At 40.5% G+C, this 70,947-nt stretch overlaps 4 protein-coding genes across 14 annotated transcripts in view; 1 reads left to right on the top strand and 3 right to left on the bottom strand.

Moving 5' to 3' along the window:
• Window positions 1-25,503: 25,503 nt before the first annotated feature.
• dctn4 (dynactin 4) lies at window positions 25,504-34,772 on the bottom strand. 2 transcript variants are annotated; one of them, XM_023402165.2, is made up of 14 exons: window positions 34,604-34,772; window positions 33,823-33,893; window positions 33,495-33,673; window positions 33,217-33,260; window positions 32,562-32,669; window positions 31,799-31,819; window positions 31,172-31,245; window positions 30,394-30,506; window positions 30,188-30,297; window positions 30,015-30,088; window positions 29,341-29,395; window positions 28,449-28,556; window positions 27,061-27,158; window positions 25,504-26,974 (listed from the first exon to the last, which is right to left on the bottom strand). In XM_023402165.2, the coding sequence occupies exons 1-14, from the start codon at window positions 34,736-34,738 to the stop codon at window positions 26,755-26,757; spliced, it is 1,410 nt and encodes a 469-aa protein (XP_023257933.1). In that variant the 5' UTR covers window positions 34,739-34,772; the 3' UTR covers window positions 25,504-26,754. The 2 variants fall into 2 exon arrangements, with proteins under 2 accessions (XP_023257933.1, XP_023257934.1); XM_023402166.2 differs by lacking the exon at window positions 31,799-31,819.
• A 1,908-nt stretch (window positions 34,773-36,680) lies between these two features.
• On the top strand, window positions 36,681-41,450 carry gpx3 (glutathione peroxidase 3). Its single transcript, XM_023402117.2, has 5 exons — window positions 36,681-36,841; window positions 39,424-39,574; window positions 39,668-39,785; window positions 40,379-40,478; window positions 40,927-41,450. Exons 1-5 carry the CDS (start codon window positions 36,770-36,772, stop codon window positions 41,146-41,148), a joined length of 663 nt encoding a protein of 220 aa, XP_023257885.1. The 5' UTR covers window positions 36,681-36,769; the 3' UTR covers window positions 41,149-41,450.
• Window positions 41,451-41,623: 173 nt separating this feature from the next.
• On the bottom strand, window positions 41,624-57,971 carry tnip1 (TNFAIP3 interacting protein 1). Of its 8 annotated transcripts, none has more exons than XM_023402111.2 (18): window positions 57,894-57,971; window positions 53,021-53,203; window positions 52,272-52,415; window positions 52,030-52,115; window positions 51,798-51,857; window positions 50,858-51,067; window positions 49,745-49,839; window positions 49,211-49,376; window positions 48,850-48,942; window positions 48,668-48,733; window positions 47,037-47,168; window positions 46,787-46,915; window positions 46,575-46,709; window positions 46,264-46,389; window positions 46,034-46,114; window positions 45,309-45,539; window positions 44,964-45,048; window positions 41,624-43,332 (listed from the first exon to the last, which is right to left on the bottom strand). In XM_023402111.2, the coding sequence occupies exons 2-18, from the start codon at window positions 53,166-53,168 to the stop codon at window positions 43,253-43,255; spliced, it is 2,067 nt and encodes a 688-aa protein (XP_023257879.1). In that variant the 5' UTR covers window positions 53,169-53,203; window positions 57,894-57,971; the 3' UTR covers window positions 41,624-43,252. The 8 variants fall into 8 exon arrangements, with proteins under 8 accessions (XP_023257879.1, XP_023257878.1, XP_023257881.1 ...); XM_023402110.2 differs by lacking the exon at window positions 57,894-57,971 and adding an exon at window positions 54,231-54,377; XM_023402113.2 differs by lacking the exon at window positions 57,894-57,971 and adding an exon at window positions 54,231-54,377 and having other exon boundaries at window positions 41,624-43,329.
• A 1,228-nt stretch (window positions 57,972-59,199) lies between these two features.
• anxa6 (annexin A6) overlaps window positions 59,200-70,947 on the bottom strand; it is an 11,888-nt gene continuing 140 nt past the window's right edge. Inside the window, exons 2-26 of one of the 3 annotated variants that reach the window (XM_023402148.2) lie at window positions 70,608-70,791; window positions 69,545-69,600; window positions 67,161-67,245; window positions 66,871-66,965; window positions 66,667-66,780; window positions 66,478-66,568; window positions 66,308-66,387; window positions 66,110-66,166; window positions 65,681-65,774; window positions 65,077-65,172; window positions 64,900-64,958; window positions 64,597-64,719; window positions 64,453-64,511; window positions 64,085-64,163; window positions 63,333-63,414; window positions 63,152-63,246; window positions 62,840-62,953; window positions 62,234-62,324; window positions 62,073-62,152; window positions 61,803-61,856; window positions 61,600-61,693; window positions 61,406-61,501; window positions 61,234-61,292; window positions 60,849-60,986; window positions 59,200-59,583 (exon numbers count right to left, since the gene is read on the bottom strand). In XM_023402148.2, the coding sequence (XP_023257916.1) occupies window positions 59,524-59,583; window positions 60,849-60,986; window positions 61,234-61,292; window positions 61,406-61,501; window positions 61,600-61,693; window positions 61,803-61,856; window positions 62,073-62,152; window positions 62,234-62,324; window positions 62,840-62,953; window positions 63,152-63,246; window positions 63,333-63,414; window positions 64,085-64,163; window positions 64,453-64,511; window positions 64,597-64,719; window positions 64,900-64,958; window positions 65,077-65,172; window positions 65,681-65,774; window positions 66,110-66,166; window positions 66,308-66,387; window positions 66,478-66,568; window positions 66,667-66,780; window positions 66,871-66,965; window positions 67,161-67,245; window positions 69,545-69,547 (1,998 nt within the window). In that variant the 5' untranslated portion in view covers window positions 69,548-69,600; window positions 70,608-70,791 and the 3' untranslated portion in view covers window positions 59,200-59,523. Of the gene's footprint in view, window positions 59,584-60,848; window positions 60,987-61,233; window positions 61,293-61,405; window positions 61,502-61,599; window positions 61,694-61,802; window positions 61,857-62,072; window positions 62,153-62,233; window positions 62,325-62,839; window positions 62,954-63,151; window positions 63,247-63,332; window positions 63,415-64,084; window positions 64,164-64,452; window positions 64,512-64,596; window positions 64,720-64,899; window positions 64,959-65,076; window positions 65,173-65,680; window positions 65,775-66,109; window positions 66,167-66,307; window positions 66,388-66,477; window positions 66,569-66,666; window positions 66,781-66,870; window positions 66,966-67,160; window positions 67,246-69,544; window positions 69,601-70,607; window positions 70,796-70,947 lie in introns of those variants that run through there. The other 2 variants (XM_023402149.2, XM_023402150.2) reach the window with 2 other exon arrangements.

Below are 70,947 nucleotides of genomic sequence, written 5' to 3'. Positions count from 1 at the left end.
AAACTCAAACACAGAAAATGATTTCCTCTCAAAAATTGAGAGAAGAACCATCAGACATGAAGATCCTACAGAGCTTTTTACCATGTGTGCAGGTTCAGGAAAGTAACTCATGGACATTCATATTTGATGTACAATTGAATTACTGGCTTCTCTGCAGGGATGTTAATCCTAAGATTCACTAATATAACTCCATATCTCCAAAACACTGATTTACTCCAAAGATCCCACAAGTGCCATAAATTGTCAAAATGTAACATCTGGTTCACTGTATAGCGTCTGAGGCTTAGGAATTATTATATCTTTAGATTTACACATGTTTGGTTACATTTCACTTTTAAATGTTTTGACCTGAAACCCGAGGGCTCTTGGTGAGATGAGGACCAGCAGTGAGCAGTGGATTGGCTGGGACTGCGTGGCTGAGTCATATGGTGGAAAATATGCTTATTGAATGACTGCCAGCCTTTAGGAGTAACATCCTGGTCACCCTTCAGCCATACGCTAACTTTATTCAATGGTGCAATTATTCTGCCAGTGGTTCACCACTCTTTCAGACAGCAGGTCAAACAAAGTTTCCCCCAAAAGGCAAACCTCTACTTCCAAAATCAATTTGGATCATGAGCATGTTGAAAAGGATCTAAAAAAAAAAATCACTTGTGCATCTTTTGAAATTCTGAAGGTGTTGTTGGTGTTGAAATTGGTGTGACATGTATGTCTGAACTTTTCTTTTCACCACCTTTCCTCACCTGATGGATGGTCCTGCCAAGCTGCTGAGACAATCCATCACACTGAGGCAACACCTCAGCCCTGCCTCTCCTCCTCCTTTGACATCTCTTTGCTCCTGCTCCCACTCTCCCTCTCTGTATTCTTTTATCATTCTCCTCTCTTCTCCTCACACATCTGTCAGACCAGATCGATTTCCCTTTTCCTTATCTCTTTGTTTCCTTTCTTTATAGTCTCACTTTAGGCTACTTATTCCTATTTTCCACTTCAGTCTCCCTTTCTTCATCACCATTCCTGTGTGCTCTCTCCTTTGACCCAGCCTCTCCTGACATGTTTATATGTGTAAGACTCCATGCAGCTGGGAGAGCAGCCATTAGCCGCTGTGTCTATCTTTCTTTCTTCTCCCTCTCTGCCTCTCCAGCGGCCTGCTTGGCTCTGCTGTTTTGGCGTGACTCTCTGAAGGGCAGCTGTGTGTGTGGGAGACCAGGGAACTGAGGGGAAATGTTAGTGCACATTCCTTTAGAAGAGGGGCTTTTTTTCCTAAAGTGATCTGGTTTGCATTCCCTCTCAAGTCGGATCCATCTACAGAAGTTATTAAAGAACGTTTGCTACGACTGAGGCCTGAATTGATTAGAATCATACACAGGCCCCTCTCTGCTTTCTTGCTCACCATACCATCCCTCAGCACATCCCTCTGGATGTAATGGGATACAGCCATGGGGCTGTTCAAAGGCACAGCTTCAGTATAAACAGAGAGAAAGGCAGAGAGAGAGAAAGAGAAAGAAATTATTCACCATGCTGGATGTTTCGATGGGTAGATGTTCCTCAGAGATTATGAGGCGCAACTCGGGCAAGCTCACATCTCATGGTGTGCCTGACAGTACGACTCTATACCAATTGTGTTGACTGTTGATCTGAGAATGTATGTGGGACTAATTTGGTTAAGGCAAACTCATGTTTCAGCGCTGCTACTGTTTATTTTCAGTCCACCAGACATCTGTATTTCTCATAAACTACCTCAGAGGGTGTTGTGGTCTGAAGCAGTGATGAATAAAGCCTGGTAGAATCAGGGTGTGTCCACTTGTGGTTTGATGATGTATACTACTGTAAGGCCACATTTGAAAGAGATAGTCCAGCAGCCTAATTCCTTAACAGCATCGGTCTATATATTGCCAGTATCAGTCCACATATGGTCTGATACTGGCAATGATATAGCATTTCCTAATAGACAACTAATTTCACGATTTAAGCGCAGGCAGGCTTGGATGGCAGCCTGGCGCCTGCTAATACATTAAAACTCATATAAGGTTTCTGAATGCAGCATATATATGCTAAATATACTTCATGGCACAAGTCCCACCACAACATTGTTTTGTGGTCTAAATTGCTTCTACAGACTGGGCAGGGCATCTGAGTTGCTATTGGACCCTTGAGTACCCTTTTTTTGTTGTTTGTGTGCATCTACGTGTGTGTGTGTGTGTATATGTGTACATTTATGAGGTGTATTTGTGTACCAGACTTGGACCCACACCACCATAAGCATATGGTGGGAGCCCCGGTGCATTAATACACAGACTGAGAGTGAGCCCAAACCTAATCAGCTGGCTGAGTCTGTCTGTCTGGGTAGTGTCGAAACACACACAGAGAGCCAATGCTGCTATTTACACATTACAAACAACGAAAAAAAAGAAAAAAGAAAAGCACCGTTGCCTCCGTTAATATGTTCTTGGCAACAATGCTGCTCAGACATGAGGGAATCAGAAATAATTGCAAATGAATCTCGGGGGCTTGCCCTGGACACGATGACTGTTTCCTTCACTGCCAGCTCGTCTGGGTTTGATTTGTAATGTTTTAATGTAATACAGTTCTGGAGTTATCCAGTTTCAAATCACACTCATCAGTGTTCACATGGCTGCAGCAGCCAAAACAAACAAACACCGGATGTTGCGAAAAATAAGTTTGGTCGGTTTGATTTAGTCTGAGTTTATTAGTGGAAGAACAAACAGAACTTTTGATTCCTTGATTTCCAAGTATGGACAATGCATCACCAAATAGACCATGTCCAAGGTATGTCCTTTTCAAAAGCTGAATGAAGATCTGCTGAGAGAAACTGAATTAATACCTGAAACCTCCACAGGTCTGTATCATAGATCCAGTGTGTAATCTGTACAGGACATTCCTTAATTCAGGGGAATGTCATGCAACACTTTTACAACTTATTTTCTCTATTGTCATGTTAAGTGTTAAAGAATGAAGGGAAATGGGTGGGAGCTCAAGCTTTAAAAAAAAAAAAAAAAAAAGCCCACACACACACACACACACACACACACACACACACACACACACACACACACACACACACACACACTGTAAGCCGTCACTGCTACAGCCGGACTCTTTTTTGCATGCTGCATCCATCCAGCTCAATAAGGTTTAAGCACCAAAATAATTAAAACTGAGCATTTAATAGCAGCATTTTGTCCGTCAGATCAGCATATGCGCACACTTATGGATGAAATGATGTGACATTCCTGTCTGATTCTGTTTGTTTCAGCCCATTTCCATCTAAAATGCCTTTCAGCTTTGTAGCTGGGCCTCTCTGCAGATGGGATGGGAACAAGGCCCGAATTATTCTCCTAACAAGAGGCTCACTCTTTGTTTGGATCAACGCTCTGCAGAATGTAATCAAAATTTACCGGGAGACAAAAACAAAATGCCAAACACTGATCTGGTTCACTGCCACGCAGGCTAAGGACTTAATCTGTGTCACACAATGCGAGGTCCTGACAAAATATTTATTCATCTTACCTCCTGCAAATTACATTAGTGCCTGGACCCAAAATATCTGCTGCGGTCATTGTGAATGTGTAATGTAGTGAAATGTCAGGAAATCAGAGGCCCCAGTGTGTTTGTGTGTGTGTGTGTGTGTGTGTGTGTGTGTGTGTGTGTGTGTGTGTGTGTGTGTGTGTGTAACTATGTGAAAGAAAAAGAAAGAGAAAAAGAGAAAGAGAAAGTGAGGGAAACTCACTACTTTTACATGCTCTTATTTCCATCTCCAACGCTTCATAACTTCACACTTAGTCTAGTTAGAGAATGAAATAAGTGGAAATTTACACATCAATAGTTCAAACAAGTTGCACCACACACGCAAGATTTTAATTAATGTCAAACCAGTTATACTGTAGTGTAGTGACTTATCAGAAATCTCTCAGGGTGTGTTTGTGCAGTTACAGTAACGTGTACCACCCCCACCCCCCACACCCCAGTGCATCGCATCTGCTAGCAATTAAATTCATACCTTCATACCTCCTGCCATCTGGGCTCTGCATGGTCTTCTCACTTTTTTTTTTTTGACACTGAATTAAGAGAATAAGTTGAATCATTTTCCAGTCTGCAAGCTTATATTTATTCTCAGGACACTAGAGGCTTTGTTGGTAAAGTTTTTTCTTAGCCTCGTTCTACATTTCTCCACGAAAATAAGCCACTGGAGAAGGTTTCAATCTGTCACCTGGGAATAACTTACTGTAACAAGATTTGCTGACTTAATATACAAATAAGGCAGCTGCGAAAACATTCAGGTCAAATGATGTTGTTAATAGTGAGCCGTAGTCGAGAATGATTTCATTCATAATGCAAAATCAGTTCACAGGGCTTATTCAGAGAGAAATGTGATCAAAGGGCAACAACTGAAGCTCAGTGTCATCTCACTTGCCAGGTAGTTCCTGAGGGATAGCCAACCCTGGTGAGTCAGGCTGTAATAGGTGTTCCTGCTGTTCACATTTAAGCAGAGTCTCGACAGTATGTTCTGCTCATCACTGTCACTCCACGGGTTTAATGGTCTTTCACTGGCCAGCAGAGGATACTCTGAGCCGAGTGAAGACACTGGCAAGGACAAGACTTTTCCGTTAAGGAGAAAGTGCTGGAGGAGTCCACTGAGGCCGACGGATGGGTCACGGTAAAGCAGCTTCACCAGTAGTATGAGATGGTTATTTATCCTCTTTGGCCAGGCTCAAAAGACCACAAGAGACAGGCAGTTTCTGAAGAGGACCCCTCTGAGCTGTCCACCAGCCGCCGGACAGATGGGACTAACAGCAACACGGACAGCTCCCCCCTGCATCCGGGAAAAGACACATTCAGGACCTGATAACGAGCAGCAACGTCTCACATCACACCCTCACTAGCCTCTCACTTCCTTTATGAACAATGATGAATTGTAAAAGTTTGGATGAGTTTTCCCAACAGGAAGCGATGAACTGCACTAGCACTGACAGGAGAAGAAGCTACTCAGTGTAATGAGATTGAACTTAATGTTATTCATACATGAAAGGTTGTACATGTAGACAAGTATTTATGATGAAGAGTCTCTTAAGTGTCATGGCTCTGACCCACAAACAGTGGGAGCTTGGTAAGTCTTTTTTATGGCTCCCAGTGATTGGTCCGTTTCACCACAATGACTTATCCAATAATGGTTTGTACCAGTAAAGTTTCAGAAATCCCCAAGTCAAATCCCAGACAGTGTTAGGAAAGAATTTCCTCTGTAAAAGTTACAGGCAACTTGATCACACTTATACGTAAGGGAAAGTTTTGACACATTCATGAGAGGTCACATCCAAAGTGAATCTGTGTGAACATCAGTTTTAAAGAGAGTGAGATCTGCAGGTTTTATGGGACTCCAACAAAATAAAGGAATAGTGTGGCATATTATGGAAGAGGGGTGGGAAGCAAAATTGTCAAAGCATTAGCCATCACTTTGAGGTTTGCAGTGTGTGTCTGTGTGTGTGTGTGTGTGTGTGTGTGTGTGTTTGTGTGTTTGTGTGTGTGTGTGTTTGGATGGAGTAAAGATGTGTGGTCACATATCTAATAGTTCAGGATAAGAATCATGTTCTTCATGGTGGTTTCCAGTCTGAACTCTGAGAACTGGTCTGTCTGGACAGATTTTAGTCATTAATCAGTGATGGGAGCCAATCAAGACCAAGTTACCACTGTTGTAATACATTTACTGAAGTTAACTCTATAATGGATAGAGAAAACCAGCATTAAAAACTACTGCATGGTGAGCGACAGTAAACCCGTTACACTGGACGTGATTTAAAGCTGGACAGACTTTAACGTCCCCAGCAGAGTAGGGATATATTGAAATGACAATGATTATCACTCTTTGTAACCACTGGCTCAGAGTCTATTATTACATCCCAGAATCTCTATCTGGCTAATCAGATTTATTAGGTGGCTAATCAGCTTTATATGCCTTAGTGTTTTGGGAGGCGATATTACAGATGATTCATGCTGAAAGGAATTAGCTTCTGTGGCGCTCGGTGTCCTCTCTGAACTTGTGTCAGTGCCAGTCACAGCTCAGTGATCATGTAAGCACTGATGGCATGGTGATTGTGCTTAAAGACGCACTTCATGATTGATGATACTCTCTGCAGAAGTATATTCTCAAAAGGGGTTTACTTGTTACAATAGACTTTTTTGACCAAGCAATTTCATTGTCAAAAGAATATCCTGTATATTTTATACAGTGCATGTCAGTCTCTGTATTATTCAAGAGCACTCAATATAATTCTTTTTTAATGGTTGCTATTGATCACTATGAAGCCAAAGCCAAAAGAAAGCAAAGCATTGCCCACTTTAAAGTATGTGCTGGATTGGAGTTGAGGCAGCAATATCTTCAGTCTGCACAGTATCACCATAACTGACAGAACCTATGGAAGCTACGAAGATAGCTTTTGTATTAAGCTGTAGATTCATTTTCCTTTAGCAAATAGCCCTTTTGTTTAAATGCTAACAAGCTCTTTTTCCCCACTAGTGGGAAGGATGTAAGAACAGCAAAGTCTCCATATTTCATCCTTCCAGCTGTTCTGTTTTCTGGTGTGTAATGAGAATTGCAGCCTCACAGGGCCACTTGCATGGTGACAGATTTTTGGTCTTGTTTTGTTTTTCTTTTCAAATACAGTAAGAGTAAAGAAGCCAGTGAAGCTCTTCCTTGGTTCTACTCCATCAACTGTGACCATTCATGACACATACTGTAACTCTTAAAATTGCTCACTTGGGAAACTAAATACCAGACAGGACTGAAAACATTCTTTAATACCACAGGTGGGCGATTCAGTCTGTGAAAACACAATGTGGAGGAACATTAACTCTTTGAAGTTGGTACACCTCCTTTCAGTATGACCTTGTGAGTAATGTTAGATTCTGGCCAGGTGATTCAGATGACTGGATCTTCATGCTAGACTCTGTGTGTGTTGCTGCTTATGTGTGTGAATGTCGACAGTGTACTTGCTTGTCCATGCACGCACACACCTTTACTAGAGCTGTTAAATAAGCCTCAGGTGTATTCAGCCTGCTGCACCTTACTGACAACAGACATGGCCTCAGCCGGATGTTTGGGGAAGACACTGCTGCTCTGACATCATTGTCTCTTCCCATAAATACCAAATCCTCCATCACGTCCGCTCCTGCACCTGACCCCCGACAGGCACTTAGCAAGGCAGGGCAATGTGGAATCAATACTGAAATTATTCACACAGCATGCAGAGGAAGTGTCCTTTCCAATTCAAAGTGAACTCATTTGTTATTGTAAAGTGGAGGTTACACCTTGGGCCATCCAAGCTGTTTATCTATAACTGCCTGTGAATGCTGCTTGGGCTTAAACCCATCTGTGGAGCATATGGGTTTGGGAAGAAAAGGCTCTTCGCCCTTTACAATGACCAATTAAGAAAACATGTTTTTTCACCTGACACAATTTGTAATGGAAAACCCATCTACGCCTCGAGAAAACCCCTCATCCACTACTGTTGCCAGCCACCCACCTGGATGATACCACTGTATCCGTCGTTCCGTGCTCAGAAATGCAGCGCACTAAATGAAAACAGACACCAGAGAATCTTTTTTTAATCATCTCACACAAGCTTGTTTTTAAGCTTCTGCCCCACTGGCACGACTGAGGGAGAAATATAGTTCATGCAAACTGCTGAATCCCCATAACCTCTCTTGTGTGGATGCCATAGCCTGCAGCTCTCTTGATTATTGCTCTTCCAGTCAAAATGCAGGCATTCCAGTCAGCAGCAATGACTGTGTTGTAAATAGACAAAACATGCTTCAACAAGCTTCCTACACGGTCTCCTATTTTTGTGACAGTTTCTTTCTTTTACTTCTGTCTCTATTTTGACTTTCTTTCTCAGTTTCTCCTCCTCCACCCTCTATATTAGTACTCTTACGACCACAGATATTCTCTGTGAACCAAGACAGCTTGGTTCAGAAAATGAAGTGCAACGCAAAAATGTCCTTTTATAATCGAGCCAAGGTCTGAGCAGTTAGAGGTTGAAGACTCACTGCTGCTTTCCCATGAGTTCTTTGTGCATGACCTAGGGTTATTTTATGTTAATGGGAGTTAAAGTCTTAGTTCTGTGGTTTGCCTGTCTGTGAGAGTCAGATTGATGCAAACAAAGCTTCAGAAACAGTAAAGGTCGCCACAGAGGAGAGTGACCCAACAGACAAATCAGATATACTGTGCTTTCTTGTGGATGTTTGGCTTGTAGCATAGTTTGTGTATGTCTGTCAGTCTGGGTATCCGTACCCATGTGTAAGTCTTACATTGTGTTTCTTACTTCTCTGTGTGTGGTGGCATTCGATTGTGTGCGCTCACAAGCACACATGAATACAATACGTGCCTGTCTGTGTGCGAGTGTGTTTAGTCTACAGGCAGAGGAAAGGAGCTTGTGGTTTGACAAAGACGAATAGCCGAGTTTGTTCCTCCTCTGTGAACGTGTATCAGCACATGATCTCATCACTTCCATTTTCATGCCGTCGGCTGGCTGGTGGTCAGTGTGCTATGGGCATGCTCAGGCACTCAGATGTACTGCATAATAAGTAGGATGATCGAAAAACAGAGAGACAGTGAGAAAAAGACAGAGTGAGGTCGGCTGCAGTGGGTGATTAGTTAGGCGGTATGCCATTGTCACAGGACAGAGCAAGCTACTTTGTGGTATTAGAGTGTTAACTACATGTGCAACATCAGCGCAAAAATATACTGAGCAGCAGCAACCTTTCCTTTTGTGGAGAGAAAATCATTATATTGAAGTTATAACACACACTTGAAGGTAACAGACAACGGTAACCAAAAGCTATGGATGCAAATGGAGTTGGACAGTTAATATCAGTAAAAACCTCAAAGCTCAAAACTGACAGTTGCCAGTAATATTAGTTCCAGTTTGGATAGCAAGAGATCTGTCGTGTACTTAATTATTTTCATGGATTTTCTTCGTTATTGGTAGAGGCAGAAGAATTCGTTAAGTCAATTAAACCCGCAAGAACAAATTTCTTGGCCACTTGGGGGCAGTGGAAACAAGTCAAGTAATTACTCTTCTTTAGACTCTGTTTTTGGTCCCCAACAACTTTTGGTAAAAACAGCTGCCTCAAAGACAAAGAAAGCTAAAAAACAATGTCATGAGAGCTGTGAGAGTGAACCAAAACAATGAGCTGAAAGACACTAAAACTGGGAACTGCATAGGGGTCTTATATCGTGGATGATTTTACTTTGGCATAGGCATATGCAGTCTTTGTTCTGCTCTGCAGGCTCTGCGAACTTGGTGTAGTGGCACATGTTCCAGTTCTCCACCAGAGCTGAACGAGAACCACCGTCACCAGCTGTAGTCCAAGACGGCGGAGTTACAGTCCATCCGCAGCATGAGAGACCTGACTGCAGGCAGGGAAGCATGAAGCAGGACGAGCTGCGGCTAGCTTGTTTCTTTTCTAATTAAAATACTTACATATAGCACCTCATAAATAAATAAAAACAGTGCTGTCCAAACAAATAATCTATTTGAGCTAATTAAAAAGTGTGATTAGTTATGACACAATTTGTAAACAGAAGACAGCAGAGTGGTGGCGAGTAGACAAACGTGCGCAAGAAGTATCAAAGTGCCAGAGAGATTCAAATCACAACTTCCAGTCAGGACTTTCACAATAAAATCAGAGCGGAAACAGGATGCAGATTGTGATTAAGATCATGGATTGCGATTCTACCCAAAAAGATTGTCAATATGACCCTTTGGCCAGACCACCCAGCACTACTGCACAGTTGGGTCATATTTCATTGTAGGTTCATCACACATTATACTTAGTCATTTGACTTATTGTCATTATAAAAACAATGATTATAGTCACTTTAAATACAAAGTTGCATCAGGACAATTCATTTGCATTGCTTATATTGCAACTACTAAAAATGATCTACACCCAGTCCCTGTTTACAAGCTATTTTGTCTCTACTCCCACAATGTACAGCACCTCATAAATGGCATTTAACACTACCATATGACCATGTTCCCAGTGGAGGTAAAATCAACTCTAGGACTACAGTGCATTTGTTATTTGGCTCTGAAGTTAAGAAGTGTAATTTGTTACTGTCGTTTGAGTCTTATCACAGTTCCTGCAGTCCTGTTACTCCTTGCTCAGGCTCACTAACATTTCCCGCCATATTTCTTTGATTAAGAGCACATCTGACTCCTATTAAAACTTCCACATGCAGATCCAGGAGCTGTGTTAGAGCTGGATGGAAAATTTCTTTTTTTCCTCTTCTTCCCCTCTTTTCTTTTTTTTTTCATCCAAACGAGCTTTCAGGACAGAGAGCGGTATCCGTCTCACAGTGAAGGTTTAGGGTGCAGGAAATGAAGTGTTGAAGCAAGTGTTTTCTCATTGACACGTTCCAGTTTTAGTGACATATGGCACTCAAACTTTTATCACTCGAAGTTTTGTCACTCAAAGTTGAACTTATCATCAAATGAGCCACCGAAATGTTTCTTCGACGGTTTAACCAACACCATACATGGCTACGGTTTTGAAAGATTGTTGGATGTGCTGTCGGCCTTTGGCCACACAATAAAGTCCTCCGCCAAATGTCAAAGCCTGGGAATTATGTTAAAATGGTTGACAGTTCCACTGCACTCAAATTTCACATTTCAATTTTCCAACAGTTAAATGGGAAAGGAAAAAGAAAAGGAAAGAAAATAATCTTTTTGACAGTGGTGGACATGTGCTGACCGTGGCACAACCATAAGGCCGTATAAGCAGTTGTGGACAAAGGCGAGCTGCAGCCAAGTGGGCCACTGCCCTGCAAGGACAATAGGAAGTGATATGACTAATCCACGGATTCCAGGGAGGAAATGACACACTGTGGAAAGCCTCAGAGGCCTTGAATCCCACAGAACATCAAGCGATGTGGAGTCCACCCCTGAAGGAGAGGAAGTTATTTCACAAAATGGGCACATATTCCGATTCCTGTGTAACCGTCCCTCTGGCCAGCTTGTCACTCTGACAACAGTACAGTGTATGACACAAGACATGAATTTTGATGGACTGGAAGAGATGAAGATGACACAACATCAGCTCAGCTCTTTCCCTCCCTGCACAGTATGAGTATCTTTGCCCCCATCATGGCTCTCGGGATGACAATGTTTGTCTGTTGGCTGGTTGGTCCATCACTTTTATCCAGGCTGAGATATCTTGACAACAATTGGATGGACTGACATGAAATTTTATACAGATATTCATGGTTCCCATATTATCCTAGTGATCGCTTGACTTTTCCTGTAGTGCCACATGAGGTTGACTTGTGGTTTTAAGAGAAATGTAATGAATGAAATATTGGATGGAGTGTCTTCCAACTCAAGTTTGTCCAATACTTTGGTTAATGACTAGATATTTCCAATCCTAGTGATCTTCCCACCAGCCTGTGTGCTTTTTTTATGTTTTGCAAATTGGTAAATGTTACCATGCTTACACACTGAACTAAGATGGTGAACATGGTTAACATTTTGCCTGCAAAACATTAGCATATCAGCAGTGTCACTGTGAACATGTTAGCATGCTGTTACCATTTAGCTCAAAGCCCTGCTGTGCCTCACAGAGCTGCTAGCATGACTACAGAAACTGAGAATTCAGTATTTCCCCACCTGGATTTTATTTGTGACAATGTGGAAAAGGCTGTGAAACTTACAGAAAATATTTTCATCAGTTGACTGAAAAATACAATATGTAAAATTCAAATAATTCTACAAACTTTGTTTTTGGTGTCTTTTCAAAGTTTTGTAAAGGAGACAACATTGGTAGGTTATCTAAATGTGTACATATACACATGTGCATACATCACACAAGCCTGAAATTAATCTGGGTTGGTTCTTGATATGAACAGTTTAATAAATCTGGACAGAAGTCAGAAACATTTTGACTTCTCTCCGGATTGATCAAAGTGTGGAAGGCCATATGGGATGTATTACCATTCAAGCCCTGTTTCATATTGGCTACCAACCCTTCTATATCATAGCAGATTCATGGCACTGACAAACCAGCTATTTCAGGTCATGCACCCCTGCCACAACAACCCAAGCATGTTGTAATTTGAGCCCATCGCCAGGAATTAATTGTCTGCTTTTTTTTGCCAGAAAACATAAATCAGTTGTCTGCATCCTTTCAGTGTCAGCTCCCTCTTGCATTGCGACCGGCAGCCAGGCCTGTGCACTCCTGACAATCATAACGCTGGGGTGGGCCATTACCGACCATGAAATCTGCAGTTCAGGAAGCTCAGACAACAGATACTAGGGAGGTAAAGGTGAAGTTCAAAACCTTGACTCTGCTCAGAGCTATAAAGTGAGCACACATGGGAAATAGCATGGAAAATTATTCAACACGTAAGAGGATGTAAGACCAATTCAAACTTATTCAGATTTGATATTATATTCCACAAGTTATCAATCTTTTTTTGTAGATTATATTTGATTCTAGTGCACTCAAAATGAAAACACAATCTGATAGCATCTGGACACATAATCAATAGTAACATATTTCTAATGAATGAGTTTGACATAATAATAATGCCGGACTGGTTGCTTGTTTTCATAAGTCCCTATTTCCTGCATGTCTGGCTCTTTTCTAGGATTAGCTAAGTGTTTACAGTGTCCAAATAAAACAAAGATGACGTTGGTAGCTTGAGTACTGCCCTAAACCACCATCCGATCTATCTGCTGATCTCAGCCTAGATCCTGTCCAGACAATACCCCGCTTCCCCCTGCTGCACCAATCAAAACACATGCCATTATATCGCAGCTGGGTGAGAGGCCTGGAGACGAAAAACAAGGAGAAAGGAGAGGGAAGGTGACAGAAAGAGAAAGGGAGGAGGAGGTATAGAGACAGAAATACCAGAGGACGCTGTTACTGCTGAAAAGCCAAAGTCATCAAATGAAGAGAGGCATCTGTGTCGTCTACTTCGACCACCCTTTCCGCCTTTGTTTAGTCTTTTGTAGTGTTCTCATGCCCATAACTCTGCTAACTGCATCGCCTCTACTCTCCAGTGCTCTCAAAGAAAACCCCTTCAGTGCGATGGAGAGCAGTCCTCAGTCGCCACTGCTGTGCAGACCAGTGCTCTGATCAACTGAGGGGACTGGGGCTCCTGGTTGGGGGCAGTGAACTTGGTCCTCTGCTGGTACTCTCTGACAGAGTCTCTAATCCATTTAGGTTGAGTCCTGGCAGAGAATTTGAGGTCTGACAAAGCCCAGCTCTGTCTCTGCGATCCAGCCCACTGAGTTTTAAGCTTTTACAGATGTGTGGAGAAAGTGGGCATGGAGCAGGCCCAGGCTGGGATGGCTGACTAACTGGACAGAGGGTACTAAATCTGCCTTTTAAACAACAGCCTGATGAATCCTTAGCGTTTGCTTCCCGTCTCCCTGCATTTGCCTTATGCTTTTTTTGTTGTGTACAGGGCAGGCAGCCAAGCATCTTATCAGCACTGATGTTGTCTTTCCTCATTTCTGTCGTGATGCTCTTCAGAAGTAGGAGGGTCTGATGAGGAATGTAATTTCTTTTGACTCAACTTTCCACTAAGATCACTCATGAGCGATTGTCATGCTTTGGCCATCAAGTAAACCACTGGAAATTCTGGAAAAAATGTAATATCTCTCTCCGATCAGACAAGTCATAGCAGCTGTTGTGCCAAAAATGATATGCAGGACATCAAAGCAGACAGAAGATGTTGACTTTGATGGCAAGGCAATACGTCTAGATTATGTCATGGCTGCTGAATACCAAAAGATTTATTCAATGTGATGTTGAAACAGATGTCAGCAGTATGTGATGCCATGTGATTGCCTTTTATTTCCTTTTCCAGTCAAGAAAATGAGTTGGGTGGGGGGCTGTCCTGGTGAAAACCACATCCAGCTACTCTTTGAATCAATTTTGTTTTGGTCTGATCAAGGCCAACTGCAAACTTCGAGAGACACGGCACATCGGGAACCTATTAAAAGGTGAAGGAATGAAAACAATATCCTCTACTGTACTACAGCACAATCACAGATACATGAGCTGGAGTAGCAAATAATTATTTTACTAAAAGCTGCACCCATGAGCCAAGATACACTCCTACTAGAATGGAGAGGTTAGCTACATGTGAACAGCGTTCAGGGGTGAGTTGATGTGATGGATGAATGTATGACACTTTAAATTAAATTGGACAGGATAGACACAGGGTGTGTAGTAAAACCAAGATGATAGATTGTGGGTGTGTGTGTGTGTGAGGAGAGATGGAGTGCATGAGGATGTGATAGCTGGCAGAATAAAATAGGTGTGTGATAGCAGCACTTTCCGTGTGTCATTTCCTGGCCACCTCTTTGCCAGCTAGCATGAATAGGAAGGTACTGTGCTTCTCTATGTTAGCATCCCCCGCAACACCCTTTCCTCCCCCTCCTCTTCCTCCTTTCGTCCTCCTCCTCCTCCCCTCTGCTCAGAGCAGTCTAGCACTGGATAGGTCAGACTCCATTTGAGAAAAACAGTAACCCACACTAGTCATTCTGCAAAACATTTCCCGAGAAATGGAGCAAAGGTTTGAATGATGTGTGGGTCTGTATTTTCAGACTTTGGGTCCAGCGTGTCTCATGACCCCAATGTTTCATGCAGCCCATAAATAGTTGGGGAGGGAATGTTGAAAAAGTCACTTAAAGAGGAGTAGAAGTTTATCAAAAGTTTAGGAGCCAATAAAAAAGCCCATCTGGATGCTTAACAGGACCAGCAAATTCAATTGTCCTCCTACACATTTTGGGGAAATATGCTTGTTCTCTATCTTGCTTCAGGTAGTAACGTGTTAGCTTAGCTTAGCATATAGACTGGAAACAGCTAGCCTGGCTTTGTCTGAGGGTAACAAAATCCACCTACCAGCACCTTGAAAGCCTATAACTGTTATATCTGTTTAACCTCTACAAAAAACCTAATTGTAAAGACGACAGTTTGGAGTTTTATGGGGGATTATTCACCCGACTATTTCTCAACCAGGTGCAGTGACTCCACAACCTGTTGCTCTTACATGTTGGTTTTTGAACAGGTTAAACAACAAGGATATAAAGCGTTAATTAGTGAGCTTTAGAGTTGGTTGTAGGCAGACTGTTTCCCTCTTGGGAGTGGTATTGATCTTCTCCTCTAATACAAAGTAAATAAGTGTGTTTCCTAACATGTTGAACAATCCCTTTAAAAGATTTTGGATATTCCTTCATACAAGGACCATCATACATGACAAAAACTTTACCACACTAAATTCTGGCAACGTGAGCAATTGAGTCAATACAAGACTGAAAACCCACACCAGTGCAACATAACAATGTTAATATTGTTCGCAGAATCAAAGAAAGAATAGGACCAATTCTTCTGGGATTTACTCCAAACCAGCATTCTGCTTCCTAAATCTGAGTCAGTAACCATCATGTGTGCTTTCCAATGGTAAGTCTAATTACTGGCTGCAGCCAGGGTTAACTGACAGTTCGGTTTCTACCATATTTCCCCTCATAAACCTTTAGTAATGGAAGGCAACACCACAGAAGTCATTAAAACAAGTGGAGAAAGAATATGTGACAAATACCTCTTTTTGCAGAAACTGCACACCCATATTTTAGTCAAATAACATATAAGAAATGAGTTCAGTTCAGGTTATTTGACTGCAAAACTGAAATCATAGTCACAATACAAGGAACTGTAGCTGAATATAACAAATTATTTCCTTCCCTGCTAGAGAGGGACTAATGCCAGGATAGAAAACATTGGCTTGTAAGATCTAAAAAGAGAGTGCTCAAAATCTGAAAAAGTCCTCAAGCGCAGAATAAAAAATCATGCAATTACAAACATGTATAGTAAAAACGACCTTAAGTAACATCTTTGGCAATGCAGTGTCGTTTGTAATCTCATCAGGTATTGATATAAGGGCCATGTAAGTTATGAGAGTATCCCTGGAGACACAACCAAATATAAACAACTTGAAATACACGCCTGTCAATCCAGCCAGCGGCAGCCATCTGGGCCTATCCAGTTACAGTGCTGAATAAGAAAATGAGAAAACAAATAGCCAGCAGTACCAAGTTCCTGACTAACCACCATCTCCTGTTCCAGCCCACAGGTGATCAAGCCAGTGTAAGTGCTTGTTAATAAATTCAGCCCCACAGTCCCTGAGGTGTCTGGGATTTGGGTCCTGATTGAGGGGACGTATGACCTTCTGGTTGGATTCTGGAGTTCTCTATCCTCCAAAGAGCTGTTTCAAGCACTAAAATGTTGCGCCTGGGTTTCAGTTTCGTGACCCACTTAAAGGCTATGTGCTGGCAAATGTGCCCGAAAGGTTTTCTCATCTGGCAGCAAACCTGGTCTGCTCAACTCCTGGTCTGCCAAACTCACAAGTTTAGCAACTCCACTCTTATTTTTACTCCCCTCTAATTAGGGGCTGGGTTGACCAGGAGGAGTGAAAAAGGAGGGATGAATAGGGACAAATGGAAAGAAAGTTAAAGAAATAAAGAAAAGGAAAAGAAAGTGATGACGTCAAAAAAAAAGCTGTGAATAAGAGGGAGAAAGTGAGAATACATGGGAGAGTTGAGAGATGTAGATGATTTTTTATTCTGCGAAGAAGGAAAAGGAATGCTTTGTTTAGATTTGAATGAGGTCATGTTATGATAACCCTCAGCATGAAAATATTTATGAAATCCGTGAAGTGAGGAAAAAAAGGGTCCTTAATAACAGATCATGTTGGACGTTTGCCGGCACAAGTTCCTGCTAACAGTGTTGTGCAAGCTGCACCAGAAACATGAAGTCAGTGCAGACCTAAGGCTTACACCCACACTAGAATCCACCCCAGACTTATGTTGTTTTACTCATACATTCAATTTTAAAGGGATATCTGGACAGCAACACAAAATTCTCACTCTAATCTGTGTGAAACTACATCCCGGAGTTGGTCCCTCTTTCAACATTCAGGAAAAGTCTTCCAACACTGAACAGAGTGATGTTGATCCAGTGGGGAATGTGTTGCTCTTGCTACAGGGTGAACAAGGTCAAGTACTCAGGGGTCAAGCTCATCCATCCGCTGGCAAAATGGAAAGATGTCAGGGATGTATTACAGACATGGACTAACTGCACGGCCTAGAGTGCTCTCCTATATCTGAAGCTGTGGGTGAGCTGCCGTGTGCAGTTAGCAGTCAGTCATGACTTTCCATTTCAAATCCCACGCTAATACTGACATTATTGTAGATCCCATGTTGACCAGTGAACACCATTTACACAAATAATAGTTTACAGCTGCTGACACACGTGGAAAGACGACACATGTAAATTCAAATGTGTGCCTGAAGAAGTGAGGTCCTATGAGGAGTCCTCGTTGCTAAGTTGCAACCATTATCAAAGAATGTCAGGAAAGGAGTGACAGATGCGTCAGATTGGTCCCAGACTAAAATATTCCTCTCCTTTGAAGACACATTTCCTTCCCTCAGGACCTCGCTCTCCATTCCCGTCCTCGAACTTCATTATTTCACGTCTTTTTCTTTAACCTTCTTCTTCTACCCTGCGACATGGGAGCCACTTCTACTGCAGTGTGCAATATCACTATACTGTGCAATGATAGACATACTGGATAAAACCAGATTTTTAGATGTTCTTGTCAGAGTTAGTTGTAAAAATATCTAACTGACTAAAAAAAATGTTGTTACTACCAACACTGACACTGTTCCTCATTTTTACTCTGTCCCATACACACCCCTACTAATTTCTCAAAACGAAATGATAAAATTAAAAACAACAGTTGTGAAAGATTTGTGAGGCTTGTCTTCCAACAGTAAAGGTGTGGGTTGGGCCGGGTTTAGCGGATCTTAGATAAAGTCATTGTGGCTCACTGAAGTGAAATTCTCCCCCACCAAAGTCAGAGGGCTGTCAACAACATTATCTGCCCCGTGTAGGCAGGAAATCAAATCTGTGAGCCCCATCAACAGGAAATTAAAGAGAACAACATAGTTTAAACAAAAGTCAACAACCCCAGTCTAACCAGATCCTCCCAACAGGAACATCAACCAGTGACAAGACCTGGCAATGCTTGAGGATGTCTTCACAGTGAAACACTCCTTAGGCATGTACAGTCTGTAGATAAACAGCAGCCAGAGCCCCCAGACAGCAGACATCCTTCTATAAATAATAAATGTTTGGAAATTTTCTTCTTCAGACACTAGTGAATGTAGTCCCCAGCCTCTTCTCAGGCCTGTCAGGGTTCATTTCATGTATATCTGTTTTTTGTTTGCTAGAAATGCTCCATTAATAGAGCCTCTTAAGTATTTATAAGCTCAAAATGGAAGGAGTTTACACACCCAGATAACAATCCAGCCAACTAAGAAAAATTAATTCAGTTCAAACAATGTGAGAGCCGGCAGATCCCTATCATAGTCCAGAGAAGCATCTGCAGTTTATACTTTAAACACACAAAACCTTCAAGTTAAATATTCAATATAAAGTTAAGTTACTGTAAATCAGATATGAATTAAAACCTGATGAAAAGCGCTTGAAATTCTAATTCACAAACACCCTCTTTGACTACAATTAACTTTAATCACACAAGCTAATCTCATCACAATTTCATATCTTGTTTTATTGTTTTAGCAGGGATTGCAAAGTACAATCCGTCTTAAATTCCATGGGCATGACAGAAATTCGTAAATTAGGCCTGTGTTGTCTGCCGACAGTCCAGTGGGATCTTGAGTCTGACTATGTTTCCAGAGCTGAGTTTGAGTATCTATAAAACTCTTTTACAGATGATGATCTCATTAATTCATTGCATTGACATGTGCAGCTAGAAATCCAGATCACTTTGGACTTATAATCAATATTGAATGAATGAACACAACCCAACCTTACATCTATGGCTGAATCAGTTGCTAGATAATTAATTATGTAGGAGTTAATGAAATCTCCAAACTAGTTTGAAAAATAAGCAGTAAAAAAATTTGTGAAAAATATTGCTGTACGCTGTGTTTAATAAAGATTTTAATTATATGCTTCATATATTAATAGTCGACAATTGTAGGTTTTGTCTTACATGATTATGGCCACTTTACAGTATATTTTCTTTATAATAACACAATACTATATGATTTGTATTGTGTGTAGTTGCACATATTGTCACAGATCCAGGGAATTGTCCTTTTAAGTCTTTACTTGGGACAATTGTGAAACTGTGAAAACAGTATTGGACAAATAAATTGAAAGATTACAAACCAGAAAAGACAAAATATAATGGACAATCGTTAGACAAAAGGTGTTGTAAACATTGATTTGTACACTTGAACCCGCACCCCCACCAGCAATGTGAAAGTGTGCAACCAGCAATTACTCCCGGGTCAAATGACTCTGCAGATGTCATGGATATTTACCGGCCGCAGCTCGGATCGGGAGTAACATAAACTTCTTTCAGAGCACAAACACTGTAAACAGACCCGCCACTTGCCGAGCAGAGTGCCCTTTAACCAGAAATACCGCAGCTACACCTTCTGCTAAGACTGAGGTGCGACCAATAATGACAATATCCAGGAGCACCGACCTGGGAATGAGACGCAACGGATCCATTTTATCAATCTGCACATCAGCTCACTATTTTCATCTTGGCCGCCAGTGACTACATTGAAGCTCATCCAAAACAGCATAGCAACAATAAGCATGCTTAGACTTTTGTCAATATTGACATGCTACATATCATTGGCTCCAGATTCAATTCATGACTGCAACATGGTGGCAACTCCCTACTGTTGTGCAGTCTTGAAGTCCAGTTGTTTGCCTTTTCCCGAATTGTTTATATTCCTTTGATTGTTAGGGTCCATCAATCAAAAAAGTCCAAAGGGTTGCTTAGTTGTGATTAATGTCATGTGAAGTAAATTGCAGACTGTCCTATCACTTTGCCATCTTTGCCAGTTGTCTGACTGACTGAAGTGGCTGCTCTGCTGGCTTAAAACCCTTCCACACAAAAATATAAATGCCATGAGATAACTCTGGCCATGATCCCTTGGATAGGCCAAGGGCCTTCTGTCCCGGTTCTTAAGTCCTAACCAATGAGTGAGCGGGCTATTTTCTCTGGCTAGGCAACAAAAAAACTGTAAGGCTCTACATTTTGGTTGTAATTTAGTTCACTTGGTAATTAACTGTTACAAATATGTAACCCAATAAAAAAAGCTAATTTAAGCAGAGTACGTAGTGTGACTACCAGGTTAGTATAGGGGTAATCACCTTACTCAACATTTAAGGAGTTTTTCTTACAGTAAAAAACATATCAAGGATCTAATGCAACCTGGATGTAAAAATGTCTGTTAAAGGTGCTATATGCAAGTTTTCTTTACCACCTATCATGATTTCTTGCTGGGAGTGGGTGGTGGTGGGAGTGGTGATAACAACTGCTTGCCAAGAGCTTCAGCCATCGTTGTGTTTAAAAGAGGTTAGAATACACTCTCTGATCAGGTCTTCTTCTTCTTCACCCTGTCATGCTGAATTGAGGGCAGACTGGACGCTAGTGAGTCACTATCACATAGTATTAATTCGAGAAGGGGCGGGCTGGGGCCAGTTGTTTAGTAAGCTAAAAGAACTGATAGAAATGGAAGTAAAACGAGTTAAAATGGAATGAGGTTTTATGATGAACTTGTTTCTTCTAGGCTGGTAAGTAAACAGCTGTTAATGCTAATTTTGGCTATGAGCGATAGCAAAAACTTAAATATGGCACTCTTAACCCAACTGCCATACAACTGTTAGTAGGGTTTACTATAACAACATAATGTTCAAACAAAATCAACTAGAGCCTGTAGAATACCACATGTATGTCAATTGAAATACTTTGTGGTTCTCAGACTTTTTGTTAAACCCAAGCGACAAATAAGCGACAACTACTTGTGAACCCTCATCACAGGTTATGGTGTTTATGAAGTCAGTGGATATAGTAGTGATTTCTTCTTGGATTTGTCTCATTTGAAGGACTGTTGGAAGGCCTGAAGAGGTGAATATGTGATTGAATGCTTAATAAATAAAATAAAAGATTGGAAAAGAGTAGGAAAAACAGGATTTTCCTTTATCACATTGTGAGTTATCTTGGGAACACATGCTTGAAATAGCAGCTTTTCAAACACAAACACTGCATGTTGATATAAAAGCATACAAACTGTACGAAAGCATTTGTTTCACTACTTTGCAGGATCATCAAGTTCCATCCGCAGGGGTCCTCCATCCTTTTAAAGGGCTCTTCCCCCTGTGAAATTTGCCACTGATAGAGTCTACAGCAAATCCACATCTACAGGTTGACATTTGATGTTGCTGCACTATAAATCCAATGAAGTTCTCATTGATTCCTTACATTGATTTAAGATAGCCTCTCCTGGGTGAAATACAGTACTGTTCAGTGATGGGAATTTGTGTGTGTATACTGGATGTGGATATATAGTATTTGTGGTGTGGTGGTGGTGGGTCATGTCGGGCTGGGCTTATGTGGGTTTGGCTGCAGGCCCTGGGATGGCTGTACAGTGAAAACCAGCCACCTCTGTCTTCAACATCTATCCACACGTTCTCAGCTGACAGCACACTTTCAGCAGGACTTAATGGGGCTTAGCTGCTCAAGAAGCCTCTGGCTATACCGTCTGCAGTGAGACAACAATAGTGCTTCTATTACAAATGTTCCCCTAATTGAAATCCTGTATTTATTGAACTTGTATTATTGCTGGCGTGTGGCTGAATTTCTGTGGGGCAAGTAATTCATTTTTGCAATTACTGAACCTTGTTTCGGTGGATACTTGCAGACCACAGAGGATTATCATGTGATGGGTATCACTGAATTAAGATCTTAGTGTGGCAGGGGCAGAAATGCAAGACTCCTTTCTATTAATGTCAGGGGAACTCAAGCTTCACTCTGTTTGCTATTATAAGCAAATAAATTAGTGTCATTTGTGCTCCAGGGCAAAATGTCCTGTGACTACAATTATTTGTCTGTGCACAGATAAGTCTTTTGGAAACTTCAGGCCAGGGCATGACTCAGTAATCGCAGCATTACTGCCCAAGTTGATCTTTACGGTAAGAACACAACACTTAATACGCACACGGTTTAAATGCTTGTGAAAATCTCCTCTTATTAAAAGAAACGTATGTTGGGAAATATATGTATTCACTTTTGGCTTGGATTGATGCCACTTTCTAACTGTTCATTAAATATGAAGCTGGAGCCAGCAGCTGTTTAGCTTAGCATAAAGACTGGAAATGGGGAAACAGCTAGCCTGACCTTGCATAAAGAATCTACCTCCCAGGACCTCTAAAGCTAATTAACACACTGTATCATTTTGTTGAATCCATACAAAAAACAAGAGTAAAGTTGTTTTTGTACATATTAAACAAATGTGATAACAGCTTTAAGTTGCCTGTATTTTTTTTAAGAAATCCTAATTAGGTGGTTGAATACCATAACAAACCCCTTCCACTTTACAATACCAACCCTCCTCTCCACAACATTCTGGCAGGACAGAGAAGCAGCTACAGGTGCAGCAAATGTCTCATCTCTCTCACAACAGAGAGGTTCAAGAGATCCTTTGTTCCCACTGCCATCAGGCTGTACAACACCTCAGCCAAAGGAAGTGGAATAATCTAATTATTATTGTTATTTGTTATTAACTGTTTTTATCATTATTATCATTATTATCATTATTATTATTATTATTATCAACAATAAGCTAATGGACACATGAATTTCCCTAAGGGACAAATAAAGTACATATCTATCTATCTATCTATATTTACAATGTCGGATTGGGGGGGGGCTTTGTCTGACAATTTCCAACATTCACACTCATTTCATGCCATTACTGGCCAGCTATGCACAGCATGTCATTTGAGCCACTTCTCTTCTAGTATAACATAGCACTTGAAGGTGCTGGTTTTGTCACTAGTCAGAACCAGGCTAGCTAGGTTACTCCATGATTCATCCATAGTGTTCCCTTCTGTAGGGAAGGTTAAATCATTTTTTTGGAGTACAGAGGTCACAAAAGGGGCTACTCAAAACTTAACTGTATTATTTCCTTCACCCACAAAACAATCCCTGATTGTTTATTATCATTCCTACTCTGGTATTTTAATTGAGTGGGAAATCTATTGAGCAAAAAGCAGACAGGTTTTGGTGGTTCCCCTGAGGTCCCAGTCTGGCCTTAGCTCAGGGCGCTTACATACGTGTGCCCTCAAACACGTACTGCACCCGGCGAGCAACTGAGCAAATACTAAATGAAAGCACGGACAGGGCCTGCAGTCTGCATCTCTGTCAGTTTAGGTGGACAGGGGCTCAGAGGGGGTGTCGAGGGTCAGCTGCTTTCTCAGAGCGATCTTTTTCAATCGCGCCTCCAAAGTCAACATTCCAACCTACCTACAGCCATCTGAATGGAGACTGAGAGCGTAAGTGAGAGGAAATGAGAGGGAGATGGAAAGAAAAATGACAAAAAGAGCACTGGTGGAGAAAGAGGGTTTTTTTCCCTTCTGAAAAGCTAAGGTTTCACAGGTTTGGCTTCCCCAGCTTTGGAAGCCCAAATGCCTACTGTTATTCATGCGGGTAGACATCATCAATTACCACTAATTAACCAGATGATGGTCTGGTGAGCAGAAAATGAAGGAGGTGATTAATCACTCAGGGCACCTCCAGGCCTACTGTTCAACCTAAAGAAAGAGGGATGTTAATAAAAGGAGTTCCATGGTCTTTTGTACTTCCCCTCCTCAGGCCCAGAAGCAGGACATGTCCAAACCATTGTGGTCTATAAACAGCGGAAAATGGAGACTCCTCTAAGGATTATATTGGCAATATCTATCCACCTGACAAATCTAATGGAGAAAACACACCTTTATCCTCATGCATGTACAGTACGCACTGACAGTTGACCCATGAGAGGGGTAGTGCATAGAGAAATATAGTCATTCGGGACTCTACCGTGTATCCTAGCTTTTTATTAGATGGAGGGAATTTACTGCCTCTGTTGAGGTGTAGCTTTTCTCCTCTTTTGCTTGCTTCTGTCATCTTCCGTGGGTGAGTTACTGGTGGTTGGGCGATGACGTAATTGTGGAAAGGTCCTGGGTGCAGTCAAACTTGTAATTCAGTGAGGAATCTTTCATCTGGTCAAGGCTGGCCGGCTCTGTCTTTATAAATAATGAGGTTAGTCTTCAAAAGAGGAAAACTGAGGAAGAGGAAAGGAGAGATGTGAAATGAAGAAGTCCTTGAGTAACCTACTTACTTAGTGAACACTGCTGAAAAGCCCTGATATTAATTTCTAATCCCCATAACATGGTCGCAGGTCAAATTTCTGTGCTGTTAACAGTATAAGGTTCTACAAATAAGAACACGCTGATGTTGAGCATGAAATAATTTGAGTCTTGATCCAGGAAAATATTATCCTGGCCAGAGGAATCCAGAATTTGTCTTCCAGACAGTGTTTTTGGGGATCATTCAAGGTCTGCTCATGAGTCAGTTATAAGGTTACTCCATAAATCTCTATATGCCATATGCAACTCAGTCATCTTCAATCACTGTCTTCTCTATTCATCTAAATTAAATTACGGCCCTGACTATGTATACAAGTTCGGCGTAGCATATGTTAATCTTTTTTAATAAAATGTGATATTCCCAGCAAGGCAGCAACGCCCCCCCTCGCAAGTGCATATAGAGTACACCGCTGGAAGTCAGCTACTGCTATCATCAGCTGTGCTTGAAGTGGGAGTCTGGGCTGTTTCAGTGGTACAAACTCACCCCATGTGTGCTTTATTACCTCATCTTCAGGAATGATTTATGGCTCTCACACAGGCCACTCTTCTGAGCTGTTTATATCTGTGGAAGATAAAAGCAAATCATGGCTTTATTACCCAGACAGAGTGGGTCTGTTTACACTGCACACGGACCTCATTGGAGAGCTGCAACAGGCCTGCATCACACATATCTGATCTGCCTTTTCAGAGGCAACAAACTGTCCGCCTATGTGTGTAAGCCATCACTGAACAAAACTGATATGCTCTAAATACAAAATGGTGTCTTTTAGAACACAAATTCCATTACTGTCTTTTCCTATTGTTGACAGACATTTTATCCTCATGACTCATCCTGAAAAAAAAAAAAAAAAAAGATCCAGCTTTGCTTGGAATTTCTGTTGAAATGGTTGTCTGGATCAGCGCGCCTTGTGCTTTCGCAGTCAAACACATTACTATTATCAGATGTTCTGTTTCAGCTTGTAAATTTATTCAAGATCACAATGAAGAGCGCATGTCCCTGTATGCTCTAAGTAACTATCAAAAAACTGTTTGCCTATGGTGCCATCCTGTGGTGACAATGAACATAGCACAAAGTACACGAGTGCACACGTCACACAGTTCAGATAACCACAATTCACGACAAACAAAAACCTGACTGCTTTAAAAGTCATGTCAGCTCTACATGAAAATCAGTCAAGAGGTCTGTTACAGTATTACATTATTTTATTAGCCAGTACAGAAGATTAACTGTGTTGTGAGGCTCTGTTTTTACTAAGTTTACACGCAGACCAAACAGAACAGCAGCTTACTAAACAACACTGACAGGGAGCTCAGTGATGTCTACAAACCAAAAAGATACATTTTTAAACCAGGTAAAATGATAGTGTCTCAACACATTAAAACTGATAACACTTTGTGTAATTTACAGAGTGTACTATACATCCTCTCCTTAGTGCCAATAACAGTTACTGTGCGACTTCAGACAATAGTAAAATGATGGGCAAGTATCACCTGCGACCAAGAACCTTTTTGATAAGAAAACAGTACAGGATCAGTAACTGGGATGACATTGTCTAACGTATGTGATATTTACTATATTTGAAGCATGCGAGTTAATACCTTACTATTGTCTGCAGAAAAGGATGTTGACAAGAATACACAAGCTAGAAGCGCAGAGGTGTGTGTGTGCCGCACAGTTGGGAATTGTTCAGATTGTTCTCAGTTATGGTTTCTGATTCTGCTCATGGACTCCACTCCGTTTCTATAATCTCAGTGTTATATTAACGCATAACCACTCACTCTCATCTTTGAACATAACCCACTAATACATTTAATAAAACAAAATATAATTTAAGTGTGGAGACAGGCTGGGAGAAAACACTGTATGTAACATTGTGAAAAATCCTTTCTCAAATTCCAGCAACAGCAAATGTGGCATTTTCAATCAAAACAACTTGATGTTTTTAATAAGTGATTATATGTACTGTAAATATAAGATTTTGTTTCCTGTAAGTGCTTTTTACTGATAGATGGAACAGTGCCTAAGCTGAGGAGGATAGTAATGCAGTGAAATACAGCATATTGTCATGTTTTTGGCACTGCATTTAGCAACAATGAAAAAAACAAAACATCATGAAGCCAAGTTAAACTCGATGCATGTATCGGTTGGTCTGCAGTTAGCCATGGTTTCATATAGTTTTATAAAGTGGGCAGCACAGGGGGCTATCATTCAATCACTGTATGTTCCACAATGTATCTGAATATGCAACTAGAGCTAAAACAAAACATCCTGAAAACAGTTGTATGTCAAGTACATCTCTAAATCGTTCTCACACATCAATAAGCAGAATCAGAAATCATTTTTAATTAAATAAATCCCACAGTTGAGAGAAATTAGTTCAAAGAAGCCAACACTATGACTCTGGGACTGTCTGAGAGTAAACAGTGTATTCGTGATCAGGGAGCGAGGGGTCCCAGCCTCAGCTCCACGTGGTGCGTGAGCCAAATGGCCTCGGTGGTGTTGTCGGCTCCCTCCTCGCTCTGCCTGATGGGAGCTGCGAGGTTGCGGAAGTCATGTCTGATCTTAACTGAAACAGTGACGTCCGCATCCTCTTCTTTCTGAGGGATCACTTTGATAAAGAAACCAATCTTGTTGGATTTCCTGAAGGCAACAACACTGTGGAGAGGACAGAGATCAGGTTAGGAGTTACCTCACACTATTAATTCTCTGTGTGTTTATGTGTGCGTGTGCGTATAACTTACTCTGGGTCATCCTGGAAGTCCTGAGGTTCAGCCAGTTCGTCGTACTCTGCAGCAGCATCTTTTCCTGCCAAGACCAGTTCCTTGCTGGGTACTATAACCTAAACAAAAATACAGTTGTAACATACAGGGATTTTCAGAATATGTGAGGGGTGGGCGAGATTCTGAATGTGCCTTTTCCACTTGCTAATGCAGATTTACAATGTGTCTTGATATCTGATTAATGGTACAGAGCTAAAAACAGTTCTCTAATTTTAAGACTTGTTAAGTTTTGAAATGAACCAAGGTAGTGATGAAATTTGAACACTACTATGGGTCACCCAAAATTTAAATTTTCCTTTTTCTTTTAAATTTTTTGCACAGCATAAAAAACATTCATCAATAACGTTATGGTATGTAGCATGAACCAAGGTTACGTTCTTTTTATATTACAGGCCTACAGTACAGTACAGTACAATACTTTCAAATCTAAAAAAAGATACAATCTTTTGAGCTTGGGGCTCTATGGATGACAGTTGTTCTATCCATCAGTTATAACAACTTTGTCCATATTGTTAATACTCAATAATCGCTTCAATTTCTGTGTCGCATGTGCAGACAAAAAGTGATTCGAGTCACATGAACTGGTAAAACCAATGTACCCACACAGTCATCAACAAACCTACAGAATGTGCTGAAGAAATAAATAATGTATGTGTACAAGGTGAGCGAACCCAGTCGCAGGAACAGCGGTTTGATGAAATCAACTGAGCGTGTCTCGATGTGGTTCACTCTGCCCTCCAGGTGTTTGAATATCAGATCAAGCAGAATGACAGGACTGCACATTTTGTTTGGCCGTAATGTGAATGGAAATGGGTCATGAAGATGCTCTGTTTTGGCCAGGAGCACTTCCTTGCCCAGCCTGGCCCATGACTTCATCACTAAAGAGGCCAAGACAAACAGCCTGTAGTCACTGAGGTCCTCGCAGCAGCTGCTGGCAACTCAGCGTAAATTTTTCCACAGGAACACGGCACTTTTAGCTGTGCGTGTGACAGCTGACAGATGGAGGTAAAAACCCAACTGCTATGCATATGAGATGATGTGAAGGATAAATATTCCTTAAGTAACTGGCAGTATGAAGGAGCTGACCACCCTGCACTCTCTGAAGCTCACTGATACCATTGCAGTAATACTATAACATGGTAATATTCAAGAAAAGGTAGATGGTGAACAACTGCCACAATCTGTAATTGCGCCAATTCCTCGTATTATTCAAGAAGAAAGAAAGGATGCTCTTTTCAGCAGTTCAAGGTCCATTCATTGATGTCTGGCCACCAAGTGGGGCAGACGTACTCCCAACCGAGCTGACAGACCCACAGTCCTGACAGGTTATGGAATCTATAGACAAATACCTTGGCAGTACTGTTGATGTCATCAGGATCTTCCTCCTCACAAGCAGCCAATGTGACATGGGTGATGTTCTCCACTGGGTTGGTCAGAGTCAGCAGTACTTGGCTCTCCTAAATAGACAGAGTTGAAAAAAAGACTCAAGTCAAATCCTTTCAACGCTGGCTGAGTTCCCTTAAATGGCTATGCAGTGCTTAAAGTAACACTCAGGTCTTCTTTTGACCATTAACAAAGGGCAGTCTTAATACCTCAGTAAATGTCTGGGGACCAGGGGATTCTTGGAAGGAGGGATGATCAGGGATGTTTGTAACAAGCAGCTTCTTAGGAAGGCTAAATGCTCTCCAGACTGTCTGTAGTACAAGTGCATCAATCTCTTGGCATCACACTGTTGCTCATAACAAGTATTAAGCGCTGCAATCCCTCTCATCTGATTCGCATCCCAGTCTTAAATTAAAGCTACTTACTCTCACCTGCATAGACTCGCATACTGATGCCTGCATTTTATGTAATTGAACTTTTATCATCTTGTTCCTGGTGTAATTTTGTTATATTGGTTTTACTAGTTAATTGCTTGTGTATTCTTTGACTATTGTCTCGTTTTGTATAAGCCTGTTATTTAAATGACAGTCTCTACAGCAGTTAATACAGTCCTATTCATGTCTGGTATAAAGTGGTAGGTTTACACCTGGGCTGCAGAGTTAATTTTACTGCAGGACAATAAAAATTGAGACATGCATGTCACACATTCAAGGTTAAGGGTTAAGATTATGAATATAATGTATAAAACGGTGTCCTTGAGTGCCAAGAAAGGCGCCTTTAAATAAAATGTATTATTATTATTATTATAAAACATGTGAAAGATATGCTCTTTATACAAGAACCAGTGCACACACTGACCTTCATGTATCGGAGATTTGGAATGGACATAATTCTCACTTCAGGGATATAACTCCTGTGGAAATGCACAGAAGGCCAATCAATGCACTGTAACAGTCAAACATATTTGCAGCACTCAACATGTACATTCAAACTACATTCATCAAAAGCTGAATTGAAAACAATAGCTTTGTCTTTACTACAACTGAAAATTCAAGTAAAGGTAGCATCAGTCAAATTCACCACAGCAAAGGAAAAGCAAAACAGTAAAAATATTAAGTACAGTGAAAACTCACGTTTGAAGGGGGAAAAAAAGCAACACTCACTCTAGACCTTTGAAAATTGATGCTATCTTTGGTGATTCATGCCATTTTTGCTTGTGCTGGTTAAAAAAAAGCAACTATTCAAGCTACTCCTTCAAACATTATCATGCTACTTGTATGGATTACCACATTACAGTTTATAGAGACAATGGCTCATGTAGCAAAAGAAATGAAAGCTCATGTAAAAGCCATTTTAAAATAACAAAATGTGTTTAATATTAAACTTCATGTGCATAAACAATTTCCTAACCATGTGCTAATCTAATTAAACTACACCAGCCTTGGAGCAGATTTAGATTTTTAATTAAATGAAAAACTGTGTTCAATAACATAGTGGAAACATGTGTTTTAGACATGATGACCAATACTCACACAGCGACAAGCTGAATTTTAAACTTGATTGAAGTTGGATTAAACTCTGGCTTGCTCAAGTTGTGCTCACATTTCTGGTGGAGGAAATGAAGAACATTGTTATCTAAATGTGATACATAAAAGCAACAACCTTTGACTGATACAGAGGAGTAAAACTCTGAAGTGGTACTGACCCTGCAGCGCAGTGAGCGCTTCATCAGAAGGTGTTTGTGTCTGGGGTGGAGCTGAGACGCCCCCGCAGGCTGGAAGTCAGGCTGCAGAAGCCGCTGGCGCAGCGTGGTTACTAAGAGGGAACAGCAAAGCACAGATTCAACTTAACCTCAATCAGAGAGACATACGTTATAATTATTGTTTAAAAAGTTCTGAACAGAGATCTTACCCTCCGGTAAACTGATGGGCCTGGTATAACAATCTTCAGGCAGGGGCTCCACTTCATCAAGGGCCTGGGCAGGTTCAATGGTGATCTCCTTCTGGTCCTCACCCTCTTTAAGGCTAGTAGAGTTACACAAATGCTGCTGTCAACAACCTGTTGTATCTCTTATAATGATGGTATTTAATGTAAACTGAAAGCTGAGATTTACTCACATTAGAACACTTAGCCCACATATACATTCCAACCAATAGCACAGGTTGTTTTGGGGGGTTATAGCACATTGACTGCATCATTGTTTACATGGTGTCCTTTCCTGATTTACATTTGTCTCTCGGATCTGACAGCATACTTTTGTCATTCCAGTGTTAATTAAACATTTTCAGATGTTAAGTAGGGTCCTTGAATACATTCCAGTAAAGAGATTTAAAAATGATCCCTGGTAGCAACCATATCACTAAAAGGTGATGATGTAACTTTGAGAAAAAATAAGGGAGACGAACTGTTGACTGTGATGGATTACATATGTATCTCAAGCCATGTCTCAAGGCTCTACAAATTGTTTTTCCTGACATACTGAAATTAATGAAACAATGGGTGCTGGAAGGTTAGAAGTCAATTCATCTAAGTCACCAATAATATATACATACACAATGTGTAGTTAATGAGCTGTAACACATAAACCCAGGGGAGTTGTCTTTTAAATATACACAAGTTTTACCAGGAAAAAAAAGTTGTGTGTGTGGAAGAAGCAGTAAGTCCCATTATATGACAAAAGACCACTCACGAAAGGCCCGCCAGGCTTGATATAGGAGCTCCAGACCTCTGCCTCTGCAGTCTGGTTCCAAGGCCATATTTTTCCTGAGCGAATGTGGGGGGGGGGAAACAGATTAGGCATATTGACAACTCAAAATTAAAGAGGACTGAAGACCATTTATGAAATTACCCAATCTGCAGCTACAGCTATTTTTCTACATGACTACTTTTAACACAAACTCTTAACCCGAATAGGAGAACTTTTATACACAAAAATGCAAAGAAATGGTATTTTACATTAAGAAAACAACAACAACAATAATTAAGCAGATACAATTTGATCTGTCTTGTGGTAAGAGACAATAACAGGAGCCTTTCTGCCCAGGATAGTGGGAGAGAATCAACTCTGACAGACTGAGAGCTCAGGACTTAATGAGTATGGCAAATATTTTGATCTGGTTACACAATCTTGTATTTCTTCTCTCCCTCTAACCAACATGAAGGCTCCCATTGTGTGGGTCTCAGTCTCATTTACCCAAGGAGACATTCATGTGATCTGTGAGGTCACTTAGCAACAGATTAGACAGGAACAGATATAACAAGAAGACAGTTCTACTGTAAAGATGAGACTACCCAAGTTGTGAAAAATACAACTCACCACCACATGAATAGTGTGTTGCTGGGGGGTAAAACCAAAATATCAGAGTGCATAAGCAAAGAAAAAAGAGAGAATTAAGAACCAGGTGAAACCAAAGCGATTCAGCAAACATTAGTGGCATTTAGTGACATGCAACAGCAATAGAATTGCATCATTGATGGAGAAAAACAGCAGGACATCACAGCTTAGGTGTTTTAAATGGTACTGATACAGCACAGAGAGACTGGTTTGCAATATTGAATATTGATTATTGTAAAAGCAGAATGCAAGGAGGTGTAAAAGGTGCCAACAAGCTCAAGAAGCATGAAGATCATGTCCACACCAGGGTGACTAAATTTGTGTGCCTTTTCTATTCCATTCTGGCCTTTCAGACACACTAAGCTGGCCTTTTTTCTGTTGTTCTGAAAGTTCAATGTGGACAAGCGAACTTTTTGAAAGCAACTTGAAAATGTTTATGTTGTTCAATATATAAACAGCATGTTCATATTGATCCACCAAAGTATGGACATGGTGTGAAACTTGCACTTCAACCAAAATTACAGCAGCCGATACAGCTAATTATTCCCTCCTGTTTTGGTTATAGGTGTGCTAATCATATAACATCCTTAAGGACACATATACACTCATTGGCAGTACACCCTTGGTAATATTCAAATTAATCTTGAAAAATTGTTGATCTATGCTTTCCAACAGTAACAACAACTGTTTGACATTTGTAGAAGGTTATGAAGACGATATGGATTTTTGAACTGGAGCAGAGTACCGAGAACGCCAGAGGCATGCACTGTCGTCTCCTGGCCAACTTCTTCCTATCTCTCTCCTGCTTCTCTCGGTGGGCCAGCTGCTGGTAATACTCAATCAGCTTGTTGATCTGTAGGCAAAAAAAATTAAATCCAGAAACCGGTAATCAATTCTTTATGTACTTTTTTTTGATAAGACAAAAATCATGAGGAGTTAGCTCTTAGAAGAGAACTATAAAATATGACAGTGTATGGTGATTTTATATCTATGAATGTGAGGACCTTTTAAGTAACACAATAATCCAGGAGGGAATTACAAGTAAAAATGGTGATGTCTTCAAAACAGTTGGTAAACAGATTTTAACTTAACTTGTGCAATGTGGAAAAGTGCAAAATACTAATCACCTACAATGACAATCACTGAAAGAAACATTTGGTACAATAATAGAAGGTAATTTGCTTTAACAACCACTTAAGTTACAAAGAAATAAAAGGGCACTTTTATAACTTATTTGTGCCACATTTGTGGCCTAAGCAACTCAGCAGCCACTTACTCTGCTTTTGCTATCTGTGGGTGTCGCTTATTCTGAGATACATTTATTCAAAAACAAGCAATGCATGATCAGGAAACATGTGAGCAACTCGAGAGAATTTATATTACCAGAGGGGAAAACCTACCCGCTGAGTATGAGGATTCTCTGGTTCCTGCCATCCACCACTGGCTGCAGTGAACAAAAAAAAAAACACCAAACATTAGATTTAAGACAGTCATAGGGAACAAATACAAACCAAAACACCTTTTTTTATGAGCTAAACTAATGAGCAGCTCCTGAATTACAACAGACCTTTAACACAAGGTAGTGTTTTGGCACTGTTGATGGTTTTTATGCCTACTGAAGGTTCATTTTTAAAATAATTCTGACCACATTAATATGTCAACATTATACAGTACCCACCAACTGATTTGTCAGCCATTCCCACATCCCTGGAGGTCCAGCGACAGAAGCCACAGGCCAGATAGTAGGCCTTCTTCATGGCCGTCTTGGTAGGATCATCAGGCAAAGGAGATGGGATGTTGGTGGCCCGAGTGGACAGTGTGTGCATGCAACATGGGCAGTCAAAACAATTTGCACACCTACAGTAGAGCACACAGATAGTAAGGAATGAAAAAAAGGGTATCAGTGACATAAATAAGATGTAAGGTCACCAGATAAATACAAAGTGATCTAAATGAGTGCTGTATTGATATGTAGCTTTCTCTATATATCTGCACAAAAGTCTTACCTGTTCTTTTTAAGTTTAGCCTCTGCAGATGGCATGTTCTCTAGACAGCTTGGACAATAGTGGGAGTCCACCTGATCACCAGAAACAGGGGTGCAAGACAGTTGTCAGCCAAACTCTGCATCCACATCTTAAACTGTGTTTTGCACTGGCTTCCTAATTGCTGAATTGTCACAGAGTTTTGATAAATGCAACGTAAACAGAACAATATCAAATGTATACGGTTGACATTTATTTAAGATAGAGAGGGAATATACTTTTCATGGTGTCTCATATGAAGCGTCACATGTTCACAAAGAAAAACCTCAGACTTTTAATGTGTGTGTACTGATGAAAAATCTTTATCACTCTGGGTGTGGTGTCCATAACTGTGAGCCACGTTATCAGGCTGCTTTTTGACGGCGAGGACGTTAGCTGAGGTGGCCCAGAGTCAACACAAATTGCTTTCCCTTTCGGATGTACCATTCATAATCTTTAAATATCAACTAGCTGGACAGTTTGACGTTAAACTCGAAGAATGGCAAGTGCTAAACAGCGTTAGCCTGTTCTGTGCATAATGCTAACTCAAACGGAAGTTCAACCGTCTCCTACAGCCAATGAGATGAGGAGACTGCCGTGATTGACAACCAGCTTACCAATAGAATGCGCAAGATGCTTGAGCAAATACCGCCCACCTGTCAAAGCTACTAGCTAGCCGGCTAACAACAATGTAGCTGCTGACTAAATGAAGCTAACAGCTAGCTCGACATAACCAGAGCGCAGTAAGGGAAAAACGTTAACGTACCTCGTGAGACACACATTCCAGAGATCGTAGCTCACTACAGTAGCGACAGAAATAAAGTTGAGATAAAGGGGCTCTGATCCTTTTCTCTCCACGAACCAGATAGACAACTCTATCCGGCTGCAGAAGGGACGCCATCTCTGAGCTGTGCAGCTGAATCCGAGGGCTCAGTCAGCACTGCCGGTGTTGATGTCACTGCTGTTCGGTTTGGCGTCTGAGGAAAGTGTGCTCAATGTCGACCTCGTGTGGTGAACATTGGAACTGCATGTCGACAGTGAAATGGCACAGACCCACGGACCAAAGGGGTCATGGAGCCCCTAAAGCCAGAGCCTCTGTTTGAAGTGACCGTTTTTAAGCTTAGACAGATAGAAGAAAGGAGCTCAGTGAAAGACAGGGATGAACCCACCTTATGCTACATAGCTCCATAGTGCATACAGAGGCTGCAGTATGCCAACATAACATTTTGTAAAGCAACTTCAGCATGGTTTATAGCAAAATAGTCCCACTTAAGAAAATATAACCAGCATCACAAGTTTCAGTTGCCAGTTTCCTATGATATTTTGTATAGTAGCTTATCCTAAAGAATTTTTTTAATTTGTGGAAAGGAAGGTTCTGTTGTAGCCAGAAGCTTTTGAAAGCAGTCTGATCATAATTTGTGTCAATCCAAATAATAAATAAAGATAATAAAGATAGTTTAGTATCTTATAAAGCTTCACTGCTAATGTTTCTTTCTGTCTTATGATCCATCCATGCCCACAGCATGTACAATTTGTGCAAATCCAAGTAAAAAAAAAAAGGAAGTGTAAAAGACAGTTACAATTGGATCTTAGAGTTCTTAATCATACTCAGATTTGATGAAAATTGTCATTGCTTCTTTTACAGAATCCTGGGAATTATTTTTCCAATATTTACTGCAGTTCCAGGGCTTGTGACTCAACTTAAGGTTATACCATTTGTGAATTCAATTTGAGAAATTTTTTACCTACAAGGAGACTCAACAAATTCATACATTTAAACTAAACACTACAGTATTACAAAAAACAAGAAGATGTTTTCAATTTTTGCAGGATACAGTGATGCATGTGAACCAGTTCCTGCAATCCAGAGGTTATTGCCAGTCAGCTCATCACATGATTTACATTAGATCAGCTGGGGAAGCTAATATAAAAGTATATATTCAAACTGAGCACATGCACAGACAATGTGTGGCTCTGAAGAATATGGTAATACAAAGACTACAGTGAAATACAGTTACTGACAAAATTCAGACACTCTGAAATAGGTTCAAAATAAACTTATTTTTGCTTGCTTGCACAGCCTAGCATATTAGCACATCATTTTTTCATTTCCAATTTTTATATCACCTTGCAGCAAATAGACTGAACCTTAGCCGGAAAATATAGATCTTGGCACTGTAAAATATAGTCAATAAGAGGCTCTAACAGGACTGGAAAGAGGCCTGTCAACCACCCACAGGGCTTATGGCCAAGTACCAGCTCACCATGGCAACAGCTGATCTCAGAGGGGTGAAATGATCCATGAATAAAAATTAAACCAACAGTATTTCTCCTCTTTACAGGAAAGGTGACGCATAACATCTTGTATTCATTACAGTTTAGTCAAGCCTAGCTGAATGCTGTTTATGAATGTTCACAGTAGGTTAAGCTTCAGGTATGCTCAGTGACAGACACACACAGACACCAAGTCAACGGGGGTTTCTTTATTTTTGTCAGATTGTCTTTACTAGGAAAAGTGAATGTTAAGCGAGAGTATTATTTCATTTATAACAAAATAATCATTAGCCCTCAAAATAAAAGTAAAATCAATTGGCTAATAAAAAGCTCTGCTAATGCACAATCAAACATTGTTTGTTCATTATGTGAATGCTGTGATACCAGGAAAAAAAATCATAATCATCGAGCTTTCCATCCATCTAATATCTACTAATGCTAGTAGTTCATTCATTATTTCATTTACTGATTCATTCATTCACTCACTCGCTCATTTAAGGACTATTATGTACGCAGTTTACGACAGCAGAGGGCGTCATCTCAGCCAGCTGTGATGCCCCCTCACCACGCCCCCTGCCAGAGGAGTTTATTTATCCTGAGGGAGAAACAGACAGACATCCACGAAGAGTGGTCACCGTTGTCAGGGAAGGTCGGCGCGATGTGGCCCTTCTTACCGCTGCTGCTGCTTGGTCTGCTGCGACCCTGGCCCGTCGAAGCCACGTTCACACAGGTACCTGTTGATACCCACACACTGCACTTGCTGACAGTATGAGCTCAGACAGATAGATAAGACCGACGCGTTAACCTGAGATCAGATGACATCACTGTCTTTTCCAGGTTTTTATTGTAGTCATAATTTAACTTGAATGTTGAAAACAGAGTAGACAAAATAACACGTTGCATAGATACAAAGGTGGGTGGGGAAAAAAAAAAAAAAAAAAAAAAATATATATATATATATATAGTACCTGTCAGCTCGTCATAACCCTGATAATTAGTTTTTACCTCTGCCATCTTAATTTTTTCAGATGCACTTTATCCAGGATTCTCGAGAATGTTCCTCGTGATAGTTCAAATAATGTAGTTCATTTGCACCCTACAATCTTGTCAGCAATTTTGTACCATATGCCCACTTTTCTCCACTTAACCAGACTGACTCATTACAGACCTCTTTTTGTAGCTCACAGACACTGATGATTGGTATTTAAACACATTCTCTCACACCATAAGGATGTGATGAAGCCTATGTACATAAAATAATGCATTAACAACTGTTATTTTGACTTTGTGACAACTGCATCAAATACCTTTTTGTGTTAGCATTGTGATTTAATAGTACTTCAATTTCCTCTTTCCTGTATTGTTGACATTATGTGAAAACTCCCTGGGCAAACACAGTCTCACCTCGCTGATCCATGTTCATGGCTGCTTAAAACTTTATCGCACCGCTTTATCCCATCGCCTACATTAAAGTGTATCAACTGCAGCAATTGTTTTAAGTAATGGAAAAGTTTGACCTATAATGCCCTGATGTAAACTTGTGTTTCAAGCAACCCTGACAATCAACAGGACAACTATGTTAGACAGTTCTGTAGCTTCTGTTTTCCACTTCTCATTACATACACTCAGGCACAAATTAATTGAGATCTGGCCTGTGAGTTTGAATTTAACTAAGTGCCTCTGGCTCTTTGAGAGCAATGTTCCCCTGCTCTGTTGACACTGGGCTTGTGTTATGTAGTGGGGCAGATGTCAGTGGTCTAACTTGCATAACAAAAACAGGGGTATGAGGAGAAAAAGTGTTGCACCTGTCCCTAATGTGCCTTATTTGGTTAAAGCTTTGGGAACCATTTGACAAAAAAGCTAGAAACAGGACAGACATTACAAACTATAGATTAATTCTTTGGTTGACCTTCAGAGCCAAACTGGATAATAAGCTTTCATTAATTTTATCTCAAATGCCATTTTCCTCATATTAGATATATTTGGGGAATCATGTAGGGCTGCAACTCTGAATTACTTTCAATATCGCTTGCCATTTTATTCAGGAAATGACTATTAATCAGTTATCCAACTAGTTGCAGAAGAATTTTGTTTTGATTGATTAATTGACTAATTATTTCTGCTCTGCACTTTAACAGTTCATGATCTAACATAATGTAATGAGTTTTTGTTATTTTACCCATCGACTTATTTGTCACATGACTGTGAATCAAACAGCCAATGTTGTTTTATTATTCATTACACACATGCTTATTCTATAGCACCATGAAACAATAATTCAGGCTGTGAATTTCACACCATCCCAGGCCACCCTCACAACAAGTCAGACCACTAGTGTTGTAGGCTAACTCTATTTGTTGATTTAACAGGTACCAGATTAGTTATAAATTTGGCTACTATGTTCATCTGGGAGGAAAGTTGTCAAGATTAGAAAGAGAAACAACTTGTGACTGACCAACAAATGTGAAAAAAAATTCAACTCTCTAATACATATTCTTACTATTTCACAATTGCATGTTACTACAAGAGAAGGTGGAGGCTACATGTGTACTATATTTTCATGCCAGAAACCCCATTTAGGCTATAATTATGTCATGTCAATAAGTAAATAAAACATAAGATCAAGGGCAGTAGTTGCATCTCTCTCTCTCTCTCTCTCTCTCTCTCTCTCTCTCTCTCTCTCTCGACTGCTCATCAACAATGGACAATTACTGTTATTGAGGCAAAGTCAATGTAGAAAGATAAGGTGGTATAGCAACAGTGTGAACACAGTGCGAGCTGCAGCAGTTCAGAGGCAGCCATCATACACAGGTGAGGTGATGCAAAAGGTCTGCCAACCCCAGGCCCCCAGCAAATGTTCCGGTTCCCTCGGGTTGTCCGCCTCTGCACAACAAACAAGCATGTTTATCAAGCAGCAATGTAATAGTGGTGTTTTTTTTTTTATTTACCAGAAATGACACAGATGAAACCAATCGTTAAAAGGAGTGGGTGGCTGAAATGTTATACACACACCACCCATATTCTAAAATAATCCATGTGAAGGCCTACCACTGGCCAGAACATTTGTGTTGTTGACACTGTACCATAAGTACTATAAATAAATCTAAGAGCAAATAATGGGCACATAATGTCCTGTAGAATAAGTTTGGCTTGGTTTGTTTGTTTGGTTTTGGGAGTTTTTTTTTTTGCACACATCTAGAAAAGCACCTTTTTATGAGCAAAAATACTACACTAAAGGAGCACTGGGTAACTGTTAGCTGAAGGCTGGTTAAAACAAATATAACCTGCTTTGACCTGTGTTTGTACCCCCAGCGTTGTGACTCATCCACAGATGGCAACATTTACAAATACCAGGCAAAGACTCTGAACGGGAGTCGCACTGTGAACTTCAGCGAATACACAGGCAAGAGTGTCCTCATCGTCAATGTGGCTACATACTGAGGATACACCTTTCAGTATGTGGGTAAGAAACGGCACCACAAGCATCTTTGATTGTGTCTGGGGGAAAAAATGCATCTCCACCTGAGACATCTTATTATTTCTTTTCTGTTATCAGAACTGAATGCACTACATGAAGAGATGAAACCACTCGGACTCACTGTTCTTGCCTTTCCCTGCAATCAGTTTGGCAAACAGGAACCGGGGCAAAATCATGAAATCCTGCCAGGTTTAAAGTGAGTAATCTTTCTTTTTCTGTGCCAGTAAATGTCAGGTCAGCCACAGTGAAAACACTGTAAAACAAGTAGCTAAAGAACGACAGTGAGGTAAACACTATATATAAAAAAATAATGATTTGCTGTTGGTTTGGAAAAAAAAAAAAAAAATCTTGTTTCACCAAATACCAGCTTTTTGGGAACTTGAAAGTGTCTAGTGCTGGAAGCCAATATGAGATGTGAAAACAAGAGAATCCCCTAAATGTCAGTCACAAGCTTCTCACAAGACGGCACATATTGTAATGTGTTGGAACATAAAATCCTCCATAGGTGAATGTAGAGAGGAATTTGCAATATAGTAAATCCTCTGTCAATCAACAAAGCTTAATTAAATCAGGGAAAACATCCTTTGGCAATAAGATCTGTTTCTCTTAGTGGCCTCTCACACACAGAATTTATGTCTCAGGTTCCATCATTCATCTTATAGCCAGAGCAAAGCCTCTGTAATGCACTGTGTGGCTTTGCTCAGCTTGTAGTGAATTTAGGGCAACTGCCAGGCCACAAAGTGCTCAGATGCACGTCCAATGATAAGCTGCCCTCTTTCTTGATTCCAGGCATGTCAGACCAGGCAATGGATTTGTTCCAAACTTCCTGCTGTTTGACAAAGGTGATGTGAATGGAAAAGACGAGCAAAAGGTTTTCACTTTCCTTAAGGTAAGTTGTGGTCTGCTAGCAAAGTGTGTGATATAAAAAAATTAAATTTCCATTATATGTCAATAGAGGTAGTCTTAAATCAGTAGTTTAAATCAAGTGTTTTAGTAATGGTGTGCACAGACTTTAAAGTGAAATATCAACCTAAATGTTTCAGAATTTGTCACATTAGGCTGGGTGCTATTTGAAATGTTTTAATCAGATTATGTACAGGAAAAAAAGGACTAACTTTTGACCTGCTGAGTCACACTCAGGCAGCTATTGTTTACTGAATAGTGTATAAATATGTTCACACCCTGCACAGAAGCACACACACAGAATTGGGTATTTCCAAATATAAACAGCTATCAACGCATATTTGAGTTTGAATATTTCCGAGCCACTGAAAATTTCACTGTTTGCACTGTAACTTTGTTGCTCTCTTTATAGTCCTGTGTTTTCTTCCACACAGAGCTCCTGCCCTCCAGTTGGAGACAACTTCGGTATCCCTATTCACAGATTGTTCTGGGAGCCTCTGAGAATCAGCGACATTAAGTGGAACTTTGAGAAGTTTCTGGTGGGACCGGACGGGAAGCCTGTGATGAGGTGGCACCCAAGTGTCAACATTTCTGAGGTCCGAGCTGACATTCATAAATACCTGCTCCAACGCTACACACAGGATTTTTTCAATTAGATCTGATTCATCATAGAGAATTGTCAGTGTAGTGAAGTAGCAGGATAAGTAGAGTAAAGGTAGAATGTAAAAGGGAGTAATGTTAACAGTTTCTGACACATGAAGATGGCATGTTGAATGAAGAGGAGGCTTGAAAACAGGAACTCTGTGGTGCCTCTTCGGAATCTGGGAGTCAGGCCAGCTCTTCAGTGCATTCAGGCTGCCCTGCAATCCCACAGCATCATGTCATCTTCTCATCCCAGGACCTGTTAGCCATTACAGCCCAAATATGAATTACTTCCAATAAATCATGGAGAATATCACACCGATGTGCAGACCGTCCTTTATGAGAAACAACTGTTATTCTGTGGGTCATTGGTCATGTCACAGGGAGGTGACCATGATGTAGCAAATTTTTGGCCCCTTGACATTTCTATCCTGCAATAAAAAAAAAAAAGACAATATGAACATGAATAAGTAGGGTAAGATACTAACAGACACTTAGAATAGATTTTATTAAGCCAGTCAAATACAAAAAGTCTCACATGTGCTTTTTGCCTACAGCAAAAAAAAGAAAAGGGGCTACAAACCAAAAAAAATACAACTGCCAGTAATTACAGCGTAACTTTCAAAGTGCAATTCTGCTAATGTCTCATTTCAGCTCTTGTCCATCAGGATTTAGTTCCCTGTAACTTAATAACTTGTTTGATAAAATGGAACCTTTTTCAAATTCATCTGCAAACCTTTTAAAGCCCTTCGCCTGACTACCTGATATTCACTATACTAAGGAAATATTAATGGGTATTCATTTAAAGTGGCTTGATTTGAGATTAGATCTACCTTTTTAAAATAGTAACTCACACACACACACACACACACACACACACACACACACACACACACACACACACACACACACACACACAGAATATCTCGAGGTATGGATACTGTGTCTCTTATCAGGGCTCTTGACTCTCTCTTGAAAGAGAGCAAAGCCAGACATCGTGGCAGAGGTTGTTCTCTGAGAAGCGGATGTACTGCAATAACACTGGATCTAGGACCTCCAAGTACTTGTGAAAATCTTCCCCTTTCTGCTGTTTGAGCAGAATTTGAATGTTTCAGTTCTACAACTCCTTCGGTTAATATGAAATAGCAGGTATTTGAGGATGAAGAGGGAGATGGTCATCGCTGCTGCCTAAAAGTTTGAGTGCTGTAACCTAGATGCTGTATGTTGGGGCTAAACTGTGGGCAACGGTACAGGATGCAGCAAGATAAGTATGGATATCAGAATGAGTGATCAAATCAATTGTGGTCAAGTACAAGTGTTGTGTTTAATGAGATTAGGTCCATCATCATGGGGAAAAAAAGGTTGTGTATGTATTGTGCATTGTGTATTGTGTCTGATACAAACATACAATGTCAATAGCTACAATATATTGGGATTACACTAACAACATAGAAAGAACAGCATTACTAAAGACAATGATTTACACTTAGTCAATGCAACTATCAAAACAGCAGGATATAAATAAATTATCAATAATCACAATCATGTTTTTGGTATGATACCATCAAAATTCATTTCCCCAAATTTTTGTATTTCAACAACCACTTTTGAACAGTTACACATATGGGACAGTTCTATAACATTGACGATAATGAAGAAATCTTCATAAATCAATCAACATTCACATTGTAAATTCTATGAGTCAATGTACCTATATAATCATTCATTGTTGGAATGAGTATATGTAGTCTTAGTCATATTGGGGAATGGCTTCCTGTAACCCTACAAGTAACAAACTAAGTGTCAAGTTGTTACATATTTGCAGAGAGACAATCACATAGGAATATTTTCTGGAAAAAAAGAACAATGTTAATTATTCCAACCTATTTAACAAATGACTTCAGTTCCTGATAAAAAAATTAAAATAATATTTCATGTATATATCAGAATAGCGAAGTGTTTCACAAATAGGCTTATAAAACGCAAGTATAAACAACATTACAATAGGATATCTACAGTTCAGTAGGAAAATTATAGATCAAATCACACCTTGTCAACTCAAAAACAAACTGATTTCATGCTACTACCCAGACTCCATTCGGTGGGTACGGTGATGCTTTAGTGCTTTCCAGGGTCAATGTTCTGTCGCTCCCTTTTTCCAAATCCTGCGGCAGCTGCTGCAGCTGCAGACTGATCTACTGATGCACAAAGGAAAAAGATAGTACTCTGATTACAGTCAAATTTTGCTCCTCCACACTTTTTAAATTAAATACAGTAGAAGTGGCCATTGTGTGGTGTAATTAAATAATCCAAAAACATACAAAAAGCCTAGGAATTCCTTGAAAAGACCAAAACCAATAATCAACTGATCCCCTTACAAGTATTGTCTGTGTAGCCAAAGCCAAATGATTTAGGTTTCATCTTTTTGGGCATAAAACTCCTAAAACACATAAATGGGCTACATCATTGTACTGAGTGACATTTATTCATTAGGATAAATGTAGTCTATTTTGAGTCAGTCCCACATACACCACCCTAATGGCACAAATACACACTAGTAGGTGTTCATCCACAGCTGAAAATAGTCCCTAACCAATGTGTAACAGCATGTACTACTGTTAGAGCTGTTGGCCTACATCTCCTCCACCCCTGCTGATATGGTTAAACAACACAGGCTAGTTATATGGGACTCATCACCCACAACATTAGATTATCACCACCTCTGACATAGAGGCTAATCTTAGTGTGCTGGCATCATGGAGGGAGAAACAGGGAACCCAGGCACACCACCGGCTCTACTTATAGCAACATAGTTATCCATCTTGGCTCCAGCGACATGAGGATGAAACAGTCAGAGATCACCAAAGCTCGCCAAACCAGGACGTTTGAGATTGCCAGAAAGATGAGTCGGCGCAGCATCGATTAACTGTCTCTGGTCAGTTACCCGTGCGGGGTAATGATGATATATACAGTAGGCTTCCTTCTCTGAACCACTAGCTGGCTCATCATTGTAGTGAGCAGGGATTTGGTTTTGTGAATACTCGTCCTTTTTTCTAGGGCTGCCCTGACAAAGTGAAAGCAGATGGCTGGAAGCATCCTACTGGAGTAGGCTATGCTATTTTATCTAGAAATATAGACTGGCCTGATTCTTCACAATAAGCTGGATATGATTGGTCTTAAACCAAATATCGTCTTATTGGAGCAACCCCACTTGATTACACTAATGCACATGCTGCTTGAGCCACTAAGAAAGCTGGGGGTATGGCATTAGTCTATAAATCCAATTTCAAACTAACCTCTAATCTTAAAGTGACCTTTAACTCTTTTAAGGCTCTTGCACTGAAACCAATTCTCCCAGTTATGAATCACCCTCTCCAGGATGAAATACCATTCCATCTTGTGGTACTTTACAGATCACTTGGAGCCTTACTCACAATTTTAAGAAGAATTTGGAGAATTTATCTCAAGTCTTGTTATATACACCAACGTCATTCTAATTATTGGTGACTTTAATATTCACCTGAATAAAATATGATCCTTTATATCTTCTGTTGTGATTTGGTGCTTTATAAATAAATGATTGACAAAAAAAGCTAATTGGCTTAGGGCTGAGAGCCACATACAGGGTGGGGAAATCAAAAAGTATTGAGAGACGGACTGCAGCTATCAACACATTGTTGGTTTTGGTCTTTTTGTGACATCATTTTGTTGACAATAAGGTAAAATACAATAACACCAACTTTATCTTTTGAGCAATAAAACTGTACAAAAATGTGATTTATAACAAAATGTAAGAATTAAATATTGTATTTAGGTTGCTGTACTGTACCTGCATTCTCTGGTGGTGGTCTTGAACTCTCTCCAACTGCTCTGGCCCCTCTGGGTTGTGAGAATGATGGCTGCCAAGGAAAACCCTGACAAAAAAGAAAGCACCACCTTAGTTCAAACCACTAAATATTCTCATTCATCATAACCAGCAGCCCTCAACTTTGCTGTAACCTAACAATTGTATTGAATGTAATCGTGGCTAGGTTGAGCTGCAGTTAGACCTAATTACATCTTGTTCCTCCCAACATGTAAGGGGAGTAGAAATAAGAGAAAAAAGAGCCTTGTTTCCTCAGTGAACAAGAGTCACTCCAGAGACAGAGACACAGGGGCCTTAGAGGACCCTTACCGGGGTAACAGGCTGGAAGTCTCGTACAGGGGGTGGTGCTGCTGCGGCTGCTGCGGCTGCTGCGGCGGCTGCGGCGCCTGCTGCATTGGGCATCCGGGGAGGGAAGTGTATGGGCCAGCCCTCGAGGCCCTGCGGTCCCACCTGCACAAAGGGACCACAGTAGGGAGGGCTCAGCGGGCCGTTCACTGAGCCTGACGTGGGGTCTGAGGTACGTCTTTCCTGCTGCTGCCCCTACGAGGGATCACAAGTACACACGTGATCCCCAATCAGTGCACGGCTGCTACTCTCAGCGAGCGCAGTGGCCCTGTCATGGCATGGGCCACTGCTGAACTTCAACCCTACTGCCGCTGCCTCCCACTGAGGAGTGTAAATGTTCCACCTGATCCCGAATGCACTGACAAACATGGTAGCTGGAGTGAGGCTCTTGTCCGGGAGTATTGATTTGTCCACTATGATCTTACTGCAGTCGACATCTAAGCGACTGCATTCTGTCACTAGGGGGTGCTAGTCTGCAATTTTTTCTACAACTCGTATCCTGCTGCATAATTTATCCCAAAGGTTTAAGGAGCAACTTTCAGTGAATGCCATGGCCCTAATTAAATGTACTTGTACTTACGGCCAAAATGACCAAACACATCACCTATCCAGACTGACAGCACTGTTTCATTCACCATTTCAATACGTCTGCAATACTACCAGGCTCAAACCTGAGCTGCAGCCAGTACCTGTTTGTGATGCATCTGCAGTCTCTCCAGCTTACACCTCTCTGTACGTTCTCGCTGACACTCGTTCTGTGCCTGATGAAGCTGAACACACAACACATAATGAAAAAACAAAATAAACCCCACATTAGAGAGCAGTTTAGTTATAAAACATACTCAATGCAAGACACAAAAACTAAATCTTTCCCCATCATGCCACATACAGGAAAATATACTGTAAACACACAGTTTACCTGATTGGTCAAATTAGTAATCTGACCCTGGAGTCTCTCAACTTGCCGCCTCAAGTCTTCTTTTTCCTCATTCATTCGCTCTCTGTCACTCCTCTCTTTCCTGAAGTCTTCTTCAAAGATCTTCACCTGGAGTACAATACAGTGATTAAAAGCAGTGAAGGAAATGGAGCAGGAATTGTATGAATAATTGCAGTAGAGCTGTGTGTGTGTGTATGTGTATGTGTATGTGTATGTGTATGTGTATGTGTATGTGTATGTGTATGTGTGTGTGTGTGTGTGTGTGTGTGTGTGTGATTTGCTGCTTGTCTGACCTGTTCTTTTAGTACAGCAATTTGAGTTAGCAGTTCCTGTTTCTTCAGGTTATTGGCTGCATCTGCAAAGTTACCCTGGCCAGGTGGTTGTTGAGAGGATGAAGGGGAATGCAGGTTTAAGGCTTCCTCTAAAGCCTGATGTAGAAAAAAGAAAACAAGTATTACACAGAAATACGCTCATCGCTCTCTTTTTGCATCTCTTCCACACTCACCCTGTTGAGGCGTTGGATCTCCTTCTCCTGGTACTCCCTCTGTTTGCTGAGGGGCAGCAGCTGATCCTGCAGGTAGCGAATTTTCTGTTTCAGCTCAGTGGTCTCAGAGTTGAGACATTCCTTTTCCCCCTGAAACACAACCAAAACACTGAAAACCCATTCTTAAAGTATTCTGTAACATTGTTTTTGTCCTGTGTTTAATGGCTTTGAAATGTTTACACCTATGTCACTCGTGTCCTCGTAGTCTCACCTGCACATTTTCAATCTTGGATTTGGCCAGCAGCAGCTTCTTGTCATAGTCGCGCTGCCTCTGCTCTCGCTCTGCCTCTAGCTCAAGCACAGTTTTCTGGGACTCAGCCAGCCGTTGTCTAAGGTCTGTGATCTGTGGGACAATGTAAACCATTTAGCTGAGGACAGGATTCACTGAATCCACTTCTCACAGTGGTAAGGTACAATTCTCAAAAACACAAACCAAAAAAAGAAAAAAAAAGTGATTCAGCGATAACTCTCTGGTAAAGTTGAACGTCATCTGCTGCGTGTGTTAACATACATGGCGTAGAAATGTGTGTTGTGAAATTTTACAACAAGCCACAGCAACAAGGACATATTTGCAAACACACGCAGTTCTGTTTTAGTGTAAAATATGAACGAACCTAGTGACGCAAATGGATGTATCTAGTGTTCTGCGGTTTAAACCCCAGGCTGCATGGTGTCCCCGTCTCAACAAAGCGTGAATGTAGGTTTGTTGATGATTGTGGGTGTGCACAAGTGTAGGTGTGTGAGTATGAGAGTGTGAGAGTGTGTATATTTGTGTGTCTCTGCTGCCCTCTGACTGCACCATAGCAGGAAGTTAGTGGGTACCAGAGAGGTAAGGGGAATTCTTACTGTGTGACAGGCCTTGTGGTAAGTGTGTTCAGATAGCGAGCTATTGCAAGATTGCACCTTTTCCACTGGACAAGCACATAGAAAACACACACACACACAGAGACAGACACACACACAGACACACGCACACATACGCAGCGAACTAATGCACAAAAACTTTAGAGCCCTGTGTTCCTTAAAGATATTTCCGAATTACAAAATCTTTGCCTTCTGTCATTTCACTACTTTCTCAACTTTAACAGTGGAATAATTGATCATGAATTTTCCATTGACACAATGTAAAATGTGACCAATGGTGTCACAATGCTACAACTATTCATTCTAAAGGCATTTTCTGACTGTATAGTTCATCTATTTTATGGCCTAATTTATCCTTGTTTGGAAAAACTCAAATCATTTCCAAAATGTGTTACTCCTGATAACAGTAGCAATAGTAATTCATGAAATGAAGTGAGACCTAAGCATTTAAAACAATATCTGACACTTAAGTTAACAGGACACATGGTTACTAAACTTAAATGAGTTCAGTGGAAGACACAGTTGAATAGAGTTCATTTTGAACCTAGGTACAGACAAAGGGCTGTCCATTCTAAGCACATACATTATTTACACTGATCAGCCACAACCTTAAAACCGGTAACTGGCTAATGTTGTAGCTGACTGGTGTTTATGGAAAATGCAGGATAAAAAGAACCCAGACATGTGGAAGAAGTCTGAACTCTGACACAGGCCAAAGTATACATTTAAAAAAAATAAAAAACATAAAAATGAGGCAAGAATACTTGGTGGGTTGGACTGAACTGACGTGATTTTACGAAATGGAACAAAGGTGTTAAACTTCTAAAAGTGAGCTTTGATATGATAAAAATGAAAATGTTTTTTAAAGGAATTCGGAGAGAATGAGGTATTTGTTCTCCTTCAACAGCTCTATATCAGTCGAGGACACTTCTGGGTCTTCCCACACCCTTCATAAAAGCTGTAAAGTCATTACTGTACCTTCTGTTCAAACTGTGACTTCATGGAGTTCCACTGAATGTCCCACTGCTTGTTCACCTCCAGTACCTGTAAGCAGCGCCAGAAAGTGAAACAAATGACACTCAACATATAGGAAACTAAATACACAGAGACTTTCCCCCATGGCAAAAGAGGATGAGCACTTAGTGCAAAAAAAGACTCACATCCTTTCTCTGCTTCTCCAAAAGCTTGATCTTCTTTTCATACACCTCAACATCACAAGGTTTAGTAGGGGTTTTCTCTGCAGCTTTTCCACTCTGGGGGCAACAACAAAACATTCCTAAATCCATAACATTCCTCCATTACTCACACTTGTAAAGAGAGTTTACAAGAACGGAAGTGTTAAGTCACAAATTCATCAAAAAAAAACATTACTCAATGTATTTATAAAAGGAAAAACAAAGTTTGAAATAAAAACATATTTGTTATGTAAATTAGCAATTATATTCATATGAAGCAAAGTCTTGATGTGTGTGTTTGTGTGAGTGTGCACAGAATAAAATAATAACTTTGCTATGTAACTACCTTCTGCGGTGTGGTGGCCTCCATCTTAGGTCGTACAGCGGCGGATTCCTCCTTCACCAGCTCCTCTTTGGCCTCTGGAGCTTCGGTGTCAGATGGTGCAGCAGATGCTGCTGGCGCCGCTGCTGCTCCTCCAGTCACGAGCTCCTTAAGTTTCTGGTTTTCCTGTCTGAATCAGCAAGAAAATGAAAATGATAGTACATGTGAACAACGTCCTCCCAGAGTTTCCTGAAGTTTTGGTACAGCCTCAGGATGTCCTTTGGGAAGAACCTATATTACCCACTGAGTGCAAATATAGCAACAGAAAAAACTTGAGTAACCCCCTTCCATCAAAAGTGAAAGAATGGTCATCAACATCCAAGATAGAGTAAAGATAAGGTTGGGTTTTATCTTCAAAACAGTAATTGGAGGTTGATTCACACTACATTCAAAAGATCAGGAGAAACAAAAGTCTCCCAGTTTAAAAAACCACCAGAAGAATGAAAATTAATGAAACTGTCTGTACCAAGTCAAATTAAGAGAGAAGGTGAACATTACCTCAGCTGTTCTAAGTCCCGATTCCTGATATGATGGTCCTCTTCCATTTTCTTTCGAAGCTCATTGTTCTCCTGTCTGAGCTGCTCACAGAGAGTCTATAACACCAAAATACACAATTAACACTATATTTAACTTCATTCTGTATAATACACAACAACATCAACCTTTTTTTTCCTATATATTCCCACACAGAGCCTGAAGCAACTGCCTTTAACACAGTGGTTACGACACAAAAGGAACTTATATTAGAGTACTGTACATGGGCATGAACTGGATTCATGAGAAAATACTACCTCTATGACCCAAAATTTCTGACACAGTTTCCTATATTTCACATTTTCATCCCACAAACTAACAACATGATAATGAAGTTTTTAAAAGAAGGGACAAAAAAAGAAAGAAAAAGAAAAAACATATTACAGTTATTAGTGCCTATGCACTCACACTGGTACTAACTATGAATTAACAGCCTACACTTTATGGGCCTTAAAATCTATATCAAATATTTTACATGGTTACTCTGCTTTTATTGTAAAGCACTTTGAATTTTACTTAGAAATTTGCTAATCAAATTAATTATGTTTAATGTGTTCAAAAAAAGGAAAAGTCCCTGATAAAGTCCAACCTAAATAAAAATCAGTCTAACTTGTCATCAAGTGTTGTGCATCAGTAGTTGCAGTTCTTTATGTTTATGTCATGTACATACAAGTGCTAAACCCATATGAACTACTGTATAACACTGAACACTAAATATAACTCATCACATATATCATTACATTACAAACAAAGAACCTTGTTCTTTCTCCAGGGACAGAAAAATAAAAAAAAATTTCCAGTCATCAGAGATGAGGGGCATTTCACTGTAAAATATAGCTATTAAATTATCATATCTGGCATGTCAGGAAAATCACATTGTAGTAAATAATATGCACCAGCCTGTGAATGGTTTCCAGTCAATACATTTCATTAAAAATAAGTTAAATTTATCAAAATAAATCACTGTATGTTTACACATTTTCCAACTGTATGATGTTGATTAAAAAACTTAAATCTAAGGCAAGATGGTTGCTTTGGCATTTTTTACTTTTGTCATACAGTCATTTTGTTGCATACCTGTAGGAGGGAGGTCCTCTGTTCATTCTTTTGGACCTTAGAGGAAAGATGGTGAAACTCCACAGCCATGCGACCGAGGTGCGCCAACAACTGGTTCGGGTTGGACTCCTCAGCAAATATGCTGAAGGAGCTCTCTAGTCTCTTCAGCTGGCTCGCCAGCTCGATGTTCTCCTGAGGCAGGAGGGGGATAACTCCTGCCACTGACCCGGCCTGGAGATACCCACACAGGTAAACAGTCAGTCCTTCCTCTCTGGCTGATTCAGAGGGTGAGTAAACAATTACATATGTACTTCAACCAGCACAAGACTGACAGAGCAACATCATGTTACTACTTCTATTAAGAGCAGCAAACCAAACCAAATCAAACCAAAACAAGTTTGTCCTATTGGATTTAAATTTAGTCCTCAGACAAAAGATTAATGGTTACTTCAAACGGAAAAGTTGTGGTAACTGTGTTACTAAAATATATGGGAACTGTGTCAAGTTAAGCTACACAATTTCAAATCATGTGACAATCTAGTCAATTAGTTTGGACAACATGTGCGCCTGATATATTCTGGCATTCTGTCCTATAAACACATCCCCTAGGATGTAGTGTGTGAATGAATCAGATGTGTAATTCTACTCAGTAATAATCCTGGACTTTCCCCAGGCTGACTCAGGCTGGAGCTACCAGTATTGAGTTTGTTGGTGAGTCACCACATCAAGGATACGTTCCTAATATTGAGGAAATGGCCATAAACAGGAAAGTTGAATTTAGGTAAAAATAAATTACACAAAATAAGTACTTTTGGGAGTTAGTGACAAGCGTATTTACCCCTTAAATATGCTACATTGTTTGTTAGAATGAAAGATTCTTCGGAACTACAAAAATGTGAGTTTCTATGACAGCTGGAAAATTATTCATTTTAATTTGTGTCACAACAAGTCTGGTACGTACAGTCAAGGCATCTGGAGTCTTGCCCTCAATATTCACAACTTCAAACTCTGATAAGGCCTCCTGTAAAAACCAAAAAGTAAATTGAATCATAGTGTATGCAGTGTCCACAAAGTAAACATCCAGTTGAGAGCTGCCAAATGTCAAGTTCTAGGCTCTTATAATGTCTTTATCTAGTGTTATTTACAGTTGTTCCTGCAAACAAAAGCTCTCATATACAGTTCAAATTACTCACAGTGGGCTTCTCAGGCTGCAGGGTCTTCCCTAAACAGCTAGTTTGCTCCTCCTTCTGCTCTGCAGTTGGGTGTAAACAGGGTTTAACTGCAATAAGCCATACAAACACCAAGCTTAATCTAAGTTTCAGTAAAGCAGAACATTATACCATATAGTTACAACACTGTACAATGCAATAATCCACTAATATGAAAATTTTTGCAAAGTTGAATTCATCATCATTATCAAGTCTGTGAGACTTACTTTGTGTCTCAGTCTGAACAGGCCCTCCCATACACAGACTGGCAGCAAAACTGGAGGACTTGAGGGCCTCGTTGTCTCTCACAAGTTCTTCCACTCGCTGCCGAAGCCTTGATGCCTCTGATTGAGACTCTTCCAGCAAATCACCTGCAAGTTTCAGAGAGATCTTTTCTCTGTCTGGCAGCACTTCACTTGAGTTTTGCTTGATATAACTCTTAACTATCTTTTTTTTCAACAAAGACCAGTAAGGCTAGAACAATCAGTATAAGCAGGCATCAAAAAGAATGTGATAGAAGTTCAGTGACATATTACGTGCAAGTAACACTCCCTTGGTGAGTCACAAAAGGAGCAATTAGGCCATTGGAATCTTTTCAACAGACTACTGATGAAGATCATCAGGTTATACTACATTCCACCTCATTTTCTGCACAACACATTCCTTCCCGCATTTGTATATTTACACTGGAAACTCAGTCACGTGGTCTGTTATATGATGTCTTTGTGGGTGCATTAAGATAATATTATATAATAATTAATTTAGTGCTGCTAGGAAACACAGGCTGAACACAGATTTTTGTTATAGATTTTACAAAGTACAATGAAGAAATCGATGTCCCTGCGTGTATACCAATCCCGGAAAATAAAATCCCCAGGTGTTAAGACATACAATGGATGTGCAATACCAAAAAGCAGCTGGCATAAAGCCCTCTGTCCAAAGCCTTAAGGTAACTATGCTGTCTTTAGGAACCTACCTAAGCTCTTAAGTCCCTTCATGCGCTCCCTCAGTATGCTGTTCTCCTCCAATAGCTGTCGATAGCTGCTTCCCCCTCCAGCCTCATCTCTGGCCTTGACCTCACTCCCACCTGGATCATAGATGCGGTACGGGCCTTTCCCTTCCATCGCCGTCTCTCACTTCCTAGACATGGTCCTCTAAACTGTGAAAAGAAGACACAGTATTATTATTTTTTGACTTTTACAGAAAACAAAAACTGCTGATAGTAAAGTCTCTAGACGACAGACGGTTTGTGTCTACAACCCTTAGTGATAAGAGAAGCAACTATGGAAACAAGTTTTTCCATTGCAAACAGTCACATTTGAACCCTACATCATAAATATACTGCTCATAGAGGCAAATTGAAACTAACAGCAACCAGCATTACATATCAACACACAAATATTCATGCAAGGAAGGCAACAGCTGAACAGAAGCATTGGCTTTACAGTATTAAGGAAAATAACTTAAACATTACCTCTTGGTTCACATAATATTAAACAAGAAATCCCCTTAAACCACAACTTACACTGTAGCAATATTATAACCACATAGAATTATAGCAAATGGTGTTTCTGGTACCTCTTGATTGCAAATGAAATAAATATATCCTATTCAGACACCCCACTGTATGTGCTATACCCGCTCTGTCTCAGCTTACAATTTCTAGCAGGACGAGTGAAAACTATCGTGAAGAAAATAAACAACCACCGACAGCTTTGAGAGGACAAAAGCAGCAACATCATCACAGTGCTACCCTGCAAGAGAGAAACATATGGCAACAATGTGCTAACGTTTGTGAAGGCTAATAAATATGACAACTACAACGTTCATATCCGAGAAGGAGAAAACGAACAAAATCAGAGAAAAGAAAAGTAAATGTTACGTGAATCCTGCTAACAGACATCTACCCGACAGACGAGAGTCAAATACAGCATAATCTAGCAATTGATAGCTACCTTGATTGGCTGAAGAACGCTAATATTAGTTTTCGCTGTTGTCATGCAAATTGCTAGCAACATCCTCGTTAGCTGTCGGCTATAGCTAACGCTAGATGACAGTGCGGGACAGGAAGCCGCCAGCTCCTCTTATTTACCCACTACAGATACTTTTATCGATGCAGTAAGTCAACCTGAAAGCGGAGTTAAACGATAAACCAAAGAACAAAGAGGTGTCTTTTGCCTGGATACCTTTCAGCTCGCAGTGGCCTCTCGTCTCTCTGCCAGACTTCTATTGCGGAAGTGGTCGACTGGTCTATGCTGTAAGCAGGGAAATTCCACCTCGCGACATTACCTACTGCGGTGTAAACAGCGATGATTGACAGCCCTACGGACCAATCAGGGTGCAGCACTCAGTCAGCGGGCACCAGCAGGAGCCACTGACTGTAATGTAAACACTGAAGCGAAATTCAGACTACATGGTACTGATTTTACAAGAATTATCAAGGCTGCTCACATCGTGGACTTTTAAATATGTAAATGAATATCTCTATATACATCAACAATGGCTCATATGACACAGTGGCACCAGGGTGAGTAATACTGAACAGTCAAAAATACAGCCTGATTTACAGTAGCCTATCTCAGGAGTAGTTGTGATTTTAATTTAATAATTCCTCATTCTTCTGTTTAACTCTTGTAACACATGCTCTATAGTTTTGGGACAAACCCGACCATTTTCACCGAATTACTTTTTTTCCTTCATTGATACATTTAGAGAAGGGGCTGTTGGGGGTTTCTGTGATTGCATCACATATTTCCTCTGAAGTAGCAGGGCAATAAGCTCAAGTTACACTGAGCTTTTTGAGACCACACTATAGGTTAACAGGAAATATTTGGTCATAATTGAGTAATCTGACATCATTTTCTCAATGAATCAAATATGTATTCGCTCTGTAAAATATGAGAAAATACCGAAAAAATGCTGAAAATACAAAAAGATTTGCCATTCCCCAGGTTGATACATGCAGGATATCTTTGTCTTACTAGAAGTATAAAACCCAAAGGTATTCAGTGTAATACCACAGAAAACTGTGGGAGTTGAAACAGTGAAAAAAAAAAGTTCTTAATAAAATCACTTAAGCAATTAATCCAGTACCAAAATAGTTTCAGATTAATTTTCTCTCTATTGACTAATTGATTAATTAACTAATCATTTGCATTGTTTGTAAGTTATAGGTCTATAATTTTCTGAAATTTGAGTGGAATGTGAATTTAAGGCCAGGCATGTCTACATTTCTCAGATTAGACAGCCCACTACTAATTTGGTAAAAAATAAATAAATAAATAAATAAATAATTAAGAGGTGGCAACACACTAAAATATAACAGGATCAATCCAAAATATTTGTTTTGTCAGTTTAGTGCAGGTGTAACTCCTGTATCAAACTGATATGAAACTCTGCCATTCAATGCTTCATGCTATCTAATTAGTACATGGATACATCAGTGTATTCTAAAAAATAAAACACTTACCATGCTAAATGTACATATACTGTTCCACATTGTGTAACTTGTATGTTGGCTTCATCAGCCCTTGTATTGAGATGTTGATTGTTTGTCACATATTACACAGGCTGGTAAAGCAAATACAACATTTTTTAAAAATATTGTGTCAGTCAGGTTAAGTACAGTAATAGTACAGTAGTACAAGTCCAGTAATACAACATGTTTGACTAAATTATTAGAACTATAGACCTATTTCAGGCCCTGACCGACCAAACATGAATAATTTAGAGCAATAGTGACATCTTGTGGGAATTAACAAACAGGTAATCTGTGGCCATATTTCTTCCTCAGGGAGTTACATTCCTCAAGACCATTCCTTGGTTAACTGGTAGCACTAAGTATTTCTGATGTAATTCAGCATGTGACCACAAACAATTAGTATGAACCACTCAAGGGTTCTTGATAATTCTAACTGGATTATCTGTATGACTAAGTATGTATGTTTCTGTAAAGGGTCAAAATGATTAATTTACATAACAAAACGTCTCTCATGAATCACAAGTAAAAGCATATCGCTGCTTATCAACATAGCCACCATAATGATTTTCAGTTTCAGAGTATCAGCCTTGAAAGTTTTATCGCAAAGCATGCTGTGTTAACACAGGAAACACCCAGTTTGCAAATTATTTTACACTCTACATGATGTGATTCACAATAAACCTAAACTAATCAGAATCACACATTTGTTTTTCTCTTTATGTAGCTACCGATACTACTTCCTGTAATGAAAAAAGAGAGCAGGTGAATGCCAGTAATACTGAACTACTGAGAACTACTGACTATGTTAACACTACTGTAATAGAGAAACCAGTTTAGAAATACCTTTAACAATTTAAAAACCTGTAAGATTTCACAATACCACTCATTTGTTTCTTTGACGTAACCTCTCTGATGACTGCATAAAAATCACACTGTACAGAAAAGAGAACAAGTGAGAAAACAAGAGTGTGGGTAAACAGCTTGTAACATATGTACTCCGTCATGGCTGTGTGTGCTTTAATAACAATAAACCTTATATGAAAATACTTTTCATACATTAAAATGCTGCTTAAATCGATTTAGATGGCGAGTAATGAGTCACATGCATAAAAAAAAATCTACATACAACAACTTATAGTATTTGGACCAGCAGTGACCAAAACACTGGTAAAGTGAGTGAATGTGTTCCCGGGGGAGAGTCGTCAGTCAGCCACAGGAAAAAGCAAACACACAGCTCATATGGCTCACACACACACAGAGGTTGTTTTTTCCTCAGTCCTTTGCCTGTCACCAAACACCTTGTCCTTGTTTATTAGTGCACAATGTTTCCATGTCAGGCTAAAATAATAATTAGGCTGGTGACTCTGAGCCTGCCAGCAGAAAAACAAAGGCCCGAGGACACAGGAAATGCCGCCCATCATTTAGTCCTGCTGGCCAGCAAATTGCACATTTTGTTTTTCTTCCCCTACCTACTTTTTCCAGAAACATTTTAAAGCATTTGCCTCATTGCACAACGACAGGAGAGTGAGCAGATGACAGTGAGAGAGGATAATCATCAGACTGAAGCCCACACTGTCACAAGTATGCACCTCATCCTGTTGAGACACAAGGACAGTCCAGTCTCCAATCTCCCACTAGAAGCAGAAATCAGCAGCTGATAGTCATTAACTCTGTGCTACTTAATACAAAATGTTCTTTTGTTAGCCGACTAGTGACTCGGGCTGTCTTCTCGAGGCCTTAAACCCGGGACATCCTCGCTCTCTAATGCTATGCAAAACATGTGCACTGGCACCAGATATGCTTCAATTTTAACTCTTTAACAGGCTCTTCGTATCATTTTCGACAGCCAATCTTGTCAAGTACATGTCTCTCCTTCTCTGTCTCTCTGTGTGTAATTTATAATAATGATAACGAAAATATCTTTTTAAACTACTGTTTGTGTTATTCAGTCTTCAATTCCTTTCTTTTAAAAAAGGTAAAATCTTGTCATTCTTTTTTTTAACATGGATTTACCAACGTGTCCTGTGGAATATGATGTTTTGATGTGTTATAATGAATTACAAACTTAAGCTTAAAAAGCACATTTAAATCAGATTTTAAATAAACATATAACTTAATAAACTGCAATTAACTTTTTTGCTTATATAGTAGTTGCTTTCTGTAGCCAGTAAATACCACACAATTACAGAGTTAATGGCATTTTTACTAGCATATAGAGCAGTAGTCAGTATTTTCACTGTTACATTTACCTTCCACGTTATGTTCCAAACAGAGGATGACAACACTCACCTCAATGACTAGACGAAAAATTATTTTAACTCGCTCTAAATGTTCTGTTACTACTTAAAACAAATAAACAACAACTCACCCACACATTCAGCTTGTGTCGGAGAGGCACTTTTTAAGGACTGGTGAATAGGGGAGAAGCAATTTGACTGTGAGACTTGGGGAATTCCCATAACCCAGTAAAATGGCCTGCACTGTACGCCCAGCCTAAACAGAACCTGGTGTCTGTCCAGCTGTGTGGTGCCTTAGTGAATAACACAACACATGAAAAACACCAAAAATAAAAATAAATAAATAAATGTAATACATTTTTGCACAGTAGCTCACAGCACGTACATCACGCTGCTCACGTCAATGCATTTCAACAAAACTGAACAAGTAGAAGCGGCCACAAAGATATCTCACATCACGTGATGAGAGTCGCATTCAAGAAAAATGTGAAAATGACCTCTAATATATAATATGATAATATAATTTAATATAACTTGTTTATACAGTAAAGTACATGCAGTACAGAACATGGTTTGGTTGCACAATCACATCATGAATCCACCATCATTGTGGAGACTGTAGATAAAAAAGTCAAAGCTGACTGAAGCAACACCAACAACTCTCTCTGAGGACATACCAGCTTTGAAATATGTAAACTACGGTCTGTTTAATTCATGCTGTACAGGCTGATCTCAACAACAGCACAGAACAAAGTTCCCCCGACCATTAAAAGGGAAATTCAAAGAAGTGTATATTTTGACACCAACTGCATATTAACAATGTGCTATGAAGTAATCACTTAATCTTTTATAATTATCAGCAAATGGAGCAATTTCAGGTTGGGTGTGCCATTAAAACCAGAGTGTGGCTGACTGCTGCAGACTCTATTTGTTGCCTAGGATTTTGGCGTGCAGCAGGGGATTTCCTCGCCACATACGTCTTTTTTCTTCTTTCCTCTTTTAACTCAAAGATGGCCTGACAACAGCTGCGCTCACACATACGCAATGAACTGAGACACTGACAAGAACAGACAGCTGTCTTGTACTTTTTCTTCTGCATTAGCAAGTATACAACTCCAACTGAGACACATGAACTGAAGTGTAATGTTAATACAGCGGAGTGAAAACAACGTTTTATCTTCGCTCATTTACATGCGTAGGTGTATAGATGTTTGTTCAGTGATGGTAGGTAGACAGGTGGCTGAGGAAGTCATGCTATATCTCTACAGTGTGTTTGAATGTAAACAAGCAGAGTAGTTTTTAATTCAAAATGGTGAAAGAAAGAGAAAAGACATCACTTTTTTATTTAATTGATTTAATTCAGGTACATCTGATACTGTAAAATCACAGTAATAATTGGACGGCCAACAATCTAAAGGCACTGATTGAGCACTTGCTAGTCTCAAATATGCTGTACACATGAAGCTCCTTTCTAATCTAATGGGGACATCTTAGTGTTACATATGACTCTGTAAAAAAAAGAAAAAACAAGAAAGAAAAAAGAATTCAGTTCAGACGGGGCAGAACGATCAGACGTGAGAGCAGAAGACTGGCTTGGTAGGCTGGGAGGTCACAGGTCACTTGGTTTGGCTGAGGAGTGGCGGCAGTTAGGAACAATGATGATAGAGACTGACGTTAACCACCAGTTTCACTCTGCAATCGCTCTTTGTCTCGTGGTTTGTCTCTGAAGTCTGTGAACGAAGCTGCAGGGATGTGACAAGTTTAATCTTCCCCTCCACAAAGCACCAACAGAGTTTTACGGTAGTCTCCTGAGGTGTCACCCTGAACAATGATGAGAAAAAACACACACACACACACACACGCACACGCACACACACACACACACACACAGATGGAGCTTGAATTCATGGAAAATACAGTGTTCATCGTGTTTATGTCTGCTGACATTTGGTCATCACAGAGCTTAAAGTGAACAGCAGGGTTTACTTCTCTCTCTTCTCACTCACACAACAGGAAAACACTGTTCATGGTTCGCTACCGTTGAATGAATGAGAGTCAGGGGGACAAACAGAAGTCTGCAAAAGTCACAAAATCAACATCAAAAAATGACTTTAGAGTGGAATTACCCTTCATATCAGCTGAGACTCACAGACAGAGACCTCTATCTTTATAATCATCATCAAAATTATATAAGATTGCCTCTTTTTAAAGAAATAGTTCCTCATTTCAGGAATTAGGTTTACTTGAGAGTTACAGTAGACGAGAAGATCGATACCACTCTCATGTCTGTCCGGTAAATATGAAACTACATACAGCAGCTGGTTAGCTTATCATGCAGACCAGAAAGAGACAGATACTGTCTGAAGGTAAATAAAGGAAGAAGGCAAACAAGTTTATTTGTCACCTGATGACACCTGATCTGCGGTTTCATTGACACTAGCTTTTCTGTACATTGGATGAAAGTGCCAATTTCTCAATTGTATTTTCTTGAATCAGAGCCTCTTTTGCAACTGAAACTGACAACCTTAAAATACGCTATTAAAAAGTACTGTCTTGCTAAGGAGATGTACGCTAATGCACAAAAGACTGTAATTGTCCACTGAATACACACTTCAGAATAAACAGTATACAGCAATCATTACTGTTGCGTAATCTGATAATATTTCTGGTAAAGCCAATCCAGGGTACCCTGCTGATTTCATTTGTAAATTATTATAGAACAGTTTCTGTGTACTTCCTGTCTCTGTGGCCGTCAGCCAATCACACAGGATATAGAGAGGAAGTTGAACCATACACGGGAAATTCCTAAACAGCTGTGTAGTGGTCACAGACCCATAGTCCACCGCAGGAAGCTATAGATTAGAGTGCCCCACAAGTCCACCACAACAGCAGCAGAAGCAGAAGCAGCAGGAGATGAATGTGCAAAACACATTCACACACAGTTACAGAGCAGGACAAGTTTAGTGAGACAAAAACTCCACAGAGAGACACACACACACACACACACACACACACACACACACACACACGAGATGAGAACACCACAAACCAAGCAGGTGTGTTAGTTGACAAAGGCTCAGACTTACAATCATAGTTTCTACCTGGATGAATTCATGGAGGGAGGTGTCTTGTGTTTCCTTGAACTCTTTACGAACGTTGAAAAGGTCGATCTCGCTACGGGACACCATGATGCGAATCAGCGCTCTGTCGTCTGTGCCAAGGCCCTGCGGCAGAGTTTGACAGTTATTTCTTGACAGTTACAGTAGCTGCAAGTGTCTGAGCGTGCTCAGCAGCAGTAATACCAAAAGAGTACACAGAATAAGACACAAAACCTAAATATATTACATGCATCAGCAAATATGGCTTTATCACTTGCTTCATCTGGGATCCAAGGACCTGGTCATGTGTTATAGGCCTGCAATAATAATTATACAATTGCATAAACTTATTTAAAGCACTATGAATCAATACCTTCATGGCTTTGTACAAACGGTCTGCAAAGTAAGAGGGCTGGTTCTTTACACTGCGAACTGCAAAGAGAGAGCAGGCAGAGTATGAGGAGGAGTCACAGAACAGATTCTGTCAGCAGAATGAATTGTGATACACCACAGGGCGAAAGTTTGATGTCAAAGTTGGTCATTACCTATTGCATAAAAAGCATTTTTCACATCTCCCGACATTTCTTTTTTAATAATTTGTTCAATGTCCTTATTGGAGCGTCTGACAAACTCCTGGAATACTGTGAATAGAAAAGAGCATGATCAGTTTTATATGTATATATATATATCTTTTTGTTCAATCAGTGCATGACTGTGATCCATCTGTTTTGACCTTTACCTCTCCGGAGATGAGGGAAGCTCCTGGTGCACAGAATACTCATGAATTTCATCTCCATGTCATCAGACTCTGCATTGCATGCATCGGCTAGTTCCTAAAAAAAAGTTTGGGAGTAAGAAGAGGAACAAACATTTAAACCCATTCTTCTGTTTCACCTTTTGAACACGGCAAAACTTTTACAAAAATCTCATGCACTAAATCACCTGAGCATCTTCATTTACTCTTTCCACATCTGCAGGGCCTTCCTCTCTTGCACCCTGAGCAGAATAGAGAAGGTGAAAGGCAAATGATTAATAATTCACAACTTTCAGTTGTCATAGTAGTGGGTCACTGAGAATAGATTGTTTTTTCTTCAGTAACTAATTCTGAAAGAAAGCTGTGGAGGTGATTACGATGACCTTTTTGTTCTATGCAACCACTGAGTGGGTGTGGAAATTAAACACAGTCTGAGTTCTCATGATGATAAACATTACCTGCACAAGAGAAACAAGGATGCGACAGAAGTGGCCTGATGTGTCTGACTGAATGGCTTCCTCCAGAGACTTTTTATAACCTGTGAAATGATACGGTGCATGTAGAAGCTTTTTCTAAAACAAGAAGGTGACCTTAAAGCCATTTTTGGTGTCACACTCACCAGCCTGATAGGCGGCATTCATGGCGTGTATCTCCTCGTTGCTCCTGGTGACCAGGATCTCGATCAGAGCGTGTTCATCTGTCCCAGCTCCCTGTTAAGATTCATTTTCAAAGGCAAAAAAAGACAAAGCAGTTTTATGAAGGCAACAACAACAACAACAAAAAACAACCACATAAACAAGCACCGCACTGCTATGAGGAAAGCACATGTGAACTGTGCCTCCTCACATATACCGACAAAATCCACGGTTAGAATTTTAATGACAGACCTTTCCTAATACTGTGTTGATCATATTATGCCCTTGAATCAATGAGGAAGTGTCTGGACTGATTCACAGTTCAGCACATTGGCCCTTTCAATGCTTAAGGCCATTCAAGACTTAGAAATACAGCAAATAGGTGTTGATTTGTATTTTGACTCTATGCCTTCTAATAAGCAAACTACCAAATCCCTCTGCACTCAGTTCTTGTCTGTTCAGAGTAAAGGATGAGTCAGCTGTCTACATAAGGAAATCCAGTCAGTGTTTGATGAGCTATAAACACCTAAAATGCAAAGTTATTTGACTCCCAAATACTTTCTGTGTGAGATGTGCTGGATCAGTTGTACCTCCATTGCCTTCCTCATCATTTTGGCATCAAACTCTGCAGGGGTCAGCATGAGCCCGATGATCAGCCTCTCTAAGTTCTTTGACAGTTCAGACTTCAGGTCTTTCATCAGATCCTGAGAGAAGATCAAACATATCGAGTTGTTACAAATTCACCACAGGAAACACTTTGAAGCAAATAACCAATGAGATTTTTTAAAAATTGTCTCTCAGTTTAACAGATGTACGTGTGCATCGAAAAATGAAGATGCAGTAAGTAAGATGTTACATCTTCATTAATCTTTGATTTATTTTCAATTATTCATCTCTCTCACCCTTCCCAGTAGGGATTTGAAGGCCTGTCTGATCTCTTGCCTCTGGGCATTGCTTCTCTGTGCAACAATGTCAATGATTGCGTCTTCATCTGTTCCTGTGGTCGAGAAAGATGCAACAACGGTTGTAAAATGCGCCTTGTAAAATTCTAGTAACAGTGCTTTAGTTTTCAGGGTTGCGTACCGAATCCCTTCATAGCTTTCCTCAGTGCTTGTGCATCAGCAGCAGGGTCGAAATTGGGTGCGGGGCGAACTGTTGGCCTTAGCTGACGTGGTGGAAATGACAAAATTAGAAGAATAAGATCCACTATTAGACATACACACATACAAACTGAGGCCGTTTCAGATACACACTCGGTTATCCTTGCCTTACATACACCAGATCTGTGAGCTTAAAGCGATTAACAAGCAAAGCATGCAAAATGGACAATTTCCCATAACTGTTTATTGTTGATTGTTGTTTGTAGATCATAACAATTCTGAATCAGCAAACTAGGGTTTATGATAATAGTCTCTTGACATTTTAGGGGGAGTGTGCCTTCTTGAGGTCAGAAGCCATGACACCACCAACAATGAAAAGGTGGGTAGGCTGAAACACAACTCAGTCATATAAAGCGTTAGTGAGAAGCCTTTTGTTGTCAAAAATGTTTAGATCTTTTTGACATTCACTGGCTCCTGGGATGAAGCGAAGCAAACAGTGGCTTTGGGAGCACATTATAACAAAAACTATTTGTATTTCAGCGAACAGCATTCTGATCCTATCCACTATTGGACAAAGCCTTCAGTGTGCACTCTCTGTGGCAGTGTTATCAGCACAAGTTCGCGGCAGCGCGAGACGCAGATCATTGCAGGGCCAGCGGATAATTAAGATGCATGCCACTGCCAAGCCAAACATGCAATGTCACATCTAAAGTGAGAGCAAATGGGGGCCCAAACCTGGACTTTGGTCATGGAACTTAATTCCCACATCTTGTAGGCTATCTGAGCAGCTTCAGGGAAGAACTCTCCAGCTAAGCTGTAATGATCAGTTTGACACAACACAGCACACTCAGCAAAGCCAAAACCTCAAGCTGTATATGGTGGGTACATTTCTAGGAAAAGGAATCTATTTTAATTTCTATTTTACTTTGAAACAGTCTTTAGATATCAGCATCACCAAACCGTTCATTTATCATTTGACATCAAGCTTCTCCTATAAACATATTTTGCCGTCATGTTATTCCAGGAAACAATAACTCCTGAAGGTGGTGCTTTGACTCCCCCATGTGGTTACTGCTGTTGCCTGCAGCCATACTTCAACTTACTCATCATCTCCTCCACACAGATTGAGCAGGGTCCTCTTGTAATCCCCTGATGTGTCGTCCTGTTAGGTTTAAACATACACAAAATTATGTTAATCTCAAATATTATTTAATTCTAAGAGAAAATCTTCGTAGCTCATTTCCAACCTTAATCATGTTATAAAGTGATTTCTCGTATATGAGGCGGAAACACTCTCGAATGTCCAACATGTCGATTTCAGAGCGAGAAATCATGATCCTTATCAGGGTGTTGTCAGCTGTGCCGAGACCCTGGAAATGAGGGAGAGGAGGTGTTGAAGAAGCAGGTATAATGTGGCCGCAACAAGCAGTCCAAACCAATTTTAAATACAGAAGACAAATGTGTTATAATGACTGTGTTGCTGTGGCATATCTGTCTACAAATAGGTTGGAACTAGACTGAATGGCTATTTTTAATAAGTGTGTGTTTACCTTCATTGACTTGTAAAGGCGCTTGGCAAAGAACATGGGAACGCTCCTGATGCACTGGACTGTGATACAATATCAGAAGAGAGTCCTGCATTAATTAACAGCTTGACATTTCCCAACCCTGAGTCATAAAGTGGTGCTTTCACTGCAGTAGTGTGCTGTGTGTCGAGTGCCTCTCACCAACAGCCAACATCAGCCTCTCAAAGTCTCCAGACAGCTCGCCCTTGATGCTGTCCTCGATGGTCGTCTCTGCGATCTTCTCGTAAGCCTCAAAAACTAACAGACAGACAGGAAGGCAACATTACATGATGTTTGTATCTTACTGTTGGATGATGGATTGGTGTGCGGGAACTGTCATTTCAGTCATGTAAAGGTAATACCAAGTGCTCATAGCTTTGAGCGAACTGCATTCACAAAAAAACTGGCTGGCCTGTACTGAAGCAGATTCATCAGAAGTTACAATTCCCTCCTTCACCTGATATCTTTCTTCCTGCCTTCTCCTAAAAGAGGCTCCCATCCAGTCAGGGACATTGCATGTTTTCCTGTGATGCTCATTATCTCTGTGACACACACATTTAAACTTCAGCTCTGAACAGCAGGCCCTCAGTATGGCACAGTAGTGGAGGAGTGTTACTGTGTTGAAATTAACCACAACTCATTATTCTCCCATTATACACTAACAACAACTTTTACTCTGCCATTAACCCTTGAGAGACATAAGGTCACAGTGTGAACGTGTTGGATGCCTCACTGTTGTGTTAATTTCCCTGACAGCTGTGCTCACCCATGTGAAGGTGGGTTACACTGCGGTTTCCCAGGATCATAATGAATTTGGCCTCGTCGGTTCCCCACTGCTCCTCTCCTGCTGCATACAGGTCCTACGCAGAGGTGAGAAAACACAGGGTGACATAACCATTGTAAGCAGGGCAAATCGGCTTTAATTGGTAACCTAATCTTACATTGCAAATTAATATCATCTGTGTTTTTGTTTTTTATTATAAATTGAATATTGAATGACATTGATGTATATTGAAACAAGACCATTAAACTGTCACCATTATGTCACTTTCAAATAAAAATATTACCACCCTGCTCCGCTGGATGATTCTTTTCTCACCTAAAGTTACAGCACACTTTAAAAAATTCAGTGACTTTTTAAATGGAGGATGTATTAAGTCGAAAAAGACAAGTAATTAAATTTTCAAATCCTCACTTGCGCATCCTGCTCCACCAAGTCTGCATCCACCACTCCTGACTCATCTCTGGTCCCCTGATGAGAGCACAGTCACCATCAGACCACAACAACACGCTGCAGATGGGTCAGTGGTTAAAGGTGCAGTGGCTAAGACAGTCACAGAATGGCTGACTGGATATTTCCCCGGTGATCACATCAACATCTGAGTGAACTGACCTGAAGTAAAACAACCAGCATCTTCTTAAAGTGACCTGAAGTGTCCATGATTACGTCCTCCTCCATGTCACTGCCATAGGCTGAAGACACAGATATCAATATAAAATCTTGACAGATGCTAATCAAGTGATTTGCTTATTTAAAATGCCATCTTATTTAACAGGCCTTACCATCCTTGTATGCTGCAACCATCGCATGCATCTGTGTGTTATTTCTAGACGCAAGGACTTCAATCAGGCACCTCTCGTTTGTTCCAACTCCCTTAAAACAGAGCATGAAGTGAAATACAAAGTAGCTTCTGCTTCACTGGACAAGACTGGAGTGTGAGAAAGAATCTGACTATGAGGTAAATGTCTTACTTTAATTGCATCATGGATTTCTTTGGCATCATGGTAGGCCGGAGTTCTCATCAGACTGACGATGAGACGTTCAAATTTGCCTGTCAGCTCATACTTGAGATCATCAATCAGGTCCTAGTGAAAGAAATTACTTCTGTCTAAAAATGTAGGAACTTACAATATGGCATGACATCTCAGAAAATAGAGTTTCTATTGTTCTCTTACCTTTCCAAAGCTGCACTTGTACGCTGCAATGACTTCCTGCCTCTGTGCATTGCTTCTTGAGGTGACCAGGTCCAAGATGGCATCTTTGTCACTACCTGAGGAACACAAGGCAACATTTTCAACAACTGCCATCTCAGGCACATATCAGAATCTGATCCCCGACTGTATTATTGTCACTTCTGCCGGGTGACATTCTTTGTTTGACCATTCAGCCGACGAGGGGATAAGTTGAAAGACGACCTTTGCGCCTCCATGGCCAAACATCACGGAGGAGTGAGGCTCTCACTCACCAATGCCTTTCATAGCATTGTAAAGGGCCTCAGCATCAGCGGTGGGATCAAAGTCCGGAGCATCTGTTATTGTGCCTCTGAACACCTGTAAGAAAAATAGTTCAAATGTTTTTCAGAGGTGAGACATTTTAAAGTGTGATGATACAAGAACAAAGTGTGCAGTGATGTCCAGGATGTTTGGAGCACTGACGCGATACATAGAAATGCAACTTTTGAATTCTAAAGTTAGTTATAGATAAAGAATTTATAAAATACATGGTCGCATTATCTCTCTATCCGAGCCTCTGCGGTGACTCTGAATACCCCAGTGCATCTGAAGCAGGATTTCTAATTATGTTTGGGATGTTTTCGGGGGAGAGAGTCTAAACTGTGGCTATGTGTCACAGTGTTGTTAACAGCCTCCAACTGGGCTGCGGTTACTGGGGTGAGGTTACCAGCCACAGCTCAGGGAAGTCTAAAAGTCATAGCAACAACAATCGTGACAGAGAAAAAAGAAGGTGCAGCCATGGGAAACAACACTGCTTTTTAAAGGCATAAGACTGTAGTTCTTGGTAAGGGATTAAAAAGGTAGCATGGCTCTAGATCCAAAACTGTTAAATGCACTGCCATGAAATTTGGCACAAACCTTCATGGTCCCCAGAGGATAAAGCCTAATAACTTTAGTGACTCTGTGGATTCTGTGGATTGCAATAATGTTTGCTACAGACATTCATGTACCATTCAAGAAGAATGGCAATGACTTTGGTGATTCCTCAACTTTTCGTCTACAGTTGTCATCTGGTCAAAAATTTAATTTATTTAAAAATATATTTATTTATTACTAATAACAAAATACTTACAAACTTAATGATTTTTGTGATTCCCATCAGCCTCAGGTGCACTTTGTGCTTAGTGCACTGTAATGTTAGCTTTGTCATTGTGAGCATGTTAGCACACTGATGTCAGCATTTAGTTCAAAGCTCCACCGTACCTAAGCAGCCTATAGCTTCACAGAGCCACTAGCATATCTGCAGTGTTTGCTCCCTCAACAACCGTTAGGACAACAACCATTGGCAACACCTTCTTTTTCTTTTTCAGCTTATAGAGCTAAAAAAAAGAGGTGGGATGTGAACCCTCTCGACTAAAGGTGAAAAGATTAGGACTCCCAATACACTTTGCTTTTTCAGCATCACAGGTTTTTACTGAATATCCCACAGCAGGGCGTCTTGCAGGGTGTGAGTAGGGGACTGAGTAAAAGTGGCAGGACACCGAGACAGGAGGTGAAGCCAAGTTTGCCATTACAACAGCTGACACTACTTGCACATGTCCCACCCTCAGCAGATCAGAGGAAAACCTGCTGCTGCTGTGTGAGTGTGTGTGTGTGTGTGTGTGTGTGTGTGTGTGTGTGTGTGTGTGTGTGTGTGTGTGTGTGTGTAAGGGCGGTACAGTTGTGTACCAGTGACATGGAGTCAGGTTGCACACAGGGCACACCTCCCTTTGCAGGGGTCCTAACATACAATGTAGAGTATACGAACAGTCTTCATCAGGCATGTAAAGAAATCTGAAGCTCTGCATAAAGATGTTACAGCTCACACTTATGAATATAATCATAGCTGTGTCATTTTGCTCCTATCAAGTTGCGGTGTAATAAACTCATTCACAGTGGCAATTAAAAACATTTGGCCTATGCACTGGAAGCTCAAACTGCAGCTGCTGCCGTAGAGATTCCTGCTGCATTGAGGCAGTCAGCCAAAATGTTTTCTCCACCCTGCTGAGGGGCCACTGCACATGCTCTGATCCTCGCCTTCACTACAGCGACCATCACTCTTCACGACAGCTGGAGAGTTTCACCCACATAGCAACAAACACACAAATACCAGCCCCTAGCAACGGGCTTTTACATTAAACTAATGACATTTCTTGTGATTGGTCTTATGTGGAAAAACACTAAAATGGATTTAATATTATGAGCTAAATTTCTACCACTCCTTAGGTGCTGTTTATTTCTTCTCTTACCGGGGCCACGACTTAGCAGAGTATAATTAAGAGCAAGTTTGTGTTTCACCTCAGGAAGTACCAGAATGGCATGGCACTGACTTACAGCTCGGATAATAAAGCTGGATACCTGCCACAAGGTTTAAATGATTCTCCCATTGACTTTGGAAAGATGCTGTCAGGTGTGTCTATCAGATGTGCAGGAGCCACAGGTAGCAATGACACCCTACACTGCTGCCTTTATGATGGGGGAGGACTCACATGGTGGCAGGTGGCAGAAAAATGACCTCACTCTGTCCACACCTCATTCAATGGTACACTAAACCATCAATGTACCAAAGACACAGGATCCGGTCAGCAGTATAATATACTCCACATACCGCAAAATGAGAAAGGTCCAGTCTACTTACCATCTCTATATTTGGTCTTCTGTGTCAACACTGTGCAGGAATCAATAGTTTCGGGCCTAGAGAGAGAGTGAGAGAGAAATGCTGATGTAGGACCTGATAGCTGCATTGCAAAACATCTGTGCCCTAGTGAAGGTGTTATTCCCCTCTGATATGTGTTGCAAAGAGACACGATGATGATGATGATGATGATGATGATCTCTCCTTTCCTGAGCAAATCTAATGAGGTGGTCTGTTCAGTCTCTGGCCTGACAGCTGATTAAAACTGATCACTACACACAGTAATTCTGAGCAAGAGCACAGCAGCACAGGGCCAGAACCTGAACAGGGAGACCATTTTCTATTAGACTTGACCTCATAATCACCTAAAATGAAATCTTGGTGGTGGAATTTGCATTAAATCAGCTGGCCTATACCTATAATGCATCCATTCAGACAAGTTGAGCATATGGAGGCACAGCTACTGTGGAGAAAGGAGTTCGGCTAACTTTCACTTACTATATTTCAGAATTTCAGATTGTAGAGTTACAATGCATGGATGCAATAAGATCCAGATAATATCAGTTTGAAAGCACACATTTTGTTTGACACATGTAGACTTTGTTCAGGTTTTCCACAAAGAAAAGAGAAGAAAAAAATCCATGCTGGGTTTAAATGCTGCACTGTTTGTTTAAGACAGAAGAGAAGCTCTCCAAAAATAGCATGCACAGTTTAACTTGATGTCAGAATCAAGGTCTGGGGGGACCGGGCCTCTATATAATCAGAGCCACACCCTTCTTCTGGACCCCACACTGTAGAAGAAGCTTTACAGACTGATAACTAACTTTAGATTTTTTCTTTAACTTTAAGCTTTGCTCGGAGACAAAAAAAAGCAAGTTTTACATACACTGATCTACCTATTTCTCACATTCACTTATTTAATCACATCAGGGGTATATTGCTGGCTGCTGCAATTCATTGGCACATTCAATAATGAATCAGCAAACTTCTCCGGTGTGTTTCTAACGCAGTATATCGTCTCTGAGATCAGACTAAGGAAGAATCACAAGAGCAGAATACTGCTTACCTTCTCTGTGCAGGACGTGTCGGTGTGGGTGAAAGTGGTCCTGCTGTCTTTGCTCTGTCCACGCTAACCCAGTCAGTCTGTCTGTCTGCCTGTCTGTCTGTCTGTCTCCTCCGGTCAGACTCAAGCCGTCCCGTTACGTGTCCTCTGTGACGCAACGACTGCAGCGCTCCCTCGCGCAGCTTCTCTACAGTATGTGTGCGTGTGTGTGTGTGTGTGTGTGTGTGTGTGTGTGTGTGTGTGTGTGTGTGTGTGTGTGAGAGAGAGAGAGAGAGAGAGAGAGAGAGAGAGAGAGAATGCAGCTAGGCAAAGTCTTACGGTAAAGAAATGACTATTTAAAACC

This window comes from Seriola lalandi, unplaced genomic scaffold (genome assembly GCF_002814215.2).
Source record: "Seriola lalandi dorsalis isolate HSWRI2012SDOR001 ecotype SW California unplaced genomic scaffold, Sedor1 jcf7180002053898, whole genome shotgun sequence".
NCBI classification, from domain to species: Eukaryota; Metazoa; Chordata; class Actinopteri; order Carangiformes; family Carangidae; genus Seriola; species Seriola lalandi.
The sequence above is the reverse complement of the archived record's forward strand: the minus strand, read 5'-3'. Positions and strand labels throughout refer to the sequence as shown.

Excerpts from the sequence above, each read along its gene's own strand:
- dctn4 (XM_023402165.2), bottom strand. The coding sequence starts at position 34,738 with ATGGCGTCCCTTCTGCAGCCGGATAGAGTTGTCTATCTGGTTCGTGGA. Across the intron at positions 33,261-33,494 it reads AATGGCTGACAAATCAGTTG|CCAGTGGTGGATGGCAGGAA; the intron begins GTGGGTACTGTA and ends TGTTCACTGCAG. Across the intron at positions 30,507-31,171 it reads TCAAGCCTGGCGGGCCTTTC|CCTTAAAGAGGGTGAGGACC; the intron begins GTGAGTGGTCTT and ends TAACTCTACTAG.
- tnip1 (XM_023402111.2), bottom strand. The coding sequence starts at position 53,168 with ATGGAAGGGAAAGGCCCGTACCGCATCTATGATCCAGGTGGGAGTGAG. Across the intron at positions 52,416-53,020 it reads GAAGGGACTTAAGAGCTTAG|GTGATTTGCTGGAAGAGTCT; the intron begins GTAGGTTCCTAA and ends TGAAACTTGCAG. Across the intron at positions 45,049-45,308 it reads ACTTCCAGCCTGTTACCCCG|GGTTTTCCTTGGCAGCCATC; the intron begins GTAAGGGTCCTC and ends CTTTTTTGTCAG.